Source organism: Macrobrachium rosenbergii, chromosome 10, assembly GCF_040412425.1.
Source record: "Macrobrachium rosenbergii isolate ZJJX-2024 chromosome 10, ASM4041242v1, whole genome shotgun sequence".
Taxonomy (NCBI): Eukaryota; Metazoa; Arthropoda; class Malacostraca; order Decapoda; family Palaemonidae; genus Macrobrachium; species Macrobrachium rosenbergii.
The window spans coordinates 75,011,987-75,084,075 of NC_089750.1; the positions used below are offsets into that span (position 1 = coordinate 75,011,987).

The 72,089-nt window shown below is 37.0% G+C and overlaps 2 protein-coding genes across 2 annotated transcripts in view; both read right to left on the reverse strand.

Moving 5' to 3' along the window:
- Positions 1 to 3,352: 3,352 nt before the first annotated feature.
- wdb (widerborst) lies at positions 3,353 to 40,442 on the reverse strand. The gene is made up of 10 exons (XM_067110811.1): positions 38,958 to 40,442; positions 20,267 to 20,463; positions 16,800 to 16,994; positions 15,518 to 15,648; positions 13,191 to 13,250; positions 11,318 to 11,531; positions 9,950 to 10,069; positions 9,682 to 9,795; positions 7,654 to 7,769; positions 3,353 to 5,691 (listed from the first exon to the last, which is right to left on the reverse strand). The coding sequence occupies exons 1-10, from the start codon at positions 39,100 to 39,102 to the stop codon at positions 5,610 to 5,612; spliced, it is 1,374 nt and encodes a 457-aa protein (XP_066966912.1). The 5' UTR covers positions 39,103 to 40,442; the 3' UTR covers positions 3,353 to 5,609.
- An 18,087-nt stretch (positions 40,443 to 58,529) lies between these two features.
- The window catches only part of LOC136842898 (ribosome biogenesis protein WDR12 homolog), a 16,991-nt gene continuing 3,431 nt past the window's right edge, over positions 58,530 to 72,089 (reverse strand). Inside the window, exons 2-9 of the mRNA XM_067110812.1 lie at positions 71,545 to 71,633; positions 69,116 to 69,329; positions 68,704 to 68,868; positions 65,880 to 66,055; positions 65,054 to 65,145; positions 64,571 to 64,817; positions 64,154 to 64,286; positions 58,530 to 62,514 (exon numbers count right to left, since the gene is read on the reverse strand). Of these exons, the coding sequence (XP_066966913.1) occupies positions 62,379 to 62,514; positions 64,154 to 64,286; positions 64,571 to 64,817; positions 65,054 to 65,145; positions 65,880 to 66,055; positions 68,704 to 68,868; positions 69,116 to 69,329; positions 71,545 to 71,633 (1,252 nt within the window). The 3' untranslated portion in view covers positions 58,530 to 62,378. The remainder of the gene's footprint in view (positions 62,515 to 64,153; positions 64,287 to 64,570; positions 64,818 to 65,053; positions 65,146 to 65,879; positions 66,056 to 68,703; positions 68,869 to 69,115; positions 69,330 to 71,544; positions 71,634 to 72,089) is intronic.

The window sequence follows — 72,089 nt, forward strand, 5'->3', positions numbered from 1 at the left end:
AATGCCACTTTCTTACAAATGCCACTTAAACTTCCACTAGCATATCATAATATTCCGTACACATGCACCTCCACAAGCTTATGATTAATGGGGCATCATACTGAAATTCATGTGATTTTCCATGGTAATATCCATAATCACGTCAGTTATAAACTAAAAATCTCTTCCTAGGAAAACTTGGTTTGCAAGTCCAGTCGGAGAGGATTAAGTTCACCATCTCAGTGATGACTTTAACCAAGCAAAAATTTTACAATATAACAACCTAACCTGGAAGGGACAGTCCTAAGCAAGCTCAAGACTTTTAGCTATTTAGTTCACCTGTTTTCTGCAGCCCATGTTAAACCGTGTACATTGCTGATACAAAAGCCTGTAATGGAAAATGACACGTTCAACTTTTAACTAAATCTGTTAATTTACAATTATTACTATAGTTACTACAAACATATCTTAAAGATTATGATGCCATCAGAAACACCAACTACAATATTTAAGAGCAGACCTCAAATGGTAGATCTTTCCTAGATACAGGCAGTCTCTGGAACCTCACAGCACTGTTAATTCTGATTTTTCGCCACCGCTATAAGTGCTATTTATTCCCATTATAATTATAATGCTTCGGGTTATGGTGATTTTCGACTTTCGACGTGCCGCCGGGGATGGAACCCCCGCAATAAACCAGGGACTGCCTGTTGTGACCCCCAGGGTTTTTCGTGGTATTATCATCTGGGACGAACATTTCTTGTGGGTCATTATATTTAATCTTTGTTTTTACAGAAATCCCCAACGGGCTTGTACAAAACACTGCAAATGTGGATACATACTGGGTTAAAACCCCTGGGGGTCACCATCTAGGAAAGATCAGGTATGCAGTGTTTATAAAATGAAATTTAACCAGACAACCAAGCTAAAGATCTTGCAGCTTTGCAGAAACCCTACAATTGGACATACTAAGGTATATTAAAAGGACCTTTGCAGGTTCATTGGAACTTGGACTGCATTTGTCTTTTACCACTTATCCACCCTTTGGTGTCTTTCCTCTCGACTTCTTTTGACACATTTTTCACCCATCATCCAAGGACAAATCTTGGGACAGCCCAAGACCTGAGAATGTGACTTGGTGATTTAATTTTGCAATAATAACCTACAGCAACAGAATTCTCAACTTTGTGGAGATTAAGGTGGACATTTTCAACTACATCTCAGTCACAGCTCTTTACTAACTGCAATTTTGTCCAGGGTTATATAATAGACTTTCATATGAAACTCCTTGCTCAATGCCTCTCTATCCTGTCTGCTGGTGTCATAATACAGTATTTACAAACTTACCTTTGAAACTTGAAACATTCTCCAAAATAATGGTTGATATTTTGACCATGACTTACTTCGCTGCATTGGTAATTAAGTGTGTCAACATTAATTTCTTGTCCCATGCAGCCTTCGAGAAGAGAAAAATGAAAGCGAAAGTGTGACATAGGAGTAATTTGATATACAGATTTAACTAGTTTATATTTTATTTTCATACCATGGGATGGGTTGTCTCAGAGAAGTATATAGGGGCTAAATGACGAGATTTAAACTCTCAAGTATGTCATTTTTTCAAATTTAACACCTCCCACACTACTATCCAGGGAGCACAATTTGAATAAGAAATTAAAATCTGAACATGTAATATTACAGCCAATAAGAATTGTATCCTTTCTCAGAACAGAGTTTCTTTGGAAAAAAAAAAAAAAATCAATAAATTATCAATCTTTCAAAGATCACAAATAAAAAGTGATAACTAGTATTTCAAAAACAACATATGATTTCAGTTCAAGAATGAAATACTGACCTTGTATCTCAATTCACATTTCAGCAGCAATGTTAGACACTATTTCATGTAAATTTTAATTTCTTTATTGTCTTGCTTTACATTATGTGAACAGAAAGTTATGAAGATTACAATAATGGTATTACTTAATTTTAACATCCCAGACTGATTGGAGTTAAAAATGGTGAGGCGATGATGTTGTTGATGCTGCTGTTGCTGCTTCTTTGACTGACGAAATAGGCGATGGACATACGTGACTCACAAGAGGCATGAATGAGAGTCCGAATTGAGGACAGAAGAAAGCCCAGAGGCACACTAACACACCGCCGTGTCTCAAGCTGGCGCTCAGAATTGGCTTTTGAATAACTTGATTTTTTTGTGTCAGTCCCTACAGCTGCATAATGCTATTTGCATCATGTTGGCACTAGTCTACAGGAAATAGAAATTATAGTTCCATAAAGAAAAGCAGTATTAAAATATCACATCTTCACAGGTGAAAGATGCAACCCAGAGAAATGCCATTTGTGAAGCTCAAGCAGCAGCCTACTAGAGTCCATCTATTCCTCCATCTTAACACTTCAACAGTTTTCACTCTCCCTCTAACATCCACTGCCAATATACAGACATTCTCGCAAACACACCCTTCGCATTCGTATTAGCTTTCAAAACTTTTTCTGTTCTTACGTGTTATTTACTTCATTTCACTAATTAAACCACCGATATGTTCTTTCATTATTCACTGCCAACCCAACACCACTTAGTTTTTTTAATTAACTGAACAACTTTCCAATATTCCTAATACACAAAGTCATAACTCCCACATCAATAAATCATCCAATAACTGAAAAGCAGAAGTCTTCATCAATCCTCTGCAATGCACCAGGACTCTAGAAAAACCACAGCTGGTATCAGCTTCCTTTTTTCCTTTCCATTATAACGAATGGAAACAACACAAGAGAAAAAACTGGGAGGCTTAATAACATATCACAATGCAGTGGAGCTGAAAACAGAATACAGTACACTAAGAATAACATTAATAGAAAACTGCAGTGAAGTTTAGAGCAGGTCTTATCTGGACCCTGAGCAGGCTGCCACACTCACACCCTACTCTGCTTCAGGTGTATGTACATGTACAGTTAAATTTACAAACATACAAGGCAGAAGTAAAGCATGTGGCAAAGGCTAGTCTATATCAAGTGTGTGCACATACATACAGTGTCCACACATCCCAGCAGTGTCACACAAATTTCTTTATCAATGATCTCGTCACATCCCTCCATTAATATTATCCCCAATATTACATATAACGGTAGACTGTACACTGTATACAAGCTTTACTGAAAATACAGTACATGGGTTGATTTGTGCAGGTGCCTTCATGCCCAACAGGAACATCAACACGTGTCGTTATACCCTTATCTATCTGGTCTGCTGAATCATGCCTGCAGCCTCCCTCAGAGATTGTTCACAAGTGTCAATGCCCCATTGTAGTGCCTTTGGATGTCAAGTATTGAGAGCTACTTAAAAATAAAAGTTCCTGGGTAAAATTATTCCAATTATATTTCTGCACAGGTATTTTACAATATACGGTAGCTTAGAATACTCTAAGGTTAAAATAACACTGCTCGCTTAAACGGTCTCCTTGCTTATTTTTTATATATGTATATTTATATATATATATTTATATATGACAAGCTATTCATTCATAATATGTTCAAATGTAAACAATACATATAGAGGTGATGTGAAATGTGAAAAAAGAACAATAAAAACAAATTTTGTCAAGACATCAAACATCTATTTTAAAACTGTTAGCAATACTAAACTTGCCGTAAGATTTGCAATTCTCTCTCTCTCTCTCGTCATGCTTACGTGAATAGAGCTCCATATTATTAGCTATCAAACTCCTGCTTGTTTGCTAAATCACAATATTCAGTGATACAGTTTTCACCAGCTTAAGTCACTAAGGTAACACGAACATACTATATTTCAGAAAAATTGAAAGAATGAAAAAATAAATAAAATAAAAAAGTGAAAAAGCAGCATATCAATGGTACTGGGGAGGCTTGGATTGGGGGTGCCCCCACTTATGGTGATGACTTCATCTGGTTGTGCCCAACACTATTTTCCTCTGGGATACAGATGATGACCTTCTTGGATTCATCTTCAAGCATAGGGCATCTGCACAAGACACCACCTGCACAGCACAGAGTCCCCGTAGGAGAGGGGGCACCAGCAGCTATGGATGAGTCACACTATTGCACCAATTAAAACACACAATATGGGTTCCTTCACATAGGCCAGCCAAAGTAAGTTCCATTTGTTGTTTGAGCCTTTGCACGCCCCTTCCACTAAACACTGGTACTGGTTGCATAAATCAATGGTGGGAGCACAACTCCCACTGAGGAAAAAATGCACTTCCTAAAAAATGGAGAGGAGTAGGAAGAGGAAGAGGAAATGGAGAAGGTTGATATGGTTCAGCAATTGAAGCACTATCAGTGAGGTTGAGCAACTTGTTGTACACATATAGTGTCCAGCCCCAGGAACAGTGGCACCAAAGCTGCCCCCAACCAGCTGATCAGCTATAGCAACACAAGGGACAACAAGAAGCAAGTGAAATCATCATCCACATAAACTATACTACAAAATGGTGAGTCCTCATTGCCCCAAGTTCTCACACACACACACACACATGGGGATGACTAGACATTGCCAAATCATGACCAAGTCCTGTATCTTTTGCTCTTTTTCCCTGGTGACTCTATACTTTTGGGCCACAACGTATTTGCTATTAATAGTTATAGTAGTAGTATCATCATATTTATCATTAAGATTTGGTGCACACAGACTCTCAACCTATGTACAATAATGAGAGGAAAGGATGACTACCTTGACAGAGGAGACATAATGTGGTTTTTGCATGAATCAAACTTGGGCAATGACATACACTATCAGCTAACTAATGCAAAGGAAACTACCATCACAAATTCATTTTTGTGACCTGAACAACCTGCTGATCAGTTCAATATTAAAAGACCTCTCCAAAACACAACAATTGGCCTATCTATATTATATTTAAAAAGTCCAGTAAAGAAAATCATAACCCAGAATTAGGCCCAATAACTATACAAATAAAAAAACAAATAATTTAATATGAACCAAATCCAAGAGAGGACATGGTGAGCTTAAACACAACTCCCAAATGGGAGGAGTGAGATGGTTATCCTTCTTCTTGTCTCTTGGGACATATACAGGCCAATCTGTTTTATTTTATTTTTCTTCTTCTTCTTGGTACCCTATTCCAGGCCAGACAGCACCTTTCATCATTCCTCCCACACCACACACGCTTGATACATTCGCTCCTATGAAGTAATAATTACAAAGGTCATCATCACTTTATATGGGCTACCATATAATACATATTACATACATAATAGACAAATAGCCTAGATTGCTATTACTTATACCCTTTTTTCTGCTGTTGAAAGGGCAGCTCTGCCCTGTATTCAACCAGGGCATTAACACTTCATTAACATACACGTCTACAACAGGACTCAAAATTTGCACAGCTATGCATATGGCTTCAGTTTTATGACCAGAATACATTCAAAACTATATTGAGTTCTGTCCTTTATGCAAGTGTGGGCTTCTTGATGGTTATGCCAAGGTCCCAGCCTCAGGCCTATATGACACCAAGAGTGTGTGTGAAGGGAATCTGAACCCTACACTTAACTGTTATAACGGCACATCACGGCCAATCTTCCAAGGATTTGCGCTATATCTATAATGTGGTATATCACTACTTCTGTTGCTGGTGGTTCAGCTCTAATGCTTGAAGCTTCTTCCATAATTCGTCTCGTTCTCGTTCACGTTTCTTCTCCCTGAAAAGGTTACAAATATTCTCAGTTACTGTATGTGCTACTTTCTCCCCCCTTTTTCTCTTATATATGGCCTTCCCAATGAGAAAAGTTTCTCAAGTATGTAGAGTTTATCTAATTCTACATAACTAAGCCTTGTAGGTCAGTACCACTCATGTTGTGTCCTGCAACACTGTAAATGGTGCTAAAGGCTCTGTACAACATCCTTTCAGCCTCAGTTCTCTTTCATTCACCCTTGTACTTTTCATCTGTTCTCTTCGGCCTCTTCTCACCTACCAGTCTAACTGGGGTGAGTGCCCTGTGAAGATAACAAATGACTCAGTCACCTCTTCAAAACTGATTTAATGGTTACGGAACATCTGGAATCAGTCTCTTTAACATATCAATCTTCCTCCTCGAGGAAACTTTATGATCTTCACAGACCATGCTAATTCCAAGACAGATGCACCTTCCAGTGTTAGAAGAACAGAGCGGGTGAAAATCTATCATTTGTTCATACGCGGAACAAACCTTCAGTCTTAACATTAGGATAAATCTTCTGGTGCCAGCTGGATGATTTTGTACAACTTTAGAGACAATGTTACCACTGGTGACAGTGTCTATGATATTGCTAGCATTTCTCAAAAAGATACACTGCATATGTTGGCACTTACTTAATCCCAAGAAAAAAATTTTATTTTCAATACTGCAAATTGTTTAAAGCTTCCTGATAGCTCATTGCAAGTTTGCCCTACTGCTTGCATACAGAGTTAAACTTACTTTTCTTATAACTGTTACAATTTCAAAGGGTAGGTTTTAACATGAGAACTCATACTGACGGGCAGTAAGGGAGCAGCAACAGATTAAGGAAATTGGAATGAGACAGTTAAACAACTGGAAAAGAAAAGTGATGCATTAATAAACATAGGCAAACATTTTCACGCGAGTATAAAGACAAATGTTTTTCTATGCAGCGCAGACATGGTTGATAACAAATGAAAACTGATGAGATTGAGACAAACGGCTACATTGCACAGCTGGAGTTTAGAGGTAATCTTTCATCACAAATGAGGAAATACCTGAGAGAAGAGGGGTTGAGAGCTTGAGAAGGCTTACAAATGTTATAATGTTGTGAGAGAGAGAGAGAGAGAGAGAGAGAGAGAGAGAGAGAGAGAGAGAGAGAGAGAGAGAGAGAGAGAGAGAGAGAGAGAGAGAGAGAGTATAGTTGCAAACTGGGAAAATGTGTTTGCATAGGCTCCCAAATCTTGAAGACTAGGCACAAAACAAGGGCTTGGACAAAATGGGATTTCGGTCAAAAAGTGTGAAAGATTGAAGAGAAAGGAAAGAACTCCTTTAATGAATATCCCAAATTTTAGTCAGAGAAAGGAAAGAACTTCTCCTTTAATGAATATCCCAAATTTTAGTAAAAATTTTAATAGTTAAGCTCTTCTAAATGGACAGTTCTTTAATTTGGATGAATTTATTTCTGAACACTAATAAAGTCTCCTTGGGACTTACCTTTGAGAACTATCAGGCAACTGATGGCCAGGACACAAAAGATGCATACTTTCTACAAACAAGATGCTATGGTAACAACAGCCAGATAAAGGACAGAGAAATGGGTGAAGAATTACACAAAACAAGTAAATGGATAAGATAACAAATGAATACAAAAACTGATGGCCAGAGTTTAAATAAAGATTCATCACTTAAGATACTGAAATAAAACTGAAGTAGGCAGGTAAGGGTTTATCCCCAGTGTGTAAGAGAAGTGAGTGAAAGCAGGCAATTCAAGCTACATCCCAATTCTAGTGTGTCATAACACATCTGAAATCACATATATTTTCTTTCTGAATCTAACAAGAAATCCCTTTCTTGATGTACTGGAAGTATAATATGTTCTAGTAGGGTAACCAGTTTGAGACTTTTTAATGTATAGAATAACAAAAACGAAACCTGACAGTATAAATTAACGTTAAAACTTACCGTTGCCTCTCCGCTTTATATGAAGCCGTGAGTTCATCAAATAACTTGCTGTTCATTTCCATAAATGTTTTGAGCACATTATAGACTAGCGCAACAATTGTCTGATTCCAATGTTCCTGGAAAACGAACCAACAATTCAGTCTTTCATAAGTTAAAACAATAAAAAATTACAAATGTTAGTGCTATACATTAAATGTATGGATGTTGGCCTGAGAATATTATATTTCTTGTCCACCAGTAGTTTAAAGTACAACAATGTGCAGTTTTAATAAAAAAAAAATACTGTATATATTCCTGGTACAGAATTTAAAAGGAAACATTTCAATGACAAAACAGCCCTAAACTCCACTGTTACCCTTCAATAATATCAATTTATTAATAAAAACCTTCCAAACAGTTACAATTCAATTACTTTATTTTCTCCTGTTTTTACTTTCACAATCAATAACAAAGAATAACAAAGCAGAATAGAACAATATATTTAATTCACTCAGATATTAGCAAAATGGGCAAAGCTAACAAAAATGTTACGAGGACCATGGACGTAGGCTTAAGTAATGGTCAAAGCATTCACAAGCTCACTTTTGCCAATTACATGATGGATTAGCAAGGCCTTACTATAAATACACATGTACACTTTGCACTATGTATAACAAAGATTTGAGAGGTTTAGCTAGATTTCTGCCCATCATTTACAGTCCACTTTTGTAAAGCTTTATAGGAATAACTGATTTGGCACAATTATGAGAAACCCAAAATACCCTTGAATGTCATGAACTAGAACAATATTTTCCATGTAACATATTTAATCTTTAACACAAAAATTAATCATCACACACACACACACCCAATACTTATGATTAGACTACATTTGTGGATCTCACAAATGTAGGATAGGTTTAAGTGCAGGCATACCTCCCACGTCAGTAACTGTCTCCAAACCATGCGAATTAAGTCAAAATGTAACTTAACTATATTTAATCACCTTACAAACAACCTACACCCCCAATACACACCCAAGAATGTCATTAATAGTGCTATCACAGAAATACAAAAAAGCTGTTGACACTTCAACTTTTTCACAGCCTTTTTATTTAAGTATACATTCTCCTTAATACTAATATAAACAATACCTAAAACTAAAGTATTCCCCAAACAATGATCCTAAATACCTATAGACAAGCAATAATTACTCTGACAATGTTGTTGGCAAAAGTAAACTGGCGTAAACCAACACACAAAGTGGCTATCATTTCTCTCATTATTAAGAAAAACTCCTGTAAAGATGAAAATGATGGAATTTGAAATCATGTATGACTACAATAGCTTTGTTTCAATTGTAAATGTTTGAAATAAATTTTTTTCACGCTAACTTAATATTAAATAAAAATTTTATATAGTCTTTATTTCATTAGCAATAATTTAAAAAATATCTGTGATTACTATATAATTGGAATGGAATGGAATATAGAGTTTAGGTGAAAGGCCAAGCGCTGGAAGGAAAATTGAGAGTAAAAGGTTACAAAGGTGGAACAGGAGGAAAACCTCACATTTGCGCTATGAAATAATTGTTAGGAGACAGTGGACAGCAAGCTGGAAGATTGACAGAATGAATGAAAGTACAGTAAAAGGAACGAAAGGGGTTGCAGCTAAGGGTCGAAGGGGTGCTGCAAAGAACCTTTAGTAATGTCTACAGTGCACCCTGTGAGGCGCACTGACAGCACTACCCCCATATGGAGTTACTATATAATTGAGATGTAATGTTGTCAAGTCTGTGAGGTGCAATTTTACTTTCTATTTTGAATGACAAGACTGGTAAAAATATAATGACAGTTTAACTAAGATACCTTAACTGTTACAAGGAAGTGCCAGGTAATGGCTTCAGTCTTCCTTAGGAAAAAAAAAAAAAAAAAAATTGAATATAAAGGTAAAAAGATAGAAAGAGTAAAATTTACACTCACAATTCTGAAATTATTTTTGAACGTACACGAGTTCCTTTAAACACAATTAATTCAGCATTGCACTTACTTTACTTATTCTGTACAGTGCCGGGAACATAATAGGTAAAATAACATTAGAATTTTCTTCTATGAGGCTCATGATGTACTCATTATTCCAGAAATATAACGCTCTCTCTGCAACCTGTAAAACACAAAATACCATCAGGCCTACACAGTCGATTATGAAAACACTTTACTTAGCACACTTATATAAATGTTGGCATGATTTCAATAATGTTATTCATACACATTACTTACCAGAAGCACCTGGAGACAAATTTTCAGTGGGTTCCTACCTGGAAATGAGGACTGGAAACACATTTTGCTATTTGCTTAAATAAGGGCTCCTGAATTTTCACGAATTGCGAAGGCTCTATAACATCAAGAATTTCTTCTATTTCTCCTAAAAACATAACCTGAAATCAAAGACAAGCATTAATACTATGCCTCAATTTCCCTCCTGGATATAAACTTCCAAGTGTTCACCATCAATCATGAACCACACATACTGGTAAAAATATAAAATTGCTATCTGAAAGTAACAGTTTTGCCTGTCTAATAGCAAATTTTTCTAATAAAAAATCTAAAAAAAAAATAGGCAAAAATTCCTAAAAAAAAAAAATATATATATTGTTTACAGGAAATGTCTACTTAAAATGAAATACAGTCTGTGGCTAGAAAACTGACCAGTCATCCAAACATTACTTGTTAAAAAATTTTTTTTGCATAAGCAACATATCACTGGAGCAACACTGAAATATGGGTGACACTAAAACAACAAAAACCTGCAGACCCACACACACTGCCATACATGCAATTATCAAGAAAAAATAACGTTCTGTTTGACTCATCCCTCCTGGAAAAGGGTTAAATGTCTAGCAATATTGAAGCAACAAATTCAAATTCAGTACCCCTTTATGACACTGGTATCATGACACACACAAACTTCTGCGAAAAACCTGTGCAACCTTGAACCTAACCATGTGACCTATGAACTAAAACCATATTATCTAAAAACTAAAATACTTCCAAATCTTTGAACAAAACTGGAAGTTTAAGAGAGAATAAAGAAAAAAGCAGCATGAAGGATATTCTTCTTATAAATACATAACTTTAAAATTTTACCCGCCAAGTACAAGATGCAAAACACAGCAAATAAAACATATCCCCTAAACATAGGACATGGTTCATAAGGATGATTTTGAAGTCAAAATCATTTTACAAAATAAAAATGGTTTATGAGCAGTAATTATTGAAAAAGCAAGTTAGGGAAATTAATACCCATACATTTTGGTAAAAAGGGAGACCTATTTTCTCCTCGATATTTCACCAGTCAATATACAAGTGGAAAAAAAAAAGTTACTTCAAAGCTCTCATTAATTGTCATTGGGGATATCAAAAAGACAAAAGCCATTGAAAACTAGCGATATCTACTAATAGCGGCCAACCAAGTGAAAGAAATAATCTAATAATAGCAGCTCAATAAAAGATGTTGTTCCATTGTTTTCTACATTATTACCACAAAATCACGGCCAATTTACTAGAACAAATACATTTCCTAAAACAAGATCAAGTAATACAGTCCTGGGTGTATGAAAATCTTATCTCACTTTCTTCATACAGACTCATTATTCCCAACTGCAAAAAAAGTGAATATGACTTGCCTCTTTCTGACTACAGGTTTTGGGCCAGAACTTGAGTAGGCCCTTGATCACAGGCTCAGTGAGTGTGGGGTCTTTTTCTAAGAACTGTACCACACAATAGGCCAGCTGTGCATGGTACAGACTTAAACACTTGACTTTGTGCAGTGGTATCAGCACCTTAATTAAAAATTGTTTATGCTCAGCCTTGAGTGGCAGAGCAAACCCATTGATTATACTGAAAAAGAAAAGAGTATTAAAAACCAGGAATACAAGAACTGAAATTCTCTGCGCTGTTAGAATTCTGATATTTCTATTCATGCCAACCAAACATCATTTCAGCAACTAAAGAGGACCACCATATCTTAGCCTGAGCTAATCTAACCTCACATGACAGCTGAAATGATTTGCAAATTTCAAAGAACAGTTATTTTTAAATTTTTTACCTAAAACTGCTTAATTTAAGTGAGTAAACTATCACTTAGAAGAATATTTTTCTTCATAATCACTGCTATCCCTAAGCAAAGGAGCTGGTTGCTTTACTGCATTTCTTCAATTACCTCTATCAACATCCTCCTCCTCTATGAAACCCTTCTCCAAATCATCCTTCACTTTATCACACCATCTAATTATCTGCCTCCCTCTTGACCTTCTATCCCTAACAGGTTCCATCCAATGCCTTTTCACTCCTTCGACCTCACTCACCCTTACCAGATGCCCATACCATCTCAATCTCAACTCCATCATATAAGTAATCTTTACCACCACATCACTAGTCTTCATTTTCCAGCCTCTACTGCAGCCAGCTCTCCCAAAAACCCTCAGCATCCTCATTCTGTTCACCCCAACTTCTGCTCCTCCTTCCTTAATGCCCATGTTTCTGAACCTAACATCACCTCTGGTCTGATTACAGTATAATACATCTTTGTTTTCAGTTTCTTTGGCATTTTTTTCTCATCCAAACTGCTGCCACCTCCTCCATTTCCTCCAGTCTGCTTTTATCCTACTTCCAACCTTAGCTTCACACCCTCCACCATGGCTTAAAGTGGGTCCCAAGTACAAGAAGACCCACTAATCACTGCAAAGTGCCTACCAATATAAAAACCAAGAGCATGACAGAGAGAATACATACATAATCTAGGGATATATTAGGCTGTTACTCGTTTCTCTTTATTATTACCACTTGATTATTCAAATCAGATATCTAGCATAATTAATGCAAACATGGTAAAGATTTGACTGATATTGGAACATTCATACCAACTTCTCTTGGACCCAATACTGTGTTTACAAAATTCCCCACCTCCAAAAGTTTTTTGACATTTCAAGAATACATAGGGATTCCAAGAATGGTGCCCCCACTAAAACATTTTAAATCAATGACTGACATAAAATATTCAACCTAATAAAAAATAGTCTTCATAAAAGTTTCAGATTTTAAATTGTTTCTTCAAAACCTGTCATTGAAACTAAGTTCCTGATAACAAAAATCAGTCAGGATGAAATTTTAAAAACTTGAGTCAAATTATCATGACCAAATGTACATAATAATTGGTCATAAATTTAGAGATATGATCAAATCTATGGATCAGTCAGTTTCTAAGTTAAATCTATTCACAATACAACACAATGGCCAATAATGGCTAACTGAAACTCCAACTGAGCATCCCAGTAAAAAATTAAATTCCAATTACAGTACATACTCAAAGTAGGTATGCAACTTACAGGTGAGGTATGTCAAAAAATATGTAATAAAGTATTCATTCAACTCTGAATAATTCAAGTAATGGACACTAACAGAAATACAGTGCACAACTAAAATCCTAACACAAAATATATGTCAAAATAAAACTCATCTTCGGTGGGAATAGTCAATGGAAATATGCCTTAGACTTACCTTCCCAAAATTTCTAATAATTCCCCTACACCATTGAAGTGTTCCGTTTCATACACAAATCTGGAAAGTACAAAAAAATATATATAATGTACTTAAAATCTTCCCCACCTAGAACAAAATCATATGCAGACAACTTTCATAGATCAGATACACTGTACAGTAAAAGTGCTTATCATTAATTCCTTAATACAATTTCTCAATGTCTACAGACAATGGAACTGGTTCATTTCCAGTTTTTCAAATAACTAAATTAGAAGTTCAGGAGGTGAAGATGCAACAAACAAAAAATGACTTTGTCAGCTATATCAGAAGCTCACTTCAGATTTTTCAAAGGATGGATAAAATCCTATTCACTGTCATGCTAAATCAATGTTCATAGAGTTGATGAATTGCATATAGAATTTAGGTCAAAGGCCAAGCACTGGGACCTATGAGGTCATTCAGCACTGAAACGGAAATTGACAATAAATGGTTTGAAAGGTGTAACAGGAGGAAAGCCTTGCAGTTGCACTATGAATCAACTGTTGAGAGAGAGGGTGGAAAGTAAGGTGGAAGAAAGAGAATATGAAAGGAGGTGCAGTAAAAGAAATTAAAGGGGTTGCAGCTAGGGGCCGAAGGCACGCTGCAAAGAACCTTAAGTAATGCCTATAGTGCACCGCACTGACAGTACTACCACCCTACGGGGATGTTCTTATAGTAAACAGGAATTCTCCAGTTGTGTTAAGATAACATTAATTAGGGATAAGGGTTCGTGTCACAAAGAGGAAGAGGATGAATAATAGTACCACTTGATCTGTGACGCAGATCTGCAACAACGACACAACCTGATGAGAATTATCCTTGTATCTGTGCCATATGCATAGATAAAATCACGTGAAAGATCCACATATCTGCACCACATCCACAGATAAAATCACATGAAAGAAACCTGCCAAGGTCAAAAGCTTGCTCTAATTATAACAGAGAGCTCTCACGGTTAAATTTGACAGCAGGAGGAGGAGGAGGAGGAGGGATGCCTACATGGAGAAGGCAGGGAGTCAAGCCTAGAAGATCAGCTCCAGATGTAAAATAACCTCTTGAGGCGAGGGTTGGGTGGGGATACCCAACACCCTAAGGGTTGTCACAAATGCTGCTGCAGCTACCACTTAAAAAAGAGAATGTGCTAAAATCCTGAGCTTGCCAGAGAAAGTCAAGTCACAACTGCAGTAATTAAAGACCCTTGAAAAGGATTGGAGGAATGGACAATATATGAGACTAGCAGACACAGCTGAAGATCTCTCCAAAAGAAATTATCTGAGAGAGTATGCAAACCCTCTGTGGTGTACATCAGTCCCAAAAAAACAAGTTAAAGTTGGCTGGAAAGAGGCATGACACAAATAAGGTGAGCAAGAGCTACGTGGGCCCTTGAAGGAGGTCGAGTAGTTGACCCAGACAGTGGAGAATCAGATCTATGAATCTGACATATTCAAAACAGATTTACTTCACTATTATCCCTCTCATTCACAAAACCTTTACTAGTCCTGTCTGTCTGAGCTCAGTGCTGTAATTAGCAATATTTCACTTTGCTCTATCTGAAATTACTCTTTGACTATGACCCTACTTCTGGTAGTATGTAAAAGTAGAATACTTGGAATTTCTTGTGGCATGTTCACAACGACCGTTAAGAAAAAACAAAAAGTCAAAATGATGAGTTGACAATCACAGATAATAACACTCCAAAGTGTCATAATTAACTCCAGGGTGGACTGAAGATGACTGGTGAGCAAGTCCTGACTAACCTAAAAAGTAAGGTACATTAGCTAAATGAAGAGAAAAGGTCCTTCTCTTTTGAATATCTTTGTCTAAGAGAATTTTGAGACAAATTTTCCATTACGTATACAGGCAGTCCCCGGTTATCGGCGGGGATTCTGTTCTGAGGGTGTGACGATCACCGAAAATCGCCACTAACCGAAAATTGGCGATTTTCTTCGCTTTTTTGTCGATTTTTGGGGCTTATCAGTGCCAATACCCAATTATCGGCACCGATAAGCGGAAGTTGGTGATTTTCGGTGCCGGAAATTGCCGATTTTCGCCGCTAGACAAGCACTGCAAAGCCGGATCGCCATTAACCGGGGGCTGCTTGTATCTGCAAATTTTGTATAACAAAAGTATTTTACTTCCTGATTTTGTTGCATAACAGAACCTGATTCTGTTGCATTACAGAGCCAGAAGCTTCAATTCTCCTCCTCCTCATATTAGTGAGGGTTCTAAGCCACTGTAACCAATACCACACATTATAACACTGATATAATTTCCCAAATAGCAAAAGTGTAAAAAGAAAATCTTACCTAAGGAAAATATTGTTTATCTGTTTTCTGATAAATGCTCTAAGTCCCAAGAATTTTCCATATATCCTGTGCAGAACAGTTTTCAGGAAATCTCTTTCCCTTGGATCTTCACTGTCAAACAATTCCAATAGCTGAAAATGGAAGAGTAAGTTAGTTACGGAGTTTTAGAAATAGAAAATGGAGCAGTAATTAAGTTGAGGAATTTTAGAAATACTAAATATTTACTTAATCAAAATAATTTAAAACACTTTAATCATCTTGAACCTTCTAAACTGTCACAAGCATCAGTTCTTTATGCACTACCAGAGCAGCAAGGTACAATTCTTGGCTCTCTAAGGAGTGACATTGTAACCAGGTATGACTACATATCTTAATTTCAAAAAAATTTCTTCATAAAAGTTTTTGAAAAATGAAAACCATTATATATACAAAGCTCACAACTTTGTTATCTTTGAAGGACAGACCGACTCTAAGATTTTTTCATTAAAATGCACTCATGATTTCAGAGAGGTATACAGTAATAACCAAAGAGTGGGAATGAATAAAATCCCTTGCCTGCTTCTAGTTGGTTTACTTTCCCAGGCAAAAATTAGTTTGCATACAGTCAGTGGGGAGGAAAAGGAGGGACCTACTTCTAAGACAATGGTATATTCAATGCAATGTTAGCTTTCTAAAATACTATTATATTACATGAAATACTTAACAACCCTTCCTTTGAAGAGCCAATGTCTAAATTTATGAATATGAATATGGATCTTTGGATATGAACCAAAGAAGCGGCCATTATGACGGAAGGGTAACTGCATGCACGCGAATCTATTTGCTCATAGTAGTCCATGCTATTCTTTCCTTCTACTGTCCTTCAATTTGTCTTATGTGTGTGTAAGAGGCTGGCAAAACAAGCCATACTCAGCCAAACATGAGAAAAATAAGAAAATCCAAGTTCAGTAAGAAGTGGAAACTGAAAGAATGCATAAATGCTATAGCAAGTACAAAACCAACAAAAATACATAGATCATATAAGTTATGAGAAGTTTAAAAAGAAATGGGGTTCGAACTGCAAATTGTTATTACTTGGGACTCAAGCAAAAACGTTTGAGGCATTGTTATCAACTAAATATGATCTTGACCTAAGCAATTCTTTGATGAGTTCCCTTTTAAGAGACCACATAATAGGCTCTAGTTAGGCAACTGTTAGTTTACTCCAATAAAAGCATGAAAATCTTACAATCTCCCTAGTTTAACAATGTAATATAACATTTCCAAGTCTACTACTACTTACTTGTAAAACAAATTTCTGATCTATTACTCTCTTGCCAATGGCTGGCTGGAAGTCTGGACTTTCTAAGAAGCGGAGGAAGAACTCGTACACCAGCTGTAGGTGTGGCCACGAAGCCTCTAACGTTGGATCATCTTCCTCAGGGTCAAAGTCAGGGTTGTCCGAAGGAGGAAGTGTACGAAACAAATTACAAGCAATCTAGAAGAAAGAAAATTAACCATGAAAAAAGGCAAAGTTAAATAAAATAAAGATGATAGCCTATATTTTATATACCTTCAATCAACAATAAATCTGGTGGTCACACAGTATTGACCTAAAATTGCAGAACCAATTTATCAATAACAGACTCTAGCTCGCCCCTAATGAATATTCATACATAAAAGGATGATAGTTTGTACTCTAATAACAATCATGAGGTATATAATCAAATGCAATTTTTATGGTTCTCAATTGCATTGCAAAGCTCACATTGGCCTTTATGAAAACACAATCATTGGATGATCATGCATCTGAGAAACTACCATTATAAACTATTTTTTCTCCTGTTCCTTTTGAAATCCCACTGTTTGAGCAAACATCATCAAAGTCATATCTTACAAAATGTATCAAAATGTATTTACAGGTCACAGACAATCTATAGAAAGTGAGCTTCACATTAAACTACCACAAAATCCTAAAAAAAGGGTAATTGTAAAATAACAAAAGGCATCTGATAAGAGGAACGACGCAATTGCAAAATTGCTGGGGCAGATACACCAGAATAAAACCAATACTTTAAATAAGTCGAGCATTTTCATTCCATGGTGGAAAAAACTACTGCAATAATCCTTCCATCACTTGAATTGTTTGTGACTACAACTTCAGCGCAGTTAAATGTTATACCTTTTTGTACAAACAGGTGTAGCACTCAACTGAAAGTGTGCCCAGTGTGGAGCAAAGCTCAAACTGTATGGTTGGGAGTGGAGAGAAAGAAAAAAAAAAAAAAAACCTCTGCCCAGCCAGGTAAATTTACCCACACACTGCATGTACACCGACTGGCTCAATGAGAATGTTGTGTGCTGCTTGGCTTATTGGTCAGAAGGGGGAGGGGGTAGAAAGGGGCGAGATATTTTTCAATCGGTATTCTATGGTGAATTGTATGCTATATATGGTACAGTACATAACGTATGCAATACACTTGATGTTTTGTACTGTACTGTACATAAAGAATAATACTCGTTGGAAATGTAAATAACAGGGGATTCTAGTCAAGATGTAACATTCAACACTGCTGGTAATATAGTTTACTCTTGATACATCTGCACATACACAGCAACCATTAATGCATATACACATACATAACACACAACACAATACCTTTGGATAACTTCATCATTAATACAATATCTGGGCAGTACTATATTGAAGTTCTTAAATGAGACTTGTTAAATTATCATATTTTTCTTATTTTGTGCATATTATTCACTTACATTAAGAGACACCATGAAAAATGCTTATCTCTGTTTTGTAAAATTTTTGGGTTGAAGTTTTCTTAAGCTGCCCAATGTTATACTAGGATTTTACATTCTCATAGGCTAGCCAAAATCTGACTAGGGTTTTGGGGTAGCCTAGACATTGCAGTGCATAGGTTAATACAGTCATACTGTATTTGCACTCCCTTGGACTTATTGATGTGAATAATGACACGAAAGTTTTACTGGGTGGGAGGACTAATATTGGCTGCTCCTGATCCTCATCTCATTTGGCACTGTTTTGAGGTGCCACACCCCTGCGACACTGATTCTCATGCTCTCACAGATATGCTAGCAATCGGAACATTCAGGCCTTTTCCTTTATGAAGTATGTGTTGTTACAGCCAGGCCTCCAGACTTTCAATCTTGCATTCTTTTATATTTAGCACATCACAATTCATTAAAACAAATCAGTCAAGGTAAAGAAATAACATTCCTACCAATATCTACTCCAATTATCAATTTATTGCTTTACCTTCCACTACTGCTAAACCATTTAAAACATTCTCTGACATATTTAATACCTGTTTACTTGGAATATAGAAAATAGGCCAGAGGCCAAGCACTGGGACCTATGAGGTCATTCAGTGCTGAAAGGGAAATACTCAGAAAGGTTTGAAAGGTGTAAGCAGAGGAAAACCTCACAGTTGCACTAAGAAACAATTATTTGAGAGGGTGGAGAGTCAGATGGAAAAAAGGGAATATGAACGGAGGTCCAGTAAAAAGGGTGAAAGAGGTTGTAGCTAAGGGGTCGAAGGGACGCTGCAAAGAACCTTAAGAAATGCCTACAGTGCACCAACTGAGAGCACTACCCCCCTACCTGGAATACCTGTTTAAAATTAATATGTATTTACATCTACGTTAACTCATAGGTTGCGAGCAACTACTTAAGCTTTCCCAACTTGAAAACATTCTCTAAACAGGGTTCTTCTAGTGGGAATCGACGGCTCACTCATTTTACTTCCTGGATAACTAGCAATGATGGGGAACTCTGGTACTTTTTGAAAAATGCTTGTTCCAAAAATTGCATAAAGTTTGGAGTCCCAGATACGCATATGTCTCTGTTGTTATAAGACCAGTAGCACTGATGATGATGATGGCAATATTAAGTACTCATACAATTAATTAAAAAATTCTGTTTAACGTCCTCTATACAGTATGGTTTTGTGGTCATACTCAGCTTTTCATTCTTTTTATGCTCATATCATAAATGCTAAACTAACCTAGCCACATGAGAGAGAGAGAGAGAGAGAGAGAGAGAGAGAGAGAGAGAGAGAGAGAGAGAGAGAGAGAGAGAGAGAGAGAGAGATAATCCAGCCCAGCTCTGTGCCTGTTTCAAGCCCAAATAAATATGGAGGGTTCGAGTCAAGAAGGGCATCTGTCTATAGAACATCTGCCAAAACCAATTACGAAACGAACTATTCAAGATAGATATGGCTGCAGGAGGCTCGCACAAAAATAGACAAAAAGAGGACAAAAGACAGAAAGATGGAAATGTCTCACTGACAACTGTGACCCCAACTACGGATTAAGCAGAGAGGAAGAAAAAGAAGAGTAAATGCTCAATTCTCATTCTAGCTAAAAGATGAGCTTCCAAATATGTCTTCTGGGATAAGAACCAAAAACCATCTGCTAAAACCACACTGCAACCTGACTCATTTCTACCTTATTTTGCATCTGTTGACATACAAATATTAATATCGTTTATGAAAATCTAATAATTGAATCCTGTATTTTAATAGTTTAACTTTCTGTGTATTTTGTGAAATAAACTAAATTCATGCTAGTACTTTTGTTATTTTCTTTTGAAAGCACTCCTTCCCACAATTATATTTTTTATCTAAATGTAGAGTAGGATAAATTACTAGCAGAAAATAAAATGTAAATAAGCTTGCTGAATTGCATCTGAGAACTCCTGCACTCATTATCTCATTACGACAGAATCTAACAATAACATACCATTCGGATAATCTCCGGGTAGACTGGTTCAGTAAGGACTCCACGACCAGCTGTTATATAATCGACAAGTTCATTGAGAGTGCTACGTTTCATCTCCTTTCCCTTCAAGTCGGCCACAGGGTCAAGGAAATCGAAGCCGACACAGCATTGTCGGAGCTTCCGAAGGAAGAGATCTTCTTGCTCTGACCCTGGTACATCTGAAATCATCGAGGTAGTTGTGTGAGTTAAAATGATGGTTTTACATTTAACATGCAAAGCTTTACATATTTGTTTCGGAGGAACTTCTACCACTAGGAGGCAGAAACGTACCTCCTACACAAGAGATATTTACAGAACACCGAATCCATATGCGAAGCACCCTGTATCTCATACTTACAGAATCTATTTTTTTTTTTTTACTCTAAATCAAAATGTGTAATTAATACAAACATGAGAACTCAGTTACTATCACCATAAATAATAAATACTGGTCTGACCCAAACAATTGCGTCAATATTCTTACATTCTTAAGGTTGTTTCAAAGATTTGTTTTTATCCATTCATATATACACTGCACATGTAAATAACTATGCACATGCGCATATATATACACACCTACAAGATACATGTACAGAAAATGTTTTCATCAATTTACTGTATCATTCAAAAGAGGAACCCTATTCATATGGAACAAGTCCACAGGTCCACTGATTTGAAATTCAAGCTGCCAAAGAATACGGTGTTCGAAGTAACAGAAAGCAAAGGGAAATAAAATATATAAGGGATTTTATAAAACTAATACAGATACCTCTCAAAAATCTCTATAACTTGCAAACTGGCAGAATTTTGCTATGGCATACACTTTGATTGGTCATCTACTGTTGACTGAATTTATGCCAACCACCCTGATTTAATTCTGTCACTTGTAATGAGGATGAAGATGTTTTGTAATGAGCACTAACAACAGTACAGCATATTCATGGTCATCTCTCAGCACTGTTTTGAAAACAGGATACTGATATTCAAATAAGACCAATGCTGTAAAGACCATCCCATGATATACTGAGGCATTCCTTTTACACAGTTCTTTCCTTTACCCAAAAGGTTCCTTCTGGCTGACGTTTTGCTACAGACGCTACTTTTCCTGGGGTTCTTGTATACCAGATAAAACCATTTTTCACACACAGACTTTAACTATTTTTCATACACAGACTTTCTGATTTGCCGCACTTTACATACTGTTCATTTTTATCCACTTTTGATAGGATTAAGTGAAGTCAAGAGATATATTAGTTGCATTACCCAAAGCTATTTCTTAACAGTAGCTTCAATACACTTCACTCTAAAAAAAAAACCTTAACAGAAATACCACTCAATTACTAAGGGTACTCTATAACAATATCCTCTATAATAGAATTAGCTCCAACAAGTCTGGAAAAGCAGGTGGAACAGTAACGTAAAAAATATATTCCTTATATCTGAAACTATCTTTAAGGTAGGCATCAATCCAACTTCAGGGGTGGCTTGAGTAATGTCAGAATCTTTTCAAGTAGCTTATTTCTCTATTTTCGAAAATTATGTCTTCTCCAGAATTCGCATAGATACTTAACCGAAAACTAAGGTTAACTTTAAGTTGCGGGCCACAGGTCTTCAGCATGGTTAGGGAATAATCATTTAAGCTATTTGAGTCTTTCAACATTTGACATTCCTCAGGAATATACTGTAATTGACAAAAGCGACACATTACTGTACTATATTATTTATTTTTTTATTACTTTTTGCAAATGAACACCAGTTGATAGTACACACACACCTATGGTATTTAAGGGCACTACACCTACACTTCCGACAGTTACACCTCAGCTGATTGGGGTATCTTTGCCATTTCCTGTGACAGTTGGGTCATCTTAGATACAACATTTCACTTGCTTTATGTCGGGTGATAACCATGAAAAAAGTTTACATATACCTTGGGCTGCGTTATATATCTTGGAGAGCTCCACTACTAAACATACAATATACACAAAAGTACATTCAACTTTTTTTCTCTCTCTCTCTCTCTCTCTCTCTCTCTCTCTCTTTATAGCTTTAATATTTTCAAGGGTACTTTTGTAGAGACATATGCTATTTGTTACTGAACTGGTTCATGGCCTTTTAGTGTGTTCCATGAGAATGAGTGTTTGTTAAATGATGTTAAAACTACACTGACGTAACAAAATGGTGTTCACTGATAAGAAGTTTGTTAACTACGAGGCAAGTTTCATGTCAAAGGGCCATGTTCAATATAAACACTTGACCACCAACTAGTTTTCACATCTCATTAGTGATGACAGACTTCATGGAGCATGTTTCAGAGCAACCCAACATTAAGGGAATTAAAATGTCACCTCTTAGACTAAGTGAAATTGTAAAATTCTCGTATCCTGCACAAGTGTAGTTGATTTGTACAAGTGGAGATAACTCTATGGAATACGCAGCATAGTACAAACTCTTCTCTGTGCAACTTAATACATATGAACATTCATTTCATTTTCAGGCTGCGCCGTCTATGAGTGCAGCTTGAAGATTAATTTCCCTAAAGCTTTACTTTAGCTGACAAAAATAAAGAATTACAATGATTTAGAGCATAATTTGAAATTATGCCATTCTTAATTTAGTTTTAAAAGTATATTATAGGGCAAAGCAATACAGAACTGCCATGTCTACTCATTTCATTTCCTGGAAAAATACTGGAGGAATAATGGTAATATATAAATTTTCATTACAAAATTTATTGTTTGGATACTTACCTACTGTTCAAAATAGCTTGTATCTCTTGGGCTATCGGTGCAGAGATATAAGCTACCTTAACAGAAGTTAAGAATCGTTCCAAATAAATGACTTTGAACAATTATTGTTCACAAACTGGCTTGGATAACTAGGCTAACTAGAAAAACCCGTAGCGGCTACATAATTTCAGCGTGATCATCATTGACGACTGGCCCTTATACCTAAACCTACAAAGATAAACAAGCAACTTTATAATATTTAGCCTCTAAGTAAAACTACTCTTTAAATATGAGGAATGCACCTAATCTTGGCAATCGGCTTGTTCCACTGTACTGTGCAGTATCACCCCAACTTACAGAAACTTTGGGGTAAGGCTTCCTAATATGTAACATCATCTGTTAAGTAAAGACCCTATTTATGGCCTGCACTTGAACATTCTCTAGACAGAGCTAACAGCAATTTCGTGTAGCTCCTAATTTCAACCAACATGTAGTTTATTCTTCAATTTCAATTTAAGAGACTTATTTAAAACAGTGTCACATCAAAAATGGTAGCATAACAAAACATAACCATAATAATGTAGCCAATAAGAGCACAAGTCCATTTGCTTTTGTTAGTGTCTTCCAGTTAAAGGTAAGAGTCATCGCAGATTCAAGTAACTAACATTATTATCAAAATATTCTTCAAATACTATATAAAGAACAAATTTTAGTTAATAGTGTATAACATCCAATGAATGAGGTTAAGCATTTGCATCACATCTGTTAAATTCAATTCTAACATTCAATAATAATGGTTTCTCGCACATTATTAACGAACTCTGGAAACCACAACGAGAATGCAGTTTCTCTTGCATGTCGAGATACTCAAGAGGAAAAGTATTTGACCTACATTACGAGAGAAGCTGATTTGGGGAATCTGACTACTACTGTACTACAGTGAAAAATGCTTTTATGAAATTCACATTCTTTCTAAAATATAAATGTGTGCACAAGATGGAAATGAGGAAACACAGGATTTTGGCAAATTACCCCAACCATTTCTCTCATATCCAATAACATCTCTCACACTTTGATACTTGCCTGTCAGATGGTCATTTGAACTAAAAAATAGTTTCCAATAGTTTCTCAAAGAGCTAAAGAGAGAGTAATTAATCTTTAGACAACTTCTATCAGACTCTCCCCGGACAAATATGCTACATAGTTTCCAATACTGTAGTTTCTTGAAGAGCTAAAGATAGAGTATGTAATTAATCTTTAGAGAACTTCTAACAAGACATCTCACCGGCTGGACGTCTTTTTCCTAAACATGAGGGGCCCCACCAATAGCATAAACAAGCACTAGGGCTTGAGCTGGAAAACAATGAACAAGACATTTTCCTATAAATTATCGTTTAAAACAGCTCGGATTTACGACTACGCATCATCAGTCATTTTTACTACCTGGTCGTACTGCTCCACTTACATATCTTTGGTCGCCTAATCTCATATCTCTGCTGCTTGTATTCACAGTGGTGAGTTCTGATCCTAATTGGTGGTTTTGTTATTTTTGGTACCCATGTGAATTTCCCAAAGCAATTTTTTTTTTTAATCTAAATCCTCTTATCTACCACTCATGTCTTTTGTTCATATACACATTTATTTGATTTCTGGAAGTATGCTACCAAAACTGATTTAATTAGACTGGATTCATACATTTTCTGGAAATAATTAATCTGATAAATATTGATATGCTGATTCTTTTTTTTTATAGTTTCCACGGGTATTTCTATAAATGTTTACTTGAAATAACATTTGACTACGTATTTTTGTACAATGAGAGTAAGATGTGTTTAAATCTCCCTTATACTTTATACTTAAAAAGGCAAAAGCCTAATTGGGTGTTCCTGGTATTCAAGAAACTTTCTACCTACTCTCATTACTTGTTTACTTTAGCATCTATTTGTTGATCTGTCCAACAGTGTGCTCGATTTATATTTTCACTACTGAAGTGCATGGAAATTTCAATTCTACTGAACAGTATACAATACTATATAAGTTACATATCAACTCAAGTTTAAAGGGATCATGCTATGTAACTACAGTACTCTGTACCTAAAGAAATATACTACAGTACATTGCTGTCAAAATACATTTCCCAAAGGTCATTTTAATTTTTTCCATTTCTGTACTGCCTATCATCTCTTAAAATCATTCATATACCAGTACCATTTGTTAGCATGACATCTAAATACGCATGTATAAAATACATCAAGTAACATGATTTATTACAAACACTATGAGGGTTCAGCGTGATACATCACAAACTGTACCTGATTCTGTTCTTTGATGACCAACACATTTAGGTTCCTAGGACCTAGCAATGAGCATATTATAGCATTCAAGTTCCTCATTGGACGGGTCGATATCGTACTCGACTAGCACTCTGCTGGGTTCGACTCTCTGGCCAGCCAATGAAGAATTAGAGGCATTTATTTCCAGTGATAGAAATTCATTTCTCGGTATAATGTGACTTGGATTCCACAATAAGCTGTAGGTCCCATTGCTAGGTAACCAATTGGTTCTTAGCCACGTAAAATAAGTCTAATCCTTTGGGCCAGCCCTAGGAGAGCTGTTAATCAGCTCATGGTCTGGTTAAACCAAGGTAATACTTCCTTATAGCATTCAAAAATTTAGGATAAAATACACCCATGTCTGACTTCACATTAAATTACCAAACTAAATTTCTATTACAGTCTACCCCTGCCCATTCATGGTTCTGATTCACGGACTCGTTGATTCATGGATTTTTCTAAGGAACATATACACACGTTATTTGCAGAAAATTAACCTATTCGCAGTATTTTTCACTGAGAAATATTCACTAATTACTGTATTTTCATATTTTCATGACTAAATGCACTTTTTGTGATAAAACTATTAAAATACTTGGGTATAAGCATTTTCAAAGTTTTTTTTTTGTTTTAACTATCAAAATAGGCAGTTCTAAGCATTTTTAGAGGGGTTTTAAGTATTCGTGGACCTTAGCTGTAAGTGTGTGTGTGTGTGTGTGTGTGTGTGTGTGGGGGGGGGTGTTGTAGTACACATCCCCTGCGAATACCAGGGGTCGACTGTACCTTTATGAAGTGGACTTTTTAATATTCTGTACAGATTACAGTACTAAACAAAATTTTTTTTTAGCTCTACGAAGTGGACTTCTTAATACTTAGTACAATCCACAACAACGTAGATCTTTTAAAATGACATTTCTTGATATGTCACTTCTACCATTCAAGCTGATGCTAACCTATCTTAACTCCTTATCTTCATGAAGTTTTCCAGTTCATGGAACTCTTTAAATGTGGTACTATACATAGATTTCTTTCTTGTATTCACAAGCCCACACCTGTGAACCTTAATTTTATGTGCAGACCTTTCGCTGTAAACCTCCACAAAAAATGTTTTCTTAACATCTTATAAAAAGAGAACTTTTAATGCTGTATTTGAGCACATCTGTCAAGAATACAGAAGCATTTGCATCTTTACATCATAAACCCCCAGGTGAATTTTGGTCAAATGTTTAGTTCACCTTTTAAGTTAGAGGATCTCTTAAGGTAACATTTGAATCACTAGATTCTGCTTCTTATATTGTATATATACTTCTTTTACATTTGAACTTTAACCTCATAACAGTGATGCCCTTCCCAAGTAATGGTCCCAGACTACTTGCATACATTTTTGCCTGGCGTAATACCAGTTAATATACATACAGGTATTTGATAACTCAAATCCTTCCAGGAGAAATGCACAATGATTTCACTTGTTAGGTTATAGTGTAACATGAAAACCTATCACATAACTACTTCTATATATAACTGCACCAAGTCATGTTTCTTGATTCATTGTGTTTGGCTAGAGAAAAAAAGGAACAATGGAGAGAAGGTAGCAAGGAATTTATGGAAAAAGAGCAAAAACAAGGCTAATGAATACCTCAAAACAAACCTAGATAGGATGGCAGTGTATAGTAATTGTGCGATAATATTCTGGGTACCAATTAAGGCGAGCTTAGGCCTACAGCCTGAACTTATGCCATGAAAAATTAATGTATGAATCATGGTATGACATGGCTATTCACACAATTAGGATACAGGTCCAGTATAAAGCTAATATAACACATTATGACCAGGCACAGAGGAAGCCGGCCAGCCTATAAACATGGGGTACATGACATTAAACCCTTCACAGGTCAATTATTTCAACCAATCACCTCAGTTTAAGACTTTTTTATCTTCTGAACAGCGTGGGAATCAATATGTAATTCTGGTTTTATTAATTTTTTATATCAAAATGCATTCCTAAACAAAACTGTCTGGAAAGAAATAAGCTAACACAAGCTAGGTAATGCTATTTTTCATGGTAAACACGTTCCCGCTCCACTGAGGCAAATGAAGATGACAATTGCAATGAAACAATAAAAAAGAACAAATGTAATTTTTTTTTTTTTAACGTTAGTTTAACCAGACCACTGAGTTAATAAATGTAATGGAAAAATATGCATCAGCATAAAAAAAATTTTTATAGCTGAGCAGGTGAATTTCACAAGGTGATCTCCACAACTAACAAATCCAAAACTAGTCAGACTGATTATAGCCTAACAAAATGAGTTTGTACATACAAAAATCTTACTAGTGTATACAGCCTGTAATTATAATGTCTCAAGCTGCCGGTCATGCCTCCACAATTGGCCAGGTTGCATTCACTAAAGACGAATGCTGTTGCATATAAGCAAACACTGTACAGTACTTAGTATATACTGTACAGTATAACGTAAGGGCCTTGAACACTCACTACTCAACTGAACAGTATCTTTTACATGACTAAACAGCTCCTGCTTAAGGTAAAAAAATCATGATACCATAAATGGGAAACTGATGACACTGTAAAAATTCTGGTAACCCAGGCTACTGCTCTCTGACGTAAGAGGTTGCAAATACACTCAATCTTGCTCTATACTGAAACAGGATGCCTAAATAGTTGCATATCAGTCTAAAATTCAGAGCAATAACAACTTATGGTTCTAAAAGTGACAAAGGACAGAAATGGTATGTATTAGTGATAATCTGTGACAAGACTAATCAGCCGGTGCTACTTTGGCTTGTTATCTACGCAACACCTACTCCAAGGTGCTAGTACTAAACATGGCGGAAGCTCCTTGGGACGCTGTGTTTAGTACTAGCCCCTCGGGGATCAAAGTATTATACGTACACCCATTTCTACATTGTGGTCAACAAATTATATTAATAAACGATATCTTTGTGCGGCCGTCTACTTTACAATTATCATACAGCGTTTAGTACTAGCACCTCAGGGTAGGTGATGCGTAGATAACAAGCCAAAGTAGCACCAATCAGCCTACACTTACACTAGCAACCTGTCTTCACAGTCTACAGCAACTAGGTTAAAAGGTGGATAAAAAAGTATTCTCACACTACAAAATGACATTTACATCCAGCAAATTCATTTCCATTATAATGATAATGAAACTTTCTGGTCAATTTTGCAAATCAGCTACCAGTGGCCTGTACTGTATGCATTTATCATTTTAGTACTTATCTCATGCAATGAGAAGCACGATCAGTTAACTAGATGGTGAAAGCAAACTATTTTACAGCAATTCCCAGGACACATTCAAGAGACAGTACAGTACTGTAATGTACTTAGGTTTCCAACTTGGCATTTGGTCACAGGGCTACACTTGTCAACAATGAGAAAACTCTGCAAAAAGACTCTTTACAGAAATGGAGACTGCAAGACATCTTCAGGAAACTGCAAGACATCTTCAGGGGTTCAATCCATTTGTAAACTTCTGATGACCAACTGACATTCTTACGAACTACAACAAAAAGCCTTATGGCTCTTAGATGATAATACAAATAAAGCCTATTCAGCACCAAAAGATTTCTGATGACCTTAGTGAGGGTGTGTGTGTGTAACAAGCGTCTTTGGAAAGTATATATAGTCCTCTGATTCAAGAAACCCTGACCCTGCCAAGCACAGGGTACCTAAACATTCCAATTCCCACAGATTAAGGTAGAGTGTAAGGTTCAATGGTTTCCTTGAGTGGTCAACCCTTTACTGATCATGGAAGACATATATTAGGGCTACATTAAGTCATTTTCTCTAGCAATGATACATGAAACTATAATTCTCTAACTGCTTTTCCTGTGTTATTTCATTAACCCTGTTGGTGATAACCACATATTTCCCAAACAGATAGGGCAGGTTCTCCTACATTGTCTGTTTGGTTTGTTCTAACAATGATGGGTAAAAGTACACAAACCACAAGATACAGTAGCGAGAATACATAAGTTCTACAGATTAGCCTACTCTACAAACAATTTTGACCGGCCAGAAAGTTGGTGAAATTAAATTCAATTTATTTTTAAAATAAAGTATGCTTTAGGCGTTCCCGAAAGCATATAACACTACGATATACGATACCAGGCCTACAGAAGTAATTTATCACGTGGCAATGGAATTCACAGAGTGACTACCAATAAGCACCCATGCAGAAAATGCCAATTGTAATTCATTGTAATTCACAGTGAACAGGCTTGCAGTGCCTCTTTACACTTGCATCTCAAGTGAAGGTACCCTATGTGGGTTGAGGGATACAGGGGGTGGGGCCCTAGGTCAGCTAGAACACTACAACCAGGTGAAGGTAGAGTTAAGTTTGGTTACAATGTATACTATTGATTTCAGGTGACCGCAGGTAAAATCTAGGCCAAATGTATAAACATATAACAGCAATTCTTGTACAGATACATGAGGGTAGCTATGGCACTAACTTTTACCTTGAGCAACCATTCAAGGAATGTGGTATACTTAGACCATTTGTACAAAGGCATGAGCTAATACATTATGTGAAGGCTTTGCATTAAACTTGAATACAGTAGGTATGGTTATGACCAAAAAGCCATTTTGGTAATCTATAATTACAGAGCCTGTTATAGCAAAAGCTCACCATCTGCGAGCATAAATTTTCGATCAAGGTAATTGATGTAATCTATGTGAACCATACCAAGGGAAAAACTGTTGATTTAGGCTATACTTAGATTAGTAGGCTCTTCGTTTGAATTTCCACATATATAAGATATGAAATGTTCCAGACTATAATCTAATTTGACTTTTCTAGTCTTTCACTAAATTTCAACTCGAGAGAACCTGTACTGGATATAACTGATACTACACTCAGAAGATTCCTCATTAATCCTTTCTCCATCTGATTTTTTTCATCCTTTTATGCATGCTCTAACATTTTTTTTTTTTTTTGAGTTCCATCTCTCTACATACATGATGCACTCTGTTTATCTATCACTTGTAAATCGTGTTTGTCAAGTTTCCGTTGTTACTCCAGTCTCAACCACCTCCAACCGCTCTGTTCTTTATAAAATCTATCTAGGCCATCTACAATTGCTCTTTTCTTTATAAAATTTATCTAGGCCATCTCCAATCGCTCTGTTCTTTATAAAATATATCTAGTCAATCTCCAATCACTCTTTATAAAATCTACAATTGCTCTATTCCTTATAAAATCTATCTAGGCCATCTCCAATTGCTCATTTCTTTATAAAATCTATCTAGGCCATCTGCAATTGAACTTTTCTGTATAAAATCTATCTAGGGCATCTACAATTGCTCTTTTCTTTATAAAATTGATCTAGGCCATCTCCAATCATTCCTATCTTTACAAAGTCTCTCTAGACCATTTCCAATCGCTCTTTTCTTAGTAAAATCTATCTAGATCGTCTTCAATCGCTATTTCTTTGTAAAATCTAAGCCATCTCAAATTGAACTTTTCTTTATAAAATCTAGCCAAACCATCTCCAATCACTTTTTTCTTTATAAAATCTATCTAGACCATCTCCAATTGCTCTTTTCATTATAAAATCTATCTAGGCCATCTCCAATCACTTTCTTTATAAAATCTATCTAGGCCATCTCCAATTGCTCTTTTCATTATAAAATCTATCTAAGCCATCTTCAATTGAACTTTTCTTTATAAAATCTATCTAGGCAATCTCCAATTGCTCTTTTCTTTATAAAATCTATGTAGGCCATCTCCAATTGCTCTTGTCTTTATGAAATCTATCTAGGCCATCTACAATAGCTCTTTTCTTTATAAAATTTATCTGTGCCATCGCCAATCACTCTTTTCTCTGTAAGATCTACCTAGGCCATCTCCAATTCCTCTTTTCTTTATAAATTCTAACCAGGCCACCTCCAACAGCTCTTTTCTCTATAAAACTTATCTAAGCCATCTCCAATTGCTCTGTTCTTTAAAAAAAATCTATCAAGGCCATCTCCCATTGCACTTTCCTTTACAAAATCTATCTAGGTTACCTCCAATCACTCCTGTCTTTATAAAATCTATCTAGGCCATCTACAATTGCTCTTTTATTTATAAAATCTATCTATGCCCTCTCCAATCGCTCGTCTTTATGAAATCTATATCTAGGCCATCTCCAATTGCTCTTTTTTTTTTTTTTTATAAAATCTATCTAGCCACCTCTAACAGCTCTTTTCTCTATAAAATTTATCTAAGCCATCTCCAATCGCTCTGTTCTTTAAAAAAAATCTATCTAGCCATGGCTGCCTCCAACTGCTCTTTCTTTATAAATTTACCTAGGTTATCTCCAATTGCTCTTTTCTTTGTAAAATCTATCTAGGCCATATCCAATCACTCTTTTCTCTACAAAATCTATCTAGGCCATCTCCAACCACGCTTTGCTTTATTAAATTATCTATCTAGGCCATCTACAATTGCTCTTCTCTTTATAAAATCTATCTGGGCCATTGCTAATTGCTGTTTTCTTTATAAAATCAACCTAGGCCATCTCCAATTGCTCTTATCTCTATAAAATCTATCTAGGCCATCTCCAATTGCTCTTTGCTTTATAAAATCTATCTAGGCCATCTACAATTGCTCATTTCTTTATAAAATCTATCTAGGCCATCTCCAATTACTTTCTTCTTTATAAAACCTATCTTGGCAATCTACAGTTGCTCATCTCTATATAAAATCAATCTAGGCCATCTCCAATTGCTCTTTTCTTTATAAAATATATCTAGGCAATCTCCAATCACTCTTTTCTTTATAAAATCTATCTAAGCCATCTACAATTGCTCTTTCCTTTACAAAATCTATATCTACACCATCTCCAATCACTCTCTTCTTTATAAAATCTCTCTCAGCCATCTATAATTGCTCTTTTCTTTATAAAATCTCTCTCAGCCATCTCCAATCACTCTTTTCTTTATATAATCTCTCTCAGCCATCCCCAATTGCTCTTTTCTTTACAAAATCTATCTTCACCTCCAACTGAACTTTTCTTTACAAAATTAATCTAGGCCTTCTCCAATCGCTCTTTTCTCTATAAGATCTATCTAGGCTATCTCCAATTGCTCTGTTCTTTATAAAATCTATCTAGCCATCTGCAATTACTCTTTCCTTCATAAAATCTATCTACGCCATCTCCAATCGCTCGTCTTTATAAAATCTACCTAGGCCATCTACAACTGCTCTTTTGTTTATAAATTCTATCTATGCCATCTCCGATTGCTCGGTTTTATACAATCTATCTAGGCCATCTACAATTGCTCTTTTGTTTATAACATCTATCTACGCCATCTCCAATCGCTCTTTTGTTTATAAAACCTCTCTCGGACCTCTCCAATCACTCTTTTCTTTACAAAATCTCTCTTGGCCATCTCCAATTGCTTTTTTCTTTATAAAATTTATCTAGGCCATCTCCAATTGCTCTTTTCTTTATAAAATCTACCTACATCTCCAACTGAACTTTTCTTTACAAAATATATCTAAGCCATCTCCAATTGCTCTTTTCTCTTTAAGATCTATCTAGGCCATCTCCAATCGCTATTTTCTTTATAAAATCTATCTAATTCATCTCCAATTGCTTTTCTCTATAAGATCTATCTACGCTATCTACAATTGCTATTTTCTTTATAAATCTCTCTAGGCCATCTCCAATTGCTTTTTTATTTATAAAATCTATCTAGGCCATCTACAATTGCTCTTTTCTTTATAAAATGTATCTAGTCCATCTCTAATCACCATTTTCTTTATAAAATCTCTCTAGGCCATCTCCAATTGCTCTTTTCTTTATAAAATCTATCTATGCCATCTACAATTGCTCTTTTCTTCATAAAATCTCTCTAGGCCATCTCCAATTGCTCTTTTCTTTAAAAAAATCTATCTAGGCCATCTCTAGTTGCTCTTTTCTTTATAAAATCTGTCTAGGCCATCTCCAATTGCTCTTTTCTTTATAAATTCTATCTAGGCCATCTCTAGTTGCTCTTTTCTTTATAAAATCTGTCTAGGCCATCTCCAATTGCTCTTTTCTTTATAAAATCTATCTAGGCCATCTCCAATCACTCTTTTCTTTATAAAATCTATCTAGGACATCTCCAACTGCTCTTTTCTTTATATAAGCTATCTAGGCAATCTACAATTGCTCTTTTCTTTATAAAATCTATCTAGGCCATCTCCAATTACTCTTTTCTTTATAAATTCTATCTAGGCCATCTCTAGTTGCTCTTTTCTTTATAAAAGCTGTCTAGGCCATCTCCAATTGCTCTTTTCTTTTAAAATCTCTCTAGACCATCTCCAATTGCTCTTTTCTTTATAAAATCTATCTAGGTCATCTCTAATTGCTCTTTTCTTTATTAAATCTATCTAGGCCATCTCCAATTGCCATTTTTTTTTTATAAAATCTATGTATGCCACCTCCAATCGTTCCTTTCTTTGTAAAATCTATCTAGGCCATCTCCAATTGCTCCTTTCTTTATAAAATCTTTCTGGGCCATCTAAAATTGCTCTTTTCTTTATAAAATCTATATTTCTAAGCCATCTACAATTGCTCTTTCCCTTACAAAATCTATTTAGGTCATCTCCAATTGCTCTTTCTTTATAACTTCTATCTAGGCCATCTCCAATTGCTCTTTTTTTCATATATTATAACTAGGCCATCTCCAATTGCTCTTTTCTTTATAAAATCTATCTAGGCCATCTATTACTGCTCTTCATAAAATTTACCTAGGCCAACTCCAATCACCTTTCTTTATAAAATCATTCTAAGCCATCTTAAATTGCTCTTTTCTTCTTAAGACCCAGCTAGACTATCCCCAACCACTCTTTTCTTTATAAAATCTAGCTAAACCACCTCAAATCACTTTTTTGATATCCATCTATCTCAACCATCTCCAGTCACTCTTTCCTTTGTAAAATCTATCCAGGCCATATCCAATTGCTCTTTTCTTTATAAGGAAAAACAGCAAGAGAAATAACCTTCCCGTGTAGCATCTCACTATTTACTGTCAATTCACTTGATAAACCCCATCAACATTAACTTTTCATCTTCTTCATCCAAAGATAATTTCAATTTGTTTCACATAGTTATTGGGAATGACACAGGTGATGCAAGACCTACCTTCCATGCTACTGGCTGGTGGTGCCTGACTTTAACCATCAGAAGGGAATTTTTACATTCCATGAAGTACTGCATAATGTCTTGACGCAAGTATCTGATCTGTGCAACTCCTACCTTTTCTAAAACGTGCTTGCTCATCTCTAAACTTTTTGCTGACACAGTATATTTTTTCCAAACTACTGTGAAAGTGCACACTTACTATTTTAATTACACAAAAATAAAGTCAAAAGTTCTATAGTTTGTCATATTCCGTCGGCTCAACTTCTTTGGAACCTTTGCTGTGATTTCCAATTCCCAATCACTGGACTCGTTTTCTCATTCCTGCAAAACAGTCCAGCTAAAATAATCTTAACCGTGATTCCATCTTCTCACAGACTGTTTACAGCAACCACAAATTTTTTTCCTAAAGCAAATCTCATTTCACATACAAGACTAACAGAACCAGCAATAACATCATACCAAAACCAACAATTACCAAATGGATCAATAACTGCTGGTTCTGCTTTCTAATTAAGTCTAAAACTTAAATTAGGTCACCAGCGTGGTTCCTGACATGGTTGCAGCATCAATTAACATCATATGACACAATCCAGGGTAGCAGATACTATTCAAAACGTGCTTTTTGCCATCCAAAGTTCAGATTTTTATAAATGCAGAGATTTCTAAGTGTGAAGTTCCTTGTGGGAGGGCCATTGGTCTGGTTAAGTAGCACATTTAACCATAGGTTAGGTTAGGGCATAATTCCAGAGCATTACAACAACATAGACAGTCTAGATTTCTTGGGTTAGGAATTGATACCAAGGAAAAGGCACTTCTACTTTAAGATGGCAGTGCAAGTACTGTGCAAACTCAAATTCTAAGCAGAACATGCATGCCTAATAAAGAATGAATCAATATCCTGTATAGGCTAAGCTAGCCTATATAGGAGAATGGGTGGTGAACTGTAACTATCTGCAACTTAGCACCCTACAGTATACTGGTACGTACCTGTCAATCATCACGGATAACCTATTTAACGCTGGTGAAGCAGTAAGTTTAAAGATAATTCTTTTTTGTGAGAGTGAGAAAGGGTGAGGGAGAGTCTACTATACTGACAGGATAATTTTGCTGACGCATGCAAACACACACACTGTTCTGCTAACTTGTACCCCATGTATACCAAGCAAAACCAGTTTCCAACTGGGGCACGATTCATTTAAAAAGACACGAACCACCAAGGAAAAAATGACAAACTTAAGCACTCTTTTCCTAGACATACTACAGTACAATGTTGTACATCAACGGTCTGGACCAGTGTACAATACTGGTCATAGGTGGACCAATAACAAAACAACCTTACACTAATTTCCTTAACCAGTTAGTTGCTGAACAGTTCAACATAAAAAAAAATAGGAACATCTACATTAAAAAAGTAAACTTCGAATGTCCTATTTGTAAAGAAAATACTTATATGTACCTACATATGAAGGTTATAGTGTAGGGTATAAGCATAAAATTATCAAAATATATTGTACAATATTTACATATTCTGATTTAATTGATAGTTCTTGCACTGTACACAAATAAAACTTGCGTGAAACTCCTCTGTTTAAAATACATGTGCAAGTACTTCTGAATCATCTATTGCGTACACACTTAATCTGGACCCACAAATGTACATAACTACTTAGTGTACAATGCAAAGGCCAAGTGCATGATGCTTCTTATATACTAAATTGTGGGCCTACATAGCCTACCTAAATACTGAATCAGCCATACATGCTACTTCAACAAGCTAAATGATATTCCTTTCTATTTTTACTTACGGCAGGTGTGCAGCTATCTAGTCAAGGCATGCATTTATTGCCTTACTCTTTGATGCTACACCTCCAGTTTGGTTAGCTGAATGTATCCTCTAATTGGTTGTACATATCTATGATGTGGATGAATGGAACGGAATGCTTATGGAATCTATGCCAATGGCCAAGCTCAGGGAACTTTTAGGGTCATTAAGTGCTGAAAGGAAAATTGAGAGCATACAGTTTTGAAAGGTTTAACGGAATGAAAACCTTGCAGATGAACTATGAAACAACTGTTAGGATATGGTGGATAGTAAAATGGAAAAGAGAATATGAATGGAAGCACAGTAAAGTAATGAAAAGGGTTGCAAAGAACCTTAAGTAATGCCTGCAGTGCCCCAAGAGAGGTGCACTGACAGCACTACCACTCCCCCTTGGGGATGATGTGGATGAAGGTACAACCTTATTCTAATATACGGTGAAATGACTAAAAAGCATTACAAATCCAAGGTGGTAGTCAAAGTATGTTTGCCAGCACCAAAAGTGGTTTGTCATTGCTGAGTATATATTGACAATGCAACCACAGATGCAAATACCACATGCCAACAAATACAGTACCTCCTACGAAAAGGTATACACATGTAATAACATTTGATTTTCACCTTACTAACCTTTAAATTACAATTTTCATGACCCACAGACATCCCCACCTCACATAAAGTGGGAAAATACATGAACATTTGTAACCTGACATTATCTTTTTAAGCATTTCAGAATGAAAAGACAGAATAACACCGAAAGGTCATCAACCTGATCCTGACCTTAGTATTTCATTCAGCACACAAACCATGGCACTGGTTTGCACCACTGGGTGGTAGGAAGTGTGGACAAGAAATTACAACTATAAAGGTAACAAAGTACTGAAGACTACTAGCATGGCCTGGTTCCAGCCAGTTGCTGGTCAGAATATTTACCACCTTTTATTTAGTTTTTTAATTATGTTTATGTCTTTTGTTTATTTTTATATTTATCATCCTTTGTGTCTCTTTACACTCATCCCCAAGGGGCTGGCACTAAACACCAGCACCTATTTTGCAAGCAAACTGGTAGTTACCAAACCAGAAGGGTGTGGCAGTAGATCGTACAGTAGATGCTCAAAAAATCCAGGCTAACTACGCAACCTGGCAGGACCCATGGAAGACCTTTATCTTTGCAAAATTTTATATGACAGCATAAGTAGAAAAAAAGGGTAAGACTGCAGACAACCATGCATATGACAGGGTGTAGCAATGAACTTTTAAATTGCTGTTTTTACAGACCTTTCAAATGACATTCCCATGACAGATAGTGAACATGCGTTTTACACAGTGACCCCACACCAACCACTTACAATGAGATGAACGATCTTTTTTGTAACCTACTCAACACGGCCGTTTATCTACTTACAATATTATCTATTTCTCAGTATTTCTCATTACCTTCGGTTACTTCTCTTTGATGAGCATCATAATCTTTGGAAGTTTGAATTTCAAGTCAGTGGCCCCTTTGGTGGGCTTTTCCCATATAATAATAATGATAATAATATTGATAATAATAACGATAATAATAACAATAATAATAATAATAATATAAAAAGCAGGCTATGGGCCAAATATACTATCTTTTTTAACATAAGAGATTTGACAAAAATTCAACATCTTCAACAGTGACAGTTCATTCATGACATAGATCCCTGACCAGGGGTTCATACCTTGTGGACAAATGATGCAGTGATCAGTAAATATACTAAAAGAAGTATGAAAAATGGTAACATAAGAGATTAGACAAAAATTCAACATCTTCAACAGTGACAATTCATTCATGACATCCCTGTCCAGGGGTTCATACCTTGTGGACAAATGATGCAGTGATCAGTAAATATACTAAAAGAAGTATGAAAAATGGTAACATAAGAGATTAGACAAAAATTCAACATCTTCAACAGTGACAATTCATTCATGACATAGATCCCTGTCCAGGGGTTCATACCTTGTGGACAAATGATGCAGTAATCAGTAAATATATTAAAAGAAGTATGAAAAATGGTAATGCTGATTATAACATCTCCACATCTTAATGCTGAACTTACATGCTACGACTCCAGAAATAAAATATGACAATTGGTATGAAAAAGCATATGCTAGATTATGATAATACAAAAATTAACCCAAAACATTCAATAGAAACATTACGCTAAACTTAAGGGTAACATTTGGTCCAGATGTGGGCACCAGAGTGAAAGTGAGAAAGATCACCCAAGACTATAGTGACATTATAGAAAAAGGAGCAAAAACGAAACAGAATAACCATGGATTTAATGAGGTCAAATCTGACGAGAGCTCTGCGTCCTTCTTAGGGTGTCATGTTTGAACTGTGAGGTAGATTAGGCTGTCTATCATAACCTGAGCTGTGTCAGGGCATCGTGCCCATACCGAGGGCAACCCCGGTTGCCAAGATCCTTACCAGGGGCCAAGGAGCCTCCGGGAGGGCATTTGACGTTAATAACTCGAAACGGCCGCAGAACTCTCGTCAGGACGAAGGCACCTTCACCATCTGGAACAAAATGCAGCGGCCTACAGCTGGCAAACAGCTTGGCCCAATTAGCGCTCATCCAGAAAAGGTATTCGGCCAAACGTACCTTTGAGAAGAGGCAGTGGCTGGAGCTCCACATCATTGGAAGTGCGATAACGGGAAGATCCCTGCGAACGTTTAGGCTTCTTCTTCAACGACCGCTTGGCAAACGGGTCTATTCTGTCCACAAACGTGCCCCCACTGCCCGACATGTTCCTTGCGTCTCCTGTTGACCCGTACACTCACTCTACTCCGTAATCTGTTTTCCGCAGCGCGCGACGCAACTCAAACCCTGGCCATTGCCGTAACGGCACCACGACACTGCTACCAACACTGGGGCCTCGCTCCCTCAACGGCACTTCCTCATAGGCAGAGACGGACAAATCTGGCAGAAGGGTCGCGATCCTCAGCCTCGCGAGGGAATCACCAAGGGGATGGAAGGACCGCGTCCCGAGGTCTCGGCAGAGGAATCGAGGAAGGGCGGGGGAGGAAAACACTCGACGGCAGAACTAAGGTTCGAGCGCTAGTTCAGGCTACCGTAGGCCTATACCCTCTGGGGGCCTCCGGGAGAGGTGGCGTTGCCTAGGCTCACGGGAAGGGGCAAAACTGAGAGAGAGGGGGGCCTGGGGGAACTGGCTCTCTTGCCTAGGCTATGCCCTGGGGAAGTCTGCCCTGGGGAGGTCTTCCCTGACTTTCGGGGGCGCACGCAGGGAGTGGGATATTCCAGCCCACCCACAAGACAGCAGCCTAAGGGCGGAAGGTCGCCTCCGCCACCACCAACACCAGAGTTGGTCCTCCTCGTCGTAGGGCGGAGGGATTCGGGTCCACCCACCTCTCAACACCACACACCACCACCACCAGCGTTCACACCGCCTCCACTGTCCACCGGGGGGTGTGGGTGTGTATGAAGGAGCGCGGGCGTGTGGGCGGTTTTGTGGTGGCGTGAAGGAGAGTGGCAGCAGCAGGAGACGGGTTCTGCTGCTGCTGCTGCTGCTGCTGGCGATGAAGAAGAGGAGGAGGAGGAGGAAGAGGGAGAGGAGGATGACGACGACGACGAAGACGACGGCGCGAGGGAAGAAGAAGGTGTCCTGGTCGAAATGGAGATGGGCGATTCACACATAGATGGATTAGGACACTGCTGTGTGTTTTCTCTCCCCCTCTCTCTCTCTCTCTCTCTCACACTCTCTCTCTCTCTCTCTCGCTCTCTCACTTCTCTCTCTCTCTCTCTCTTTCACACTCTCACACCGCTCACTTTTGGGTCGCCTTTTCCACCACCACCGCCGCCTCTCTTCTCACACGGCCTCCAGCCTCACATACGGCATTATAACGCTCAGGATCCCTCTCATATCACCTTAATTCACCATAACCGAAGGGCGTCGAGCATCGTCGGCGTTGCACTTCATAGAGTTAACACTTTATGTTATCGGTAATTTTGTACAAATCCATATCTGAAAATAACCTGATCGCCGTCTCGAGTTTCGTGAGAATATGCGAGAGTGCGCGAGAGAGGAAGTGGCGTGACGTCATCATGGCCGCCACCTTTTCTATCCCTAAGATCCCCGCCCGCCCGCCCTCCCTCCCGCCCGGCCGGCCGGCCGGGTCCCCCATGCCACCCGTAACCCCAATATCAACAAACAACAGCAGCAGCAGCAGCAGCAGCAGCCTCTTCTCCTCCCCCCCTCCTACCCCTTCCCCCTCCCCCTCCTCCATTCCTAACCATACCCGTCCAAGTGACAGCCTTTCCTGACGATACCCTGTGTCGGAAGAATTTCAAATCTCATATGACTCCTACGGCGTGCGAAAAGCGCCTCTCCCTCTTATGATGACTTCTAAAATTTAATCTTTAGGGCGAAGGAATTTGTCGAGAGAGAACGCCTCTCGGTTTGTCATATATGCCGATCATAGTCCCACCCTGATCACCACAGTGACGTCATGACGTACGTCATACTACCTTCATTTATTACTTTTTCGCACGTTGATCCTACGTGATGTAGCAGTATTCCCGTATGAAGAGATTCTTTATTAAAACGGAGCCGTAAGATATTTCGACAACTATTTCCCGAAATGCAATCTCGGAACTGACATCTGGGTTATAAACAAACACCGTTTTCGTTTCGTTTTTGCTGAAATGTCGGCAGCATACATTCAAAATGTCATGTGGATTTTAAACGTCAAAAGTGACGTATAAAAAAAATGAGTTTCCTCGAAAAAAGTTCGCGTCATTTCTTGTAGTAAATTTTGTGTCCGAACGGTCGAGTCAAGAAACACTATTTCCAGGTCATGGATGCACGATATCGCATTGCGTCCGATCGGTGGTGCCAAAAATGTTTTATATTATTATATCTACTATTTTTCCGTACTAAATAATCCATGAATACTGAATAAGCAACTCGTGACGAATCTGATTATAGTCGTACAGATGGGTGTAGTAAGCATGACATCTTTTACAACACCGGTATTTACAGCATACATTGCATTATTCAAAGGTATTTCCTAGGCTCACATACTGAGAGAAGGAACTACAATTAACAAATAGATTTCTGACGACAGGATTAACCTCAGGTCAAAATAGAGTCCTAAAGAGAATAAGAATCAGATAAAAGAACGCGATCGTTTCTCGGCACCGATTTAATCGGGCAAACTTTTATACGGAGGGTATACTTAGACATCAACCGAGTTACACAGATGCATTTTACGTCCCCCGTTTTACGATACATCCGAAATGACAATGGGACATCGACTCTGTATTACTCAAGCGTTATTTACTCTACCATGTGACTAGTTCTTTTACGTCCCACTTTCTCATACGTCCATCTTAGACAACAAGACCTTGATGCAGAATCGCCGGCATCCGATGATAATACACGGCGTGACCTGAATACACAAAAGCTACGGTGAAGACTCACAATCTATCAGAGGGAAGGATACAACTGATTTGGGATCGGAGACAGCCTTTAGCACTCCATTATCTAAAGGGAATGGCGGTTTAGGAAGAAGAAGATCGTATTTTAACGCCCCCACCCCCTTCCCCCCCGACATGCACTCCTGGTGGAGTGCGCAGATCATCTAGGGTTGCAAAACCAAGTTTCAGCCACGGGATTGAATTCTCCCCGGGGCTGAAGAGATGGTGTGTGCACTTGGTGTGATTCAGACGCATGTTAGCCACCCTTCGCTTTAAACACACTCACACACAAACACATTCGGATGTCACTCTACTCTGCCAGACGCCCATCTCTCTCTCTCTCTCTCTCTCTCTCTCTCTCTCTCTCTTAACGCTCCGTGAGTATATTTTCCACTTCATCTGCAAATCAGTTATATACTTACTGTGAGAGAACGATACTGTTCAGACATCCCCAGAAAGAACTGGCAAACTATCTCTCTCTCTCTCTCTCTCTCTCTCTCTCTCTCTCTCTCTCTCTGCAGTAAATAAATCCTTTGCCTTCTTTAAACACCGGATCTGGCCGGATCTATGACCACTTGCTTATATGGCATTTCACTTCTTTATAGTAAAGATCTCTCTCTCTCTCTCTCTCGTCGATGAAAACTTTTCCGTAGATTTTAGAAATCCAACGGAATCCTAGGCCTAGCGAGAAGTGCAAACTTATTTTTAAAGTGTTTAAAAAGATGGACACATTTTGCGAGAACGCAAACGTTCCTATTTCTTTCTTATACATTTTTTTCTGGTTGGATTAGTCTAGGAGACACATTCCGCCGCCTCCATTTATATATTCATATTTTATATATTCATATCTGCTCCTAGCCAGCTATGAGGAGACGAGTCCATCATTACTTAAACTCTTAAAGGTACACTTTCCCTACTACCTCATATTCCATCATTCTCTCCTGCGGACCTGGTCGGATTTGGGCACTGCTGGGTCTTAATGCTTTGTGCCCTTTCTTTATTGCTTCAGCGTTTGTGTTTACAAACAAGCACATACATACACTATATATATATATATATATATATATATATATATATATATATATATATATATATATATATATATATGCAGCGTGTGTGTGAGTAATGTCAACTTACTCTTTCACTCTTGCACTCCATCTACCCAGCTCTTTCGGCCTACCTCTCCCCCACACCACTTCTCGATCCTTGCATTTTTCTTATATTCAAATTCATCATCCTAGCCAGTGCTGCTAGATCTACAGATTAATCCGAAATCCACAGATTTTTTTAGGGTTTTCCAGATTTTCCCTACAAAATGGCGAAATCTACAGATTTTTACCATTCTCGTCTTTAATTCTAAAACTGACCTGTGAAATGATAAAATATTTTGTAAGTAACTGAAAATGATGGTACCCTAAAGTATTTTGGTCTTATGTGTACATGATTCCAGACTTAGGCCTAAACGTGATTATCTAGGAGGGCGACTGATATTTCAGGATGAGTAGCGGACAATTTTACTGTATGCCTCGTTGCTGTTATTGCAGTGGCCAAAATGAACAGTACAGTACATTAACACTTCATATTAGAAGGCTGTTCTGGGTGACATGCTCACAAGTCTGGAATCTTTTTTGCAGAGACAAGTAACCATATAACTAAAATATATCTGTTATTTATAGATTTTTTTATTAGTTTTCAATTACTTAAACAAATAATGGTATCTGAGTCACTTCAATTAAACATTTTACAAATTTCTGTTGTTTCAACTCGTAAAACAAGTTTGGAATGCCATCTTAGAAAGGTCTATGTTGATCAGATACCACTAAAGAAAATAAACTTAGGGGAACTTTGAGGCTTCAAGCCTTTGGAGGAATGTATCTTGGTATCAAAGAAAGGACTGAGCTGGAAAATGGTCTATTATGATACACACGAATGAAAGTATTTGAGCTAAACAGTTTGGAATTTTTTTTTATAAAAAGGTGCCTCTCAGATTTACAAAAGATTTCCTTTTGACTCAGATGTAACTGGATAATGAATTAGCTTTCTTAATTCATCTGGTGTCTGCGTTTGGGTAAAGTCTGATATTTGGAGTATTGGCACAGTGTCGAGATTGCGTGGTAATTATCTTGTAAGACTTGATGTTGAATTGAATTGAATACAGAATTTAGGCCAACCGTGAAAGGACACCATAACTATTCTGGAGTAGAGTAGCATCCGTTTAGGTAAATGGACAACACATTAATGTTTACCAAACTTTGTTACGCTTACACCATAAATATCTAGTTGACAGTATTTTTCCTACTATATGTAGGATGAAATATAAATAAAAAAAATGTTATCTACTTGACCACTTATAGGTTGGTTCCATACAAAACAAACATCATGATTTGAGTTTACTATAACAACCGATTTACTATTAGGCGCAAGGAGGTAATATGACAGCTAAAAAATGTAGGAATAATAATTTTGTTAGCTTGTGTGAAACTGATTTGAGTTGGACATGTTAACATGAGCAAAGCAGCTTCTTTAATTCTCGTTTTGTGGTCCATTATGAATTAAGGGTAACGTATTTTCATTTCAATATGTTTTGTATAGAAAATTGTATACTCCCTCATATTTGTAGCGACTTTAGGATTTACGCTTCCCGTTTTGTTATGGTCGGATGCGTTCAGAACTTGAAACTAGTATTGATGGATTGCTCATCAATCTGTCCAAATCTTAACTTTATTATGTGCAAATGCACCACAAAGATAGAACTCAAAGACTTTGCCTAAACTATATCTGTATATTTATGTAGGCTACCGTTGCACTCGACGATCACTACCCATAGTTATTTGAATGATTTTTCCGCCTAAGGAAATTTTATGTTATATTCAGCTAAAATTGTGAAAAATAATCGTAAATTTTTTAGATGAGACGCAAGAACTAATTGAACAAATGGAAAAACAGAGTCAGTCACAAATGCAAAGGTCTTATCGTTCCATTAGATATGAAATAAGCCTAGGCCATCGTGTTCCCTGTGCCAGGTAAGCCTTGATTTCTGGCCACAGACAAAGGACTTTGATCATTCATTTCCTCAGACACGAATCGTGCCTCTGTTGATGTTGGAAGAGAATGATAAATAACATGGTGGTCCGTCGACTTCAGTGGGTCGTAACCGAGGTGATTGAAACGGACACAGGGGAAAACCACCCTGGAAGAATGATGCTAAAACCAAAAAAAAAAAAGTGTGGTTTGTTTCTTTCCATCTGTCCACTCACTCACCAACTCAGGTTTCAGGCAATACCATAGACAGAGGATCAATAATATCTGGAGGTGTTAATACATGTATACTAGAACTATGTAGTTCGGTGTTCTTTCAAAGGCAGGCAAAGCATACTGAAGTTTATTTACCAAACATTTTTAATCTAAGCCAGAAACCATTTTCAGATTGCAGTCATTTAAAGGATATTTCTGGGAGCCAAGAGCAACGGGAAGTAAATTGCCTCTACTTAAAGGAACTGTGACTTTAGTTTTCTGAAAAGAAAACTATTTTACAGGCTTTGTCTGTCCGTCCGCAATTTTTCTGTCCGCCCTCAGATCATTGCAGCTCTCTAGCCTCAGTAGTTTTTATTTTATTTAAGGTTAAAGTTAGTCATAATCGTGCTTCTGGAAACGATATAGGATAGGTCATCACCTGGCCGTGGTTAAAGTTTCATGGGCCGCGGCTTAAACAGCATTATACCGAGACCACCGAAAGATAGATCCATTTTCGGTGGCCTTGATTACATAGGCTGTACAAAAAACTCGATTGTGCCGAAGAAACTTCGGCGCAGTTTTTACTTGTTTCTGTTAGTCTTAAAGCAAGGTTAAATGCCATATAGATTATCTACTGCATATGCTGGTTGGTATAACATGATTACACATTTCCAGAGTGAAAAGCGGTAATGATGTTTATAATAATGATCATTATCGCCGTAAATACCATTATTGTTGTCATTATATTAGTATAAGTATCATATATTTCTTACTATTATCCTTTCTGTACACACATGACTCCTAGCATGACTTTCACGCAGGGCTATTGACTCCCCAAAATCTTTCGCCAATTTCTGCAGTTCCTCTTCACTACCACCAACGACCAGATATCAGCCACTCGATATCCCCATTCACAATCCCCAATTCTTATCCTGCAACCTGGTAGTCATATGCAGAGATCTGTTCCTGTTCCTTCAGAGTAGCAAAATATAAGTACAACTTCCATGTAGTATACTTTTCCTTTTTTTTTGTCTGTTTAAGGAAAATGACCCTCTCACCTATATTAATAACAGATTTATTATTATTATTATTATTCAGTAAATATCCCAATTCATATGGAGCAAGCCCACCAAAGGGGCCAGTGACTTGAAATTCAAGATTCCAAGGAATATTACAGTGTTCATTAGAAAGAGGTAACGGAGAGAAGAAATCAATAAAAAAAAAAAAAAAGAAAACTGGACTACTCTCAAAGGTGGCAACAGTGGCTCGCACTTCATTAAGACTGTAGTTGGTGTTAGGTAGCTTCAGCTTACATACAAATAACCTATACCAGCTGTTAATTGCCCGAGAGTTGTCTCTAGTACGTTCGTTTTAGTTCAAGCAGCTAAAAATGGCATCCTGTTATTTCTGGGTCAATTATCTAAACTTATTCAATGACTTTTTACTTCTGTTGCTTTGTGCGTGTAAATATGTTTCATTCAGTCTGTATTAAAATTTATGATTACATTGTTCCCATGAAAAATTTCTAATATATTTATTGTTTGTATTACAATTATATAAAAAAACAAGTATGATTCGAAGACAGAAACGAAATAATAATAAACTAGTTTTGAAACCAGTAATAAGTTAAACAACTTTGACTTTCCTATGTTTACTTTTATAGGTCTAGGTAAAAGGCACATCTTTGTTTTTAGAGAATTATGGCTGATCCCCAAAGTAGCCGAATTGAAATTTGAGTTTTATAAATAAAAAACGCCATACTGATTCTAAATAAGAGACATAATCACAGGAACATTCTGGGATTTGGCGTAGGCCCATACGTAAATTGTGATTATTCCGCGGGGCTTTGTAAGGAACCCACGACACAGGGAATCAATTCCTCTCTCTCTCTCTCTCTCATAAAGGAAGACCAGTAAACCTTGGGAATAAGACTTTACAACAGGTGTCTTGACCTGATGCAAGCAGCAGCCTGGCACAATTAAGACCCAGAAGAAACCAGCTGGGCTGACAACGTGGGCAGGTCAACTCGTTCTGTCTGTACTAATCCACGATATTTCCTTCGATACGGTCAGGTAATTGATCCTGAATACCACTAGTTATTTCTAGTGCTATAAACGTGCCTTTGCTGACATACCAACCTACTAACTTAAGCTAAGGTGCGGATTGAATAATATAAACCTTATAATGATCGAATGTCTTTTCTTACGAAGCTGGCCATATACCAGCACGTGATTATGTTCACGGCGTTCCTTATTTTCAGTACAGAAACCACAGCTAATCTTAGCTTTCGCTATTTTACTTGGAACATTGTTTTCAAGAAAGACATACCAAAATAACAATCTTATTAGGGTTTTAAGTAAAACACGTTTTTATCATTTCCAAGCATTCGTGGCAATGTAGACCAATATTTGAACAAAACTACCGACTTTCCTTGCAATGCTTTAGACAACTTTTGATTCATCACGTTTCTTGTTGGTTCTTTATCTTGAAAGAAAACCCTGCAATATTTTTACAATGCCCCAAAAAACGCGATACACTCTGCAGACTGTTATATCAATAGTTTAGGAAGGGAAATGCACCTTGTCACGGGCATTATAACCAGCGAGGAGGAATTCCTAAGGTGTCGACGAGACGAGAAAGAGGAACCTGACCAGTAGGTCTTGCATATTGAAAACAATGCCCCGTCACGCAACGCCACCAAATATACGAATCCTCAATGTCCAAGAGTAATCGACGGACTATCCTATTCCTCTCCTTATTTCTCCCAGTCTCTCTACCTATCTCTTTCTCTCACACTCTCACACAATAACCTTCAAGTACCAAGGACTCCCGGCGATGACCATCTGATACCAGAAACCATCTTTTCTCACCCCGTCTCTATTCCTGGTGTAAGGAATCCCATTGGGTCAGTGAGACGAGGGATTAACGAGGTGCCTACTAATTTCACCGGTTAGAAAGTCATCATCCAGATTTTCCAGGTGGCTTCGGCGACGCCGGGCATGCACGGCCGTCCCGAATAACGGAACCGCCTTCTTCCTCCCCGCTGCTTGCCAAACATGGAAGAAAATGGTACACGGAACGCAAGCAGTGAATGACTGCTTGCGATACGTGGCTAACACACACACACATTATATATATATATATATATATATATATATATATATATATATATATATATATATATATATATATATATATATATATTAATAAATGCAAAGTAGGCTTATCAGTATCTAGCTCGTGTGTAATGTTAGCCACACAAATGTCCAACGTCGCGGAACCGGTCACTGTTTATTACGTGTGCCTGTTCAGGGTTGGGCGAAGGAAGGAATAGGGGGTAGGGGGGGGGGATTTCATGATGAATAATTAATCATGAGCACTAGACCGTCCGTCCCCCAGGGAACAACAACACTCGATCACCAATACTGATAAACAGTACTGTTGCACACACAAAACGCCACCAGCCTCTTAATGGAGGAAAAATGAACGATCTCCCTGCTAGGTAAAGCAATGCTTCTTTTTTAATGTTTAGAGAAAACACCATTCTTGCCAGAGCATTAGCCTACTGCATTGCGTCTGCAGGAATGATTTCAAAACGTATTTATTTCTCAAGTGTACCTTTGATCTGTCGTAAGCAAGGACTTTGCCATGCAATCCTGGCTTACGTGATAAACTTGGGTCCATTATTGCACGCGTCATGCTGTTACTTTCCATAAGAGAAAAAATGATGGTTGAAAACATAAAATAAATATTAAAATCTGTAATCTGTGATGCTATGTAAAACACATCTGCACATGCAGAAAACTGTAGACATTTTATTTAAATTTAAATACTAACCTCATGAAGATAGGTTGCAAAAAAAGTTTCAATAAAAATTGTTATCTTTAGCGTTTTGCAAAGTATCATGGTGTGGCCTCAGGAGTAATTTTATAATAAAAAATAAAGCAAACAAGATATAATTATATTTTCCAACTATCATATACTGTATATATATATATATATATATATATATATATATATATATATATATATATATATATATATATATATATATATATATATATATATATATATATATATATATATATATATATATATATATATATATATATATATATATATGTACACAGTATATATAACTGAATCACGAAAATATGGAACGTGATGCATATATAAATAAAGATAAAATCCACGGAGGAAATGGAAACACTGGAGTGCTGCGAGGCCTTTCAACGCTAGTCCTTTACTTAGCAGACTGCTAAGTAAAGGACTAGCGTCGAAAGGCCTCGCAGCACTCCAGTGTTTCCGCTTTCCTTCGTGGATTTTATCTTTATATATATATATATATATATATATATATATATATATATATATATATATATATATATATATATATATATATATATATATATATATATATATATATATATCAGCTTTCACCTACAAAATCATTTCAAACACTTTCCTGAGTTTCTGCACCTTCTCTTGCCATCACCAACGAAAACACTATCATATGCAAACAACCACCACATATAAACAGTGCTTATTCATATATTTTAATATGAGCTTTGCTTCTGTCATACGCACACTTGACCACCCACCCAACAAGGTACTTTTAACGCCATGCATCCTCAGTACTCTCCACATCATTTCTCTCTCAGTAAAGCCAATGGTCGTCTCTATACCCACGTATACCACGTACAGTGTCATCAAACTTTCTTTCACAGAATATTTGATCGTCACATCCTCCCCCCTCTTCCAGTTCCAGAGCACCTCCACTCTTCAGCCCTTCGTTGGGTGAGTCAGGTAGAGCTTCGGACTGTCACTCGATGGGCCGGAGTTCAATTCCCCCGGCCGGCTGATGAAGAGTTAGAGGAATTTATTTCTGGTGATAGAAATTAATTTCTCGCTATAATGTGGTTCGGATTCCACAATAAGCTGTAGGTCCCGTTGCTTAGTAACCAACCACGTAAAGTAAGTCTAATCCTTCGGGCCAGCCCTAGGAGAGCTGTTAATCAGCTCAGTGGTCTAGTAAAACTTAGGTATACTTTTTTTTCCACCCATGGAGTTCTGTCAGATCTAACTTTCTCAGTCAAAGCTACGTCTTCCTCTCTTCTTCCCATCCTCCCATGCTCACTAACACTCCCGTTGAATCACTGACTTCTTCCTCCAACTTTGCACATCACGCAGCGTTTTTTCCACATTGGTGCCTCTAACGCTAATCCATTTATCATCAATGTTCACCTTAATTGTCATTCTCACTTTCTACCGATCAGTTTCACACCTTAACAACACATTTAGACAATTATTTGACCACTTCCACACTAGTTAAAATGTCTGTTTACACTACTGTTCAATCTTATAACAACCAGGTATATCTCCAGCTACTCTCTCTCTCCCTTGTAGTTTTTCAAGCAATCTGCCTCTGTCATTTTGGAGAAGGGGTGGTACTAGTAAATGTTAACCATATGATTTTCAACAAGTCTTTTGGGATGAGGATGCTAGCCCAGGTCCTAAGCCATCCTGGGTGCAACCCACTGCAGTCCGCTTGCTACCAGGAGTGATAACAAAAATGTAAATTATTAGCTTTTTTTTTTTCTAACACATAATTCTCTGAGAAATAGTGCACATTTGGAGAGAGAGAGAGAGAGAGAGAGAGAGAGCAATTATAAGTCTTCCTTGAAGTAACATTAGACTAATCATTTTAACATTATTACTTACCTACTTGCCCTCAGTGGTTTCTTGGGTGAATTAGCCATACTGTATTAACAGTTTACATAAACTATGCTTTTTATCAACTTTCCTACATTTTTGTTAATCTTTTGCCATTTTTCCCTAACCAGAACAAGTAAAAAATGCGCCGAAGTTTCTTCGGTGCAATCGAGTTTTCTGTACCGCGTATAATCAAGGCCACCAAAAATAGATCTGTTTTTTGGTGGTCTCGGTATAATGCTGTAAGAGCCGCAGCCCATGAAACTTTAATCACGGCCCAGTTGCACAATTATGGCTAACTTTAACCTTAAATAAAATAAAAACTACTGAGGCTAGAAGGCTGCAATTTGGTATGTTTGATGATTATACGGTGGATGGTCAACACACCAATTTGCAGCCCTCTAGCCTCTGTAGTTTTTAAGATCTGAGGGCAGACAGAAAAAGTATGAATGGACAAACAGAGCTGGCACAATAGTTTTCTTTTACAGAAAACTAAAAACAAGTGTATAAAGAGCATTTGTTTATTTCTTGTTTCAAATTGATGAGTAATTTTGTAACTATTTGACAAAATGTCAGGTTTTACCTTGCCAGGGCTCAGAAATGGTTCTTTCCCAAGGTCTAATCACTTCTTGTGGGTCATCAGCCCTACCTTTCATGAAATTTGGCATAAAAATCCACACATCATTTAGTTGGCATAATCCTACCCACAAACAAATATACACAACAGGAAAAATAATTTTAACTCAAACCACAACCAAAATGAAATAAAAGACATCTGGTTCTGGACAGTGTGACAACAATGCACCTCAAGAAAAGGAGGGAAGCCGATGCTCTGTAAAGCAATCAGCATGCACGAGCTCTTCGGGAGCACGTAACACGCGGAGCCTGGAAAAGATGGCAGAACAGTAAATAGTCAGGCAGTGGTCTATTATCATTATTATTACAAGCCAAGCTGCGACCCTAGTTTGAAAAGCAGAATGCTGCAAGCCTAAGGGCCCCACGAAGGAATGCAGCCAGTTGGACTTGCATATAAAATTTAGGACAAAGGCCAAGTGCATAGACCTATGAGGTCATTCAGCGCTGTAAGGGAAATTGGGGGCAGAGACGGTTTTAAGGTGTAACAAGAGAAAAACTCACAGTTGCAATATGAAACAATTGTTAAAAGAGGGTGGAGAGTAAGATATTAGAAAGATAATGTGGAGGTGTGGTAAAACAAATGAAAGGGGTCGCAGCTAAGGGCCAAAGGGATGCTGCAAAGAACCTGAAGTAATGCCTACAGTACAACCTGTGAGGTGCATTGATGGCATTACCCGCCTATATGGGAAACTAAGAAAGATAAATAACGAAGAAAAATAAGATATTTAACTAAAAAAAAAATAAGAAAAACAACAAATAAACTATGAAGTGCAACTTAAGTTATCAATAACACTTGTTACCACCAGTTGGAACCATCTAAAAGTCTGTGGGGAATAAGATTGAAATTCTATAAAACCAAAACTTTTGCTGAGCTAATCTAATACCAAGCTTCAACTTCATCATTCACCATGCTTTGTAACAGTACACTTCCTGACTTTGTGTACAGAGAAAGTAATTACAGCAATCCTCAAGGATCTACCAAAAACAGAGGTATCAAAGGAATGTTTCAAATATATTATTCCAACGTCATAGGGATCTGGTGGTCCCATTTTGATAAAGCAGCAAAATCACAGAACCTTTTTTCCTTGTGAATAAAATTGCTGAGAGTGTTGGTTTCCTCATTCTCAACATTAGCGATTGTGATTTTGTGCTCAACTATCTTCCATCGGCTTTACTTCAATGGGGATCTTCCATCATCCTATGCTTCTTGTTGTAAAATGACTGATACTCTTGATACTGTGACTTGCCAAATCGAATCAATCTTATCTTTTAGTTTCAGACTATACCTTGGCACAAGAGAAAATTGATTAGGAATGATTTCTGCACGTTACTACTGTGCTAATGATGAACGATATTCAATTACGGTCACTACATCGTTCACAAAATCTGATGAAGCCAGCATAAATATATATAATTGATTTTTTTTTTTGTAGTTTAAGACCTGTAATTGGGTAAAAGTAAACTTTCTTTGGTTACAAAATATTGTCAACTGATAGCTGGGAGCTTCATGTCCTTGAAGAAGGGGATTATTCTATCAGCCTTACTTATGAAGCTTAGATTACCTAAGTTCACTGGTGTTTGCCATATCTTATCTATATTATCAGTTTATCCAAGGGGTGGGAATTGCCAGCGCATGAATATCTCATTCAAGAATTGCACAAGTATTGTTGTCTAATTTCAGCATTAGCACAAGAAAGCATCACATTTTCTTCGATTAAACCTTTCCAGTAACACGACACCAAAAACTCGAGATCTGAAATGCTTTATTAGAGATAAAATTCCAAACAGAATAATTTACACCAAAACTTGCCCAAGGAAAGACTGGATATCTCACGGATCAAACTACAGAATAACAAAAACCACCAAATCCTAATTATGTAAACACCTTGCCATAGGCTGACTGATTGTTCTTTTCCCTTGTCAAAGTTCATAAACTGATAAGCAACTAGAGAGAGAGAGAGAGAGAGAGAGAGAGAGAGAGAGAGAGAGAGAGAGAGATACCGACCAATACAAAACGCACCCAACTTCATACTGACAGCCACAGGCATATGATTTGAGAAATTACGGAAAATACGACAGAAAGCTTGATAGAAGTAAAACAATTTTTTTTCCATCTATGAGTACCCATATTTCTTTTAAGATTTCTAGGTACATTGCTTAATCTACTTGTATGACAGGTATTTCCCTCAGTCACACTTCGCTGTATTTTCTCTTGTATTACATTAAACCTGCGTTATTTTTATCAAAGTACTCTCTGGGTCTGAAGATTGCTGGGGCTATTCTTCTTAGCTGTCAGGGGTTAATACGTTACTCGGCTCATAAGCCAAGTCTCTGATAATTTTGATAAGATCAGTAAATCAGTTTAACGTACATTAGTTTAACATTTTCCGCATAATCGCTCTTCATATCATGCCTTCTACTTAATGACGACCTTGGAGGTCTTGATATTTTACTTATATATTTTCTAAGAGCAAAAATGTGCTGCATATTTTGCCCAGTACTACTCAGTATTTCTATTAGAGTACTTCAGCTCCTTAATACTTCGTAGTTACTAATTAGTAAATATATTATTCTGAAATTTACAATCTAAGGTGTACAGTTAATCAATAACAAATTTAATTTCCCCAACACTCCCAGGCGAGACCCATGTCTCCTAACATTAAATAGTCCACACTGAAGAACAAAACATTAATGAGAACTTGCAGGAATAACTTTGAGAACTCACCTCAAAAGGTTTAGGAGTTAAGCCATCATATCTCTTTTGTCAAGCTGGTGAAAGATTACTGGATGTCTCAATACAAAGTTGACCACTCTTAAACAAAGAACAAATTTCAGACAACTCTAGACATTTTCAATAATATATTAAGTTTTCCAGCATAGTGAAATACATTTTACACATCAATAACTGAAATAACTTTAGATACTCAACTGACACATTTTTATTGTCAATACTAAAGTGGTTTAACTATGCTATAAAAATATGGAGTTCAGTTTTGCACAATATATGGTTTATATTCACCTTTTAAAAGATGGAATTGTACAGACAATACTGGAAAATGTTCCAATCAAGAACTTGACCGAACTTGAGTGTTAGGCTTAAAAATACGAATGTCCTTCCTGATCCTCATAATATCAATACCAAGAAAAGTTTTAAAGTAGCTTAGCAAGTTCTTTCAATAAACACCACAAAGCAGAATTTGACAAATAAAAAAATTTTTACTTTCATCGAAAGAAATTTTAAAATTTTATTTGTAACTTTAGGCTGTACAAGATGCTGAATAGCTGTTTAAAATGGTGATTGGTCAATTCCTTAATTCAGATTCTGAATCAGATATGTCTACCAATCAAGGGTTTGGGAAAAGGAGGAAACTAATGTGAGTGATTTATAACCATGAGAGAATGTTTGAAATTTAATTTTTGTTCATACACATTACAAAATTTTTACTTTTATTTCTGCTAATAATTATGGTTCCTTAAGAGCAAGGCAACTGATGAACTGAATGATGGCGGAGAGGCCACGACAACTAGGCTTGGACGACGGTGATGATGATATTGAAGTCTGGCTCTGCCGCACACTTTTATATAAAAAAAAGAAGGTATGGTACTTTCTTCAAATGCTTGAGGTCTCAAGAATTGTCTTGACCTCCATATCTGAAAGACCTCTACAGCTAGTTAGAGTTCCTCTTTCTACAGCACTGTGCTAAGGATATGGCAGCTTACTCAAGACCAGGGCATCCGTACACAGTACTGCCAAGGGAATTGTGAATGTGCCTACAATACAATTTAGGTTACAAAATTTTCAGGCAGCAAATATAGTAATGTTCTGTGTAAGTGTGTGTGTGTGTCTTGCAACACTACAACAAGCCTGGTTTTAATTTTGTCACTCATCAACAAATTGACTGACTGATTGATTATGAAATTTAGGTCTTGAAGACCAAGCGTCAGAACCCATCAGGATATCCTCTGTCTCTGGCCGATTAGGGAACATACATATTTCTGGTAATGGGTTAGATCAAGTGTTAACATCTTGGGACATTGGTAATTCCCCATATAACTAAAAACGGTTGATTCAAACCTTGCAAAACAAATGAAAATATGACTGCTGCTGTACAGGTTTCTGAAATGCATGGTAACCGTAATTTTTTTTTTTTTTTACAAATATTAGTTTAATATATCCTATAGAAAAATATAAAAAACTGCAACAGTTCCCAGGGCCAGACTAAAATACTGCAAAGGGACAGACTGAAAGATATGTAAGAAAGAACAAACTTTTTCCAATATCTTGAGTAAAGATAATAAAACGGAACATGTCTGGGTGTGCTGAGTGAAGAGTCGGTGGCGAGAGGCGCTGATAAGAGATAACGGAAACTTATCAGAGGATTATAATGAAGTTATAGTTCACAGCTTATAATCAATTAAGGTGTGTCACCCCCCCTCAAATATGTGTCCCTACTACAAGAACATGAATTACATACATCACTTTATATAAATATCATTTTAGGTATTTAATGCCACAAAATGTGTGAAGATTGTTCAGTCACTGCAATACAATGGCCAAAAATTGCAGCAACATTACCATTACTTAATTCAGCTGCCTTTCTCTACAGTTCTACAAATTTTTGAGTCAGACATCTTTCGACAGAATATCATAGATATTACTAATGGCTCTTATAAAAATATACACAGTACATCAACTTATCCTTTAAGCCAATCAGAGAAAGAAAGGAAGGAAAAGGGGAGTATGTTGTCTAATGAGGGATGTTTCATAGAATACAATGCTGACAGACAGTTGATTAAGTCAATTTAGCCTTGAACCACTGATGATCCAACAGCACTTCACAGATAAACTTTGACGAGTTTACAGTGAGGAATCTCGTTATTTTCTGGGAAACAAATATTCAAGTTGATCATTTATGATTTCTGAAAGTACTGGAAGCATGATGGTTATTAAGAAATTATACTGACAGAGTAAAATGTTCAATTTAACACAGTCCAATTTAAGGAATGTTGAATTTAGCACACAAGATTTACAAAGCCTAATTTTGTATGCGCTATTCATAAAACTGGACTGAAGCAAGTGTGAAAAGGCAAATGCTTATATGTTTAGAAACTCACCTATGTAAATACGCCAGGTTCCTAAGCATAGCTGCAGGAATTTCTTGTCACTCATTTAAAGATCTATTTCTCAATGTATAGTAAACAAAATCCCTCACATTGAACTTTAAGCAGGAAGGGAGAAAGGAATTCATAAACCTGCATAAACATATAATCTTCATAAGCATTTTGCTGTTTTTAACATTCCTACTAGCTTAAAGACACCACCCCGTCACATTGCTAGATTCTCACAGAGCTCTTTAATGGGACTGTCTTTTAATAGGAGGTGAAAATCAGAGCAGGGTGAAGCTAAAGAAATTGGACAGCTAGATGAGAAGATACAACGGAAATAGATGAAAAGTAAAAAGCAGAAGCCAACACACGGGAAACATAAAGGAAATTGGCACACACCAAAAGGGGCACTCTCCTTTGAGACATTCTTTCCTTCTTTAAATCTTCAGCTGAAACCCCATATACACAAAGAGAAATTACAAGGAAAAGGTGATAAATAAAACTGATACACCTGAATTCAGATGTCAGCAAAAAAGGAATTAATTTGCTCCTCACTTAACATCTGGGGATCAGAATACTCCACAACTGCAGTAAACAATTTCACATTTCAATTTTCACCAAAATAAAACTCCTGTCAAACACAAGTGATGGAACCTGTTAGCATCACCTCAATGCCATCGGGTTTTTCTTGATAAATAACATAATGCCAAAATGAATTTACATCAGGAAAGGAGAAAGAATGAATGAATCTTGAAACTGAGGCTATACAGTATAGCCATACCCACGTAATGTTGACTACCTTAACACACTTGCTGAATCTTGTTGACATCAATCTGCGTAATGTCTCTACACTTCTCTGTTTTGGGGACAAAATCCCTTTCATTGTTGAGCCAATGAGGAACTTTTACACACAAATGAACTTTCTTTGTCACAGGGACAAACATGCCCAAGTCAAGTACGACAAGTTATTCTATTTTTGCAAATCGCTAAAGAAACTGAAAAAGAAAACAAGATGCTAAGTATTATAGGCTATTTAAAAAATATCACTAACAAAGTTACACTCTTTCTTCATGTATGAATGTTTTCATTTGGGAATGTATTATCAATAGATGCAATCAATCCAAATTATCCCCTATTTTGGGGACCATTCTGATGTAAGGAATGGAGGATTAACCTAATTACGTTTTCACTGCATCACAAAATAATTTGTTCACAGTGAATAAATTCCAGAAAAGGGTTTCCCATTATTTTCCAAAACAATGTCCTTTCTCCAAAACTTCACAAATATTCCCTTGAGAAAAGGCAATGCAGATATCTTTCCAGATGGTTGTATATACAGACCTAAGTGTTATGGGCCTCTAGTGGGGCATGCTCACTAGGGTGGGAAACTTCTTTATTCTACTACAGACTTTATTCTTGGCCAACATTGCACCATTTCAAGCAGCATAGTATAGCACAAGTAAATAAGAATTGTAAAGTCTTGGGACACAACTAAAACTTGGATCTTTGGATCAGCATTGCTCTTAATTTACCTACAGAGAAACAGCGGAATATGTAATCCTGACATAAACATGACTGATATGTCCTAGGCCACAGCCAAAGAGATCAAGAGCTTCCTAGGTCTTGTACCCTTTCCCTTTAGGATGGCTATTATCACTAGGTAGTTTATCTAGTTCCCTGAATAAAAACACTCAAGGGGCTAGTTAAAGCTCATTATTCATACTTAGTTCAGGAAAGAGTGCTGTACCATTCTTCAAACCATGGTCAGGTTTACAACTGAAACGATTCTCATCCCCGCATTATGAGGAACTTAAGAGGGTACTCACAGAAACAAAATCCATGGGAGATCTTCCCTACCTGGGAAAAGTGAACAACTTCTACTTTGCTTATTTTCATCTACAATTCAGCACACTATTTCTTTTGAAGCTAAATGTGCTGCCAATAGGATGGCAGAGAATCTCCTCTTCGACAATATGCAGTGATGATATTATAGAAAAAAAAGGGGAGTTATTCCTGACTTATCACTGTAGGGTATCAATATGCATGAAATAATAATTGTAAACACTTTATTTTAAGACACAACACAGTATGCAAGTAGAAAAGAAAATGTTTCATATATTACACAAAATATATTCTGAAAATGACTAAGTGTGTGAACCTCAAACTCATACAGTTGAATCTCAAATCAAAGAATGTAAACACAATTTATTATAATGATGTAAGGTACTAATTAATTATTAAGGCTTGCAGGAGGTAACCTTTGTATTATGAAATGATAGCCAGACCTCTTGCATGAATTGCTGGTAGGTACGTAGTTACCAGTGCAATCAATGTGGTGATAAGTGAGTTGCAACAGAATTTCCTCATGGCATTAACCTTTGTTTCTGTTTGACGGCTACAGGAAGCAAAAAGATTCTCACTCATCACATGTACAAGAAGAAGAAGAAGAAGAAGAAAAAAAAAAGACAACCTCCTGGTTGATACAGAATGATCAACTCAGATGACAATCCTTAGTTAGATGTCATTACACAACTCTGAGTTTCATAGATACAAGTTTGTTGTAGGATTACACCATATTGTTTTTAAGACTCCTCACCTTTTAACAAATCAGCTAAGAAAATAAGAGCAACTCACATATCAAAAACGACTACTTAAACAAGTTCTTTGATCCAAGAGCATAAACTTGACTGCTACCACAAGTTATATATTCATAAGGACAGACCACCACTGAAGCACTTGTTTATAAAGCATATCCTGCCTTTCACCAAATATAGAGCCAATATGGTCGTGACTAACAACCTCAGAATTGTGATATACTCACAGTACAAATGATTGGACCCTTTGACAGAAGAAGGAAAATATACTTTCCACAGTTATGACATAAGTAACAAAATCCTATGGTACATCAATATATAGTAAAATCGGAAAGCTGCACACAGAAGACACTTAAGCATGACAGTGAAAATATTATCTGAAAGTACTTGGTACTTCTACACACACGAACCACTTCAACTCCACCTGAAGAATAACACTTTTCGGATATAAATGTCTACGTATACCTCCACACAATAGCAAATATCACAAATGCAACTGAACGAGAGTTACCAGTCGTCAAAAGGCTTTCGTAAATACGTTACAACTTGAGCTAACCAGCCTTCACTCTCAACTAAGGACAACACCTGAAATTCAACAATACTACAAAAGAATGAGCAACTGAATCTAATCATCCCACAGATGATTACTGTAGAGTTGACTTCTGCATTGCCATTAATATTATTATTATTATTATTACTACCACTAATATTTTCATTATTATTACGATCGATAATACTAGGAAAACCAATGCATTCATTACTGTAACCTACTATCTCCATGCTCTTACAAATGAAGCTTTCTCATTTAAAAAGCAGCTTTCAAGAACTCTGTTCAATTCAACTTATATGGAAGAGCCCAAGCAAGCAATTTTTGGTGAGGGATTCGAACTCGCTACAACACCCACTCTACTGCAAAGATCACATAACATGTACAAATGAATTCACTTTATACTTAACACCTCAAGACACAAGACTACATCTTACGTTGAATAATTCTAAATTAGTCTAAAATTTTGCATAGAATACAACTCAATTACTTACTACAAGGTATTATCTGGGGTCACAATACTGTGTCCTCCTGATTTAATTTAATGTTTGGCTGAGAATATCACTCTTGCATTGTAAACAGGAGTATGACTAACACTACGTACTGTTTATCACATCAGAATACTCCATGACCAAGAAAAATCCACTATTGGCTCTACGATACACTAAGTGAGGCAAATAACATGGCTCCACACTAATTAAAAAAATAAAAATTTCCTAAAACTACTTCCCTATCCTCTAAGCATAAACACCCAAGAGCAAGGTAGTGCATGAATGGCTACGAAGGTAAGGTAGGGGTTTTACTACATACAATTTGTTATGAATAACTTCTGCTATTGGCAATACCATAATCAAAATACTTTAGAGATGCAGAATCGCTTGTACAGTAAGACTTTGCTAATCCAGAGTTTATGGTGAATCCTTGCTAGATTTGACAAAAAATACTTTGCTACAAAACTGAGTTTCATGGCCTATGGTGTCTTAAGAAATACCGAAACCAATTATTTTTAATGCAGGGTTATAAATGCATTAAAAATATACAAATATATTGTAAAAGTTATAACGCATGAAGACCTTGAAGGTAGGTTTTTAGTCAAGCCTTGGAATGGCTACCGAGAAGCAAGATCTGTAAGTGTACTTAACGGATTAACTAGTCTTGCACCAGACTGAAAACTGAACAGTAATTACCAGTGGTCCCCGGTTATCGGCAATTCGGTTTTACAGTGCTTGTCTAGTGACGAAAATAACTGGATTTTTGGTGCGATAACTGGATTTCTGGAGATAACTGGATTTTTGGAGATGATAATTAGATTTTTGGAGATGATAACTGGATTTTTGGAGATGATAACTGGATTTTTTGAGGCAATAACTGGATTTTTGGTGCCGATACGAACCGATATCTGCTTATCAGTGCTGATACCCACCTAACAGAGGTGATGATAAACGTTGATATTCATCAGTTTCCGGTTATCAGCGATTTTCGGTTATCGTCACGCCATAGGGAACAGAACCCTCGCTGATAACCGGGGACTGCCTGTACTATATATCGTGAAGTTATAAATGCGTTAAACATAATACTTTTATCATTATTTTAGTTTGGCAATTCCACGAGAATCTTGGTACTCTGGATACAAGCACGGGACAAATATTCCACTGTTTTCATGTATCTTATTATATTTTATTTTTAATGTGCTTATTCCATTCAATAAAAGGGTGTTTAATACACAGCAACAAAAGGCTTTTTAATAATGCAAGGGAAATGTACACAAAAGAAACAGCATATTTCTGTTTTACTAAACATTTAAACTTTAAACTATGCATTTTCAAATCATACTCCTTTGTGATTAAATGTTATAGTGTACTAATTCTTTTGCTGTTTACTGTATTGCAATCAACAGCCAATTAAAGAAACTCAGCTTTTCTGTCAATTTTCTTACTGTCAAACAATGCCCATCAAAGCATCAGACAATCCAAAATAGCCCCTAATTACTAAGTCAGACAATCCAAAATAGCCCCTAACTACTAAGTCAAAATCTGGACTTAAAAAATGCAGGATTAACAAAGTCTTATGATACTTAGAAAAATGTTGCCTAAGGGGCTACCTGATATACAGAGAGAGAGAGAGAGAGAGAGAGAGAGAGAGAGAGAGAGAGAGAGAGAGAGAGAGAGAGAGAGAGAGAGAGAGCATAAATTGTTTATAAAGCAGTAAGTTTCACCTTAAGATCCATGCAGTTCATAATTTGAATTTGTAGTTTTATTTAGTCATTCAGCTACGTACATTTTGTACTTTGAAAGGCTACTTAAAATTCTACAGGTGAAACAGAGCTGGAATATTCACAAACCTATTCTACTCTTACATGTAACTAAAACTGACTATTAAACACTTGAGTGAGACTTTCAACTGAACATTACAATAAAAAGATACTTCCGTAAATATTTTCATTTGACTTTCCATGAAGCTACCAATTCTAAAAAGAGTGATACCATCGAGCAACTCATTTAAATACCAACCACCATCACCAATAATGTATGAAACCAAGACATGGCAAAGTCGATGCATAATTTAAGGCTTTTCATTGACCCAATACTGGAATTATCTAAGGTATTGTACAATGAAACTTTTCATCTCAACAACTGCTTACCTATGTTGTGGCTAAGAGCTTCTTGGCATAGATGTCAGTCATGCAAGAACTTGACTGAAGGAAAAATGGGGTGCTTCAGATTTCCTTAGAATAATATATCTTTCTTCCACTTACATCTAAACATTCTTTTCACTTGAATAAACTTTTGCAGTACAATCTGCTGAACCACTAACGATAAATTTTGAGTTTGACCAGTCGACAGCAAGAACCTTGTCTGTGTGGCCTGTCAAATCATACACTGGGGCCTTTGGTCTGAAAAGCAAAACAAACATCCTTAATAACATTTTTGCACTCTAATACAAGATCTAATTTCATATGTTCACTAACAATTTGCAAAGGAATCAAGCAAAACTAGTCTTGCAATGTCTTACACTAAATGTCAGATGAAAATATATGATAGGTAAATATGTTTTTCACAGATACGCTTAATATCTCGAAATAGGGAATAAATTAAGTGAAATCTGTCTTTTCTATAGTTGCTAAACCACTATGCTAGCAAAAAGGACAAGAATCTATTTCAGCTCATACAAACACACAACTATTGACGACAGATAAATTTTCATCGGAGATTAAATAAACCTATCCTTACTAGGGTAATATAACTTTAATTATTTTATACTTTATAAGATATATGCCGAAGTGAAACCTAATAGCCCATTTACCAGGGCTATGTATTTTCATGACCCTTGGCACCTGTTCATGTTGCACAGAAATGTGTCAAGGGAAAGCAACTGACAGGTGATATGGGGACTCCCTCTAGTAAGGAAAGATCTCATCCACCATTAATTTCTGCTGAAATAGTTCAAGTAGCTATCTAACAACCAGACAACCTGCTCTACACTAATTTTTTAAGACATAATAACAGGTTTGCCATTCATATGGACAGTCCTTATAATGATGCCCTTGTCTTCTGCAGTAAAAACAAATATGCTTCTTGAAAAGAACCCAATACAGTGAACTGACCCCCCTGCGAATAGCTAAAATCCGCTAATACTTAAAACCCCTCTAAAAACACTTAGAACTGCCCATTTTGATAGTTTAAACACAAGAAAAACCCTGTAAAAATGCTTATACCTTAGTATTTTAATAGTTTTATCACAAAAAGTGCCTGTATTCATGAAAATGATATGAAAATACAGTAAGTAGTGAATATTTCTTAGTGAAAAATACAGCAAATGGGCAAATTTTCTGCGAATAATGGGTAGATATGTTCCACAGAGAAACCAGCAAATGCGTGAGTCCGCGAATCGTGAGAACGCAAATACGGGGGGTTTACTATATGCATTTGGAAACAAGGAATACCAAATTCATATTTTAGGACTGAATGGTACACTATCATTTATAACTGTAAGTAGTTTAACATGACTATCGAGTCACAGCTGCACAATCACACATTTCACCCCAAAAACACTGCATGCAAACAATGATAAAATCAGTTAACTACAAGTGCTGGATTCTTGAACATTACCTATACATGTGAAACCTTGCCTTTTACCAACTGGTCAGGAGAAAACTGGTAGATAGAGAGGTTTCACGTAATGAAGAATAATGTCTACAGCAGACTTTACAAAACATTGATCAAACATGTCTTAGGCTCCAAGATAACACTTTTGTCTACCATTTATGTACTTTACATCCATTTTCTTTGGTCCTTTGTCTTGTTCCGCTTTCCTGCCCTCATTCAAGAGTAAATCTTTTGTGATTAAGTGATTTAGATAACCCACATTTGCAGTCAAACTCAAATGTGAACAATTATAAAGGTGGGTTTCTCAGGAAACCACCTGGAACTCAATACTCAAAGAAAAAAAAAACAGATATATATAAACTAAAGACTGTTACCTGAGTAATAAATGCCACAAAATTCAACTGCTATAACTTTACTAGTACATACCTTCTCGAGTCCCACATTTTGACCAGATTATCATATCCACCAGACACAAACAAGTGTTCAGATACAGAGCTCCACTTGACACTTGGAACCCACTTTGTGTGTGATATATACTTCTGCTGTACTATCGAGCCATCTGTAAATAGTTCAATGTACATTTAAGGAAACAGATACAACAAAGGATTAAGAAAGACCAACCAGAAAAAAAGTATGGCCAGGTGCTGTAAATCTATATCAAAATCACTTCAAAAAATTCCAGTCAAGAATGTCTTAATTGCTTATGTACATGTGTACCTAATGCTATTCTGATAGATGAAGTTTCGTTTTTGCATTCGTCTCTCATTCTTTTATACTGTATATCTTTCTCATTAATGTTTCCGTACATTCCTCCTTACCCGAAGCAAAATAATTGAGACCTACCTGACACACGTGGATCATACAGTCTGATATATTTATCTGCACAGCCTGTTAGAACTGTACCATTTAATGGAGAAAATGTCACACTAAAGATAGCACAGTTTGAATTGTACTGTGATCTGAGACCTCCAATTTCAAGATCCCATATACGTAAAGAATGGTCCCAGGACCCAGTGATGACTTCTTCGTTTGACATCCATACTACTGAGCCTACACTCTCTGTATGACCGGACAGGGTCATAATTGGTGTCTGCAAAAGAAAATGAGATATTCATAATTTCCCAAATGACCACATGAAAATCCATTTCAGAATCTAACTTGACAACTAAATATGACACTCTAAAAAGAGGTTTGCATGCTGAATTGACAGACACTATTGCCTACAATGAACTGGCATGCAAAGATGGGAGAAGTTTGTACTAATTCTTCTCACCCTCCAACTTAACAAGATTAAGTTACTATTGTACTTTCCAAAGTACAATTTACCTTTTTCTCTGGTTTCTTTGCTGATCCTTTGATTTTCTTTTTCTCTTGTTCACTGTCATCTGCGGCTGCTTCCTCAAGGACTGACGGCTTACCTAGAAAAAACAGAGAGAATATAATTAGAAAATAAAAACCTTCCTAAAAATATTTCCAGTGCCAATGCTCAGGGAATAAATGCTAAATAATACATAACTGTAAAACACAGAGAAACCCCATCACATCAGTAAGTCACTGACTGAAAGGCAAAAGACATAAAAGTAACAAAAAACTCATTATAAATCCAATAAAAAAGATTAAAGTAAAAGAAATCAGAGGAAAATATGAATGAGTGAAAAAAAATGAACAGCACAACAATTACTATGAAAAAGTGTTAATCCTGGGAAGCTGAGCAGTGAAACTGACTCTCAAGAACAAGCCCAGATTAATAGTGCATCAGGAATGTGATGTAGGCATGCGCAGTAGGACTGGGTCCGCTTCATGGATGGAATATAACCACTTATGAATAATGGGTTCATAAAAGCACAAGTTGCTCCGATACAAGCTTATTAATCCTTTAACAGCTTAATACATATAGAGTATATACATGGTGTGCCAATTTTATCTGAGCCATTTGGTACATAAATATATGGAGTGCTGAGGTTTTGACACTGGCTGCATGAACAAATATTCACGAATGCTTTTTCTCACCATGGATACAAGTATTATTGTATTATTGACTAAATAGGTGAGAAGTGGCACATCTGATTAGAACAAAACCTGGAATGGTGAATATTTTCATCCGAATGCAAAATTCCCCCAATACGAGAGGTATAGAACTACTGGCACTTACCTAAAGACCAAATTTTCAGCATGTTATCCCAGGAGCCGGTTGCAAATCTTTTGCAAGAGGGAGACACTGCAACACTCTCAACACTCTGAGAGTGGCCTCGACACTCACTCACACATTCCACTGTGTTTGTATTACTCTGCCACACCCAAACAACAGCTGTCTGATCAATTGAAGCACTGCAAATAGAGTAGCACAAGAAGGATTTTTAACTGTGGGCAATCTGTGGTTTGCAAACTAGTCTATCAAATATGCATCAAGGAATAAAGATCACTTATCCTCTAAAATACTTTCAAAGAAACTAGAAGCTATACAAATAAAATTATGCTCCATAACCTTAATAGCTATACCTCTGGTTTTGAAACTTCATTATACAAAAATCATTTGGAAGCAATGGGAGTCTAATTAGAACTGCTCAAGAGTTAGCAGTGCACACCAGACAACCAAACAAGACTGTCCTGAGACAAGCCAATGTAGCAACAGTGTATAAGAGATATATTTTCGCAACAAAAAAACATCTCTTACAATGTCAGTACTACTGTGATTTTATTTACATATTCTCAAAGCAGTTGTAGCAGTGTTGGACTAAATCTGTACTTTTCAACCTCAATTCTAATAAATATTTTTAGAAAATCTTGTAGTCTATGGTGAGCAATGCTGCAATGAATCCTAAGTACTGCCTACAGAGAACTTGGTAAGGCAGAATTTGTGCAGTAAATCCACTATGGTGATTCTGCTTCCAAGTTTTCAAAGCATGTATTACTTAAACTGCAGACTGAAACAACTGATTCAAGAGAACATTTTGCTTGAAAAAAGAAGTCAGAATGGTGGTAAGTAGTGCTACAATCTGTCACTTACTATCAGTAGGTAAGTGTCAGGTGAAAATGAATGTAAAAAAAAAAAAAAAAAAAAAAAAAAAAAAAATTAAATTTTTTCATACATGCCTAGTACCTAAATAGCCCAGACACTATGTTTTGTTTAAAAACAAAAGCATACTCCCTCAGAGATGGAAATTAACAGTGGTATAAGGGGGAAGTCCAAATCTAAAAAATGTGGAACTGGGTGAATTGAATGCCAACCCAAAATCCACACTAACCAACCCAAAATCCTAGACCTAATCTTATAATTTGCCTAGCCATTGAGCACCAACCCCTAGCCTTGCTAGTCTGCCTCAAATCTTTCTCCTACCCTTGAAATTTACTTAGTCTGCCCTTGCAAACATATACAGGCAGTCCCCAGTCATCGACGGGGCTTGGTTATCGGCGATCCGGTTTTACGGCACTTGTCTAGCAACAAAAATCGAAGATTTTCAGCGCCAATAATTGGGTATTGGCACTGATACAAACCTAACAGAGGTGCAGATCTCTGGTTACTGGCACCAATAAGACCCAAAAATCGCCAACTTTCGCTTATCGTCACACGCTGTCGAAACGGATCCCCCACTGATAACTGGGGACTGCCTGTAGTACTGTACTAAATAAAAAAATCTACAGAATTCACAGGATCATGAACATAATACCAAACATGTATACAGTAAATGCAGTCCAAAGAATACATTTTTAATCTGAGCCAATATATACTGCAATTCAGTGAATTTCTCAACAATGACGTTATCAAATTATTTCAATAGCAAATGGATACCATAATTATTTTAGTGTACAACAAACCTAATGATGAACAATAATATCCTTTTCTCATACTTAGGCATTATGTAATACTATTATATCTTTGAGTTCTTTACAAAGGTTAGAAAACCATTTTCAACAAAATACAGTATAACAGGTAATATATTTCCTAATAAATAAACTAAAGAATGAATGCTCCTCTTCCTTTCACATATCTTTCCAAGTGGTACTCTAACAAGTAATTTCAATGCTTACTACATTCTGTACTGCAATCTCTTAAATATTAAATTCAACAGTAAAGATAAATAATATCTACAGTAGTGTATGATAATCCCATGAACATACACACTACTCTTAATCTCTTTCCTCATGCCTAAACCACTTCATTTGCAAGAAATAATTCATGTTACTCAGACACTAAATGCTTCTAGTTGGGCCTTTCCCTTCCTAAGAGTCTTTGCATCTGCCCAGTAATGTCCAATGGATGCCCCTGGCCATTGCAAGGCATGAACAGAACTGAACATGACAAATTTCTAAAGTAATTTGTATTTTTCCTAACATACAAACCTGAGGTCTTTACATATGGGATTAATTTTCAGTGAGTTGGAAAACTGGCCGATACACTTTTGCAAGGTGGTTATGGTCACAGCTACCGATGGTAAGGGTGGACGCACCACCCATCAAGTCTGTGCACATTCAATTCTATGCAGTTTTCTTTTGACTGCCGTCTCATTTAGACGTCCATTTCTTTTCCTCGACCTGCCGTTTGTTGTAATTTTAGGCCAAAGGCCAAGCACTGGGACCTATGAGGTCATCCAGCGCTGATGAGAAACTGACCGTCAGTAAGGTCTGAAAGGTGTTACAGGAGGAAAACCTGGCAGTTGCAATAGAAAGCAATTTTTACAGAGGGTGGAAAGTCAGATGGAAGAAAGAGAATATGAACGGGGGTGCAGTAAAACGAATGAGAGGTTGGAGCTAGGGGCCAAAGGGACACTGCAAAGACCCTTAAGTAATGCCTACAATGCACCAAGTGAGGCGCACTGACAGCACTAACCCCCTACGGGGATTGCAAGGCATGTACCTCTATTGATAAAAACACAGTTGGAACACAGAGAGGGGTGGTACTCACACAAACATACCTCAGAGGGATTACTGTCGCAAAGTTTACAGCAAAACCTTGGAAAATAAAAGTAAATACATACCTGATGAAAGTTTTGGTGGGGGAATCTGTATGCACCCAAGCAACGGCTTTGACCGGAGCTTTGTGGGCTGGAATGGTAAGTGTGTGCGCCTTTTCTCCTTTGCCAGCGTGGAGACCATCAGCATCCCAGAGGTGTACTGTGTTGTCGTAACAACCTGTCAAAAGCCTTAAAAAAGAAAAAAAAATCATTATTCCAACTGGTATCTCCTGCCTATGGCTCTAAAACATAAAGAAACCAGGCTCAGTAAATTTTTGTGAAACATTTACTACAATAATCTGCGTATTCTTGGAACCAATGTAAAACAAATATCAGAAACATCTGGAGTGTTCAATAATACATGGTAAAATACTCAAAATGCAAGAACTTTGTATGGATGGAAACTATCCAAAATATACAAGTCAGTTTATCTTACCACTTATCTGTGCACTGGAGCGTGGAGACCCAGTCATCATGCTGAAGCGAGTCCTTAGGAGTGGGAGGTGGCTGTTGTTTCACATACTCTATTTCTATAACCTTTTCTAAACTAATGTCATCTTCTTCCAACTGTTTTTCTAGCAGACCAACCAGTATCTGACCTTTGACTACAAAGTCAAACAATGGAAAATCTTTCCCCGGATCAGTGCCCGCTGAAAAGGAATGAGGAAAGTGTCATTTTTCTCAACAGGAATGTGGACCAGGTTAAACTTCTGAAAAAGAACGAGGACAAATTGAAATTTTTGAAGAGGGATGAGATCTGTAATATTTCTCGAATGGAAATGTAAAATGTGAATGAACACATTATTTGACATCCAAAAATATGGACAGATACACCAGCAGTAAGAAAGCCAGGTTCATTTGCTAAAATACAGGCAGTCTCGGTTATCGGTGGGGTTCCGTTTCCGAGGGTGTGATGATAACCGAAAATCACCGCTAACCGAGAACTGGTGATTTCGGCGCTTTTTCAGGGGTTATCAGCGCCTCTGTTAAGTATGTATCGGTGCCAATTTTCGTCGCTAGAAAAGCCCCATAAAACCGGATCGCCGTTAACTAGGGACTGCCTGTATGCAAAAGGGTGATGGCAACTTCATACATAAGATTTACAATATAACTCCATCTGGAAATCCACTGTATCTGTTCAATATGTCAGACAATTCCTTTAGCTGATGATGATTATCATAAATTAATTTAGCAAGGCTACCAAGTCACATTCTACTCTCACAGGGATCACACAAAGAAACTGTTCTGGAATAAGAAGTGAAAACTGAAAACAGTCCGAGAAGTTGTACAACTAATTGGGAGGAGACCAAAAGGAACAGAACGAATGAAAAGACATGCAACAGGGGACACACGGATGCAGTAAATAGAACAGAGTGTAGAATTTACGCCAAAGGCCAAGCGCTGGGACCTATGAGGTCATTTAGCGCTAAAAGGGAAATTGAGAGTAAAGAAGGTTTGAAGGAGGTAACAGGAGGAAAACCTCGCAGTTGCACTATGAATCAACTGTTAAGAGCGGGTGGAAAGTAAGATGGAATAAAGAGAATATGAATGGAGGTATAGTAAAATGGATGAAAGGAGTTGGAGCTGGGGGCTGAAGGGATGTTGCAAAGAACCTTAAGTAATGCCTACAGTGCACCACATGAGGTGAACTACCCTCTATGGGGGGGGAGGTGATGCAGTTAACATGTTACAATAAAGTAGAAGTAATCAACTTTAAAATGACACAAGAATAGGTAACATCGCACAAACATCTTCACATTCACTGTCATAAGTCAAACATCATTTACCACTAGCTAAGCCAGTGTAAAAATTAATAGATGAACCTTCTGACCATATTATAAGTAAATAATGATATAATTCACTGACACTATATGTTTAATAACCCAAGGTAAGGTCCGGATAGAAGACTACAGCAACTGTGTTAGAGGAATCTGAGATGAATGTTGGTGTCCGTCAGGGACCTGCACAGAGTTCTTTCTTGTTTATCACGATATTAGATATATTAGATGTAGAATAAGCTGCACAAAGCACAGAAAGGGAGGGCCCTGGGAGCTGCCGTATGCTTATCATCTAAAGTAAAATAAACCAGAGGAAGAGACTGTAATGTTTCAATTATGGTAGAACTGAACAGTGAAGAAAGGACTGTATGGGAAGCAAAGAAAAATATTTAGTCAAGAGCATTCAGGAGAGGTATGGGTGTGAGCTACTTAATTTTGAATATAAAATATGGTGTCACAAGATACTCAAATTATATAACAGCAAATGTGGAAAAGAGGAAAACAGCGCCAAGCTGTGGTGGAAAGGCAGATTACATATGTGAGGACACATCAGACTGCGAAGCAGGTATTAATAAGGCAACCACATGGCTGCAATAAAAAAAGAGATGACTAGACTTCTTGGTATAAATAGAGTATTTTGACGGTAAGCAGATAAAAATGTATCTATGAACCGAATCTTGGAGTAGAAAATGTTTTTGACATGTACAGGCATTCCCTGGTTATAGGCGGGGTTCTATTCCGACAGCGCGACGACAAGCGAAAATCACCGATAATCAAAAATCGGCGATTTTCAGCGCTTATCAGGGCCGATAACCGGATATCGGCACCTCTGTTTGATATGTATCGACCAATGCCCGATTATTGGCACTGATAAATCGGCAATTTTCAGCGCCGAAAATCAACGATTTTCATCGCTAGACAAGCGTCGTAAAACCAGATCGCCGATGACCGAGCCCGCCGATAACTGGGGGCTGCCTGTATTTGGAATGCTGAGTAAAACACTTGATACAAAGACGCACAAACGGAACTTTCCTTGATACTGTAACATGCAAAATATCTCTGCAACAGATTCAAGTACAGCACTTACATTTTTTCAAAAATGTTTTGAGAATTTTGTTGAGCCCTGCAGTGTCAGTGTTGCTTGGTATTGATACTGATGCTCCAGGAACAGCATACCTGCAATGGAAATTTTTGTTTAAAAATATGAAATGCCCATCTGTAATCCAGTTATGAAATACTGCTAATGGATGGTACCACAAATACTCTGTTATTTGATATGCAGAAACGACCCTACTTACGAACATTCAACTTACAAACATTCAGAGATAAAAAAAACAGGATCGCAAATTAAAACGGTGTTTAGAGCACTCCTCTTTGCCACCCGTAAGTTCAAATTTTGTTCTGTGTTCCTATTCTAAAAAATGCAATACTGTATGTACAGTGAATTGTTTTAGGATGATAAACATACAGTACTGTGCTGTACTGACTTTATATCACACTGTACTTACATAGGTGTGAAGATTACAGTAACTACCTTACAAAACACCTCTTCAACATATAAACGGCCATCCGGAACACAACTTGTTCGTAAGTAGGGTGGTGTCTGTAAATGCATGGCATCACTGTACCTAT

Bases quoted from the DNA above. Each gene is read 5' to 3' on its own strand.
- wdb (XM_067110811.1), bottom strand. From the start codon at position 39,102: ATGTCGGGCAGTGGGGGCACGTTTGTGGACAGAATAGACCCGTTTGCC. The intron at 20,464-38,957 runs GTACGTTTGGCC...CGATGATTTCAG, and splicing joins GCCACTGCCTCTTCTCAAAG to ATGTACCAGGGTCAGAGCAA. The intron at 11,532-13,190 runs GTAAGTCTAAGG...TTTCTTTTTCAG, and splicing joins TTATTAGAAATTTTGGGAAG to TATAATCAATGGGTTTGCTC.